This window comes from Lactuca virosa, chromosome 8 (assembly GCF_052849685.1).
Source record: "Lactuca virosa cultivar CGN04683 chromosome 8, Lactuca_virosa_CGN04683_v6, whole genome shotgun sequence".
In the NCBI taxonomy this organism is placed as follows: domain Eukaryota; kingdom Viridiplantae; phylum Streptophyta; class Magnoliopsida; order Asterales; family Asteraceae; genus Lactuca; species Lactuca virosa.
Window position 1 is genome coordinate 237461435 of NC_136433.1, and position 72089 is coordinate 237533523.

General features: G+C 37.0%; 1 pseudogene; it reads right to left on the bottom strand.

The window, feature by feature from the left end:
* Window positions 1-25423: 25423 nt before the first annotated feature.
* LOC145131343 (heat shock cognate 70 kDa protein-like) lies at window positions 25424-56984 on the bottom strand (annotated as a pseudogene).
* Between the last annotated feature and the right edge of the window lie 15105 nt (window positions 56985-72089).

The window sequence follows — 72089 nt, forward strand, 5'->3', positions numbered from 1 at the left end:
CGGTTGTACGCCAAGTTCTCGAAGTGTGAGTTTTGGTTATGAGAGGTCCAGTTCTTAGGACACCTCATTAACCGAAATCGGATTTTGGTCGATCCGGCCAAGATTGAGGCCGTGATGCAGTGGGAGGTTCCGAAGTCTCCCTCAGCGATCAAGAGTTTATTGGGTTTAGCGGGATATTATGGGAGATTTATTCAGGATTTCTCCAAGATTGCAGTACCCCTCACTTGTCTCACGAGGAAGGGCGTGGATTTCCATTGGGGCTCTAAGCAGCAGGTGACATTCGAGACTCTGAGACAGAAATTGTGTGAGGCCCCAGTGTTGACCCTCCCCGAGGGTGTTGATGATTTTGTGGTATTTTATGACACATCTATCACGGGTTTGGGTGCAGTGATTATGCAGCGTGGGAGAGTTATTGATTATGCTTCTCGATAGTTGAAGTCGAATCAGGTCCTTTATCCGACTCACGATTTGGAGTTGGGGGCAGTAGTGTTTGCTCTCAAGATTTGGCGACACTACTTGTATGGAGTTTGGTGTACTATCTACATGGATCACAAGAGTTTGTGATATATAATGGATCAGTCGAATCTAAATATGAGACAACGTAGGTGGCTTGATGTGGTCAAGGATTATGACTATAAGATTCTGTATCATCTTGGGAAGGCCAATGTGGTGGCTGATGCTTTGAGCCGCAAGACGGCTAGTTCTGCGAATGGAGGAATGTGTATGAGGATCTAGATTGATTCGCCATTGTTGGATTTGATCAGGGAGGTTCAGGCCAAGGGATTCAAGTAGGAAAATTAGAAGCAGGAGAGGTTCAATGGTAAGATTAATAGGTTTGCTACTGGCAGTCGCACATTATTGACCCGATATGGATGGGTTTGGGTGCCAGATTTTGGTGGGATTAGACAGAATGTATAGAGGAGGCATACAAGTCCAGGTTTTTGATACACCCTAGAGCCACCAAGATGTACTGGGATTTAAGGCTTAACTAGTGGTGGACTGTTAAAACCGCTGTCGTACACGATTTAAACAAATAAAAGTATAAGATAAACTGCTTTATTGCACCAACAGGTAGTACAGGTAAGCAGGGTCGAATCCTCAGGGACACGTCCTAATATTTACACCTCTTTGCGTAAGGTGTGAACTGATTCTTGGTTAATGCAATAAACATAAAATAAAGGGGGGTTTTGTTTTTGAAAATTAAACTAACAGAGATTGAAAATGACAAGAAAATGACTAAATTTAAAGTGATGAAAATTCAAATGAGAGAAAGCAATTTCAGTTTCGCGGTGACACCCCTAATCATATAATTAATCTTCAACACAATAATTGACTATGCACTTGTTTAAACTGGTACTAAAGTTCATTAACAAGCTCTAATGACCTTTGTTACAAAAATCATTTAATCAAAATAAGTTCTTTAAATTAAACCTAACTTTTTACTGAATTAACCAAACAAGCTCTTGATTAATAAAGAAAAGTCGCATTAGACACAATGTAATTCCCAGTAAAGTTCAATACCTCTCATAAGTTCGGAGGCGTTAGAACTTGTTTGATCAATTCATATCAAACTTAACCCTAATCTAAGAATTAATCTAATACTTGTCACTTTTTACTAATTAGTCTAGACAATTATGGATCTAAACAATTAGATGACTAGAATGATTTACAAGCAATTTAAGTGGCCAACAGAAACTGAAATCAAAATCAGACATTCAATTTAACACAGAATTGATCAAACTAAACAGTAATCATAGTCAACATAATGCTTAATGATTAATCATACGAAAAGGTTACGTCTTGCGAAACTGAAATCCGAGTTTTTAGTCGGACATGGCTAAAAACAGATTACAAATAGCGGAAATAGAGTCTAAATGATAAATCTTACTAAACTACGACTAAATATCGAATCGTTTCCTTTAGATCTACGTTCTTCACTTGAAAACCTCTTAAAATCGCCTCTGAATCGCCAAGAATCTCCAATTAGGGTTACTGGAAGAGTATCAGGCTGTATTTATACGTCTAGCTGTCAAAACACCGTACCTGCGATCGCAAGGGGTATACATGCGATCGCATGTATCACCCAAAAGTGCGTCATAAGATTTTTTAATGAAGTACGTTGCTATTTCGACGCAAATTGACCAACCTGCGATCGCAAGGACTGTACCTGCGATCGCAAGTATCTCTTTTTCTCTACTGATACATTTTTTTGGATTGACAAATCCTCGAAGGCAACCTGCGATCAAACCTCCGATCGCAAGGATAGAAGATACGATCGCAAGTTGCTTCTTTTGGCTCTTTTGATCGTCGTTCCTCCTTCCAAGCAGTTCTTGATCATTTCACGGTATCCTTCCTTGGTCTAGACTCCAATTAAGCTCCTAAGCATCCATGAACGCATCCCGAACTTGCGCAATCATCCATGTGCTCCAAATGGTCCTGAAAAATCATAACAAACGTGAGCAGTACGAGCATTCTTCAAAATAATCATGAAACATGAAATACATAAGAATAATCGGGAATTAGTTGGCTTTTTATAATGAAATACGTAGGAAATTGTGCTAAAAGATGCATATAAAATGCATCTAACAAACCTCCCCAAGCTTACACCTTACTTGCCCTCAAGTAAGGAAACAATAACTTAGGAAATAGAATTGGGGCTAAAGGCAATAGCTGAACAACCTAGACACACGTTAACTAAAACAAAAACTTAAATAACAAAAACTACCAAAGCTAAACATAAAACATGCATGCAAAGATAAAGAAAATGAACAATGAACTAAAATGGTATGCAAATGAAAAACGAACAACTAAAATGAAACATGCTTCTCTTTTTTTATATTCTTTTTTTATTTTTAAATTTTTAAAATTTTTTCTTTTCTTTTACGATCAGACTTTACATCGATACTGGGCTCCAATCACTAACACCAAAGCAACCATCCTGCTATCTTTCATGTATCACAGACTCCCAAGGTAAGGAAGACCACAAAACGATGTAACACAATAATCCAACTCTAGTTTTATTTAAACTTTGCACCTTAATTAGCTTTATGAGCGAAAATAACATAGTCCGGATCTCATGTCCTTAAGACTAGATGGCCAAGAATCAGAATCGACGCATCCTTAAGAACCCGCACGACCAAATCAGCTTTTGCCGAAGCAGCAAGGGCCAACCCCCGTAGGAGCCCGAGCTCTATGCTTTCACTTTTTCGAGAGCCACAAGTATCATATCACACAGTTCTTTATTCGCCAGATGTAACTTTGGAACGATTTCTAACTTGATTGAACTTTGATTTACACTTCGTTTTGAACTTGATTTCTTCAATCTCTCTCTTTTTTTTTGGAATTTCTTGAAGTTTCTTCAATTGAGCGCTTGAAATTCTTTGATTTGGGTACTAGATATAACGTTGTACCCTTTCTTCATTTTGACTGTGTGGATCTGATACTTAAGCTCTCTGTTACCGCGAGGGTAACGCGTGTCAACAAATAGGGCCATGTTCTGTGGGTTCAGAGTTGCCGATAAAGATTCTTTTTAAACATTAATAAGCAAATCATCCTAGAGCTGTTATTACCGCCCAAAAAACGTTTCAGTACGCTATTTTTTTTTCTAAGGCCGGGGTCTTGAATCACGGTGTCTTGGGTCCCCTGGTTATGACAGCTGATTCTACACTTCCAATAACAATCAAGTCGCTTCAGATTTTTTTCATTTTCAATTTTCAATATCCCACTTTCATGGAGCTATCGTATGTAAAGATCGTCATCATCTCGTAAATTTTTTTTTTCAAAATAAAAACTTTTTACAAAAAGATAGGAAATCCCCTCCCCAAGCTTAAAATTAAGCAGTGTCCTCAACGCTTAGGGAGGAGTGGAAAACGACTACTCGGACGGGGGAGCATAGCGACGGAAGAACTGGTCGCGGAAATCGTCTCGCAGACCTAAGAGCTCGTCACGATAGTCGGTAACCTGAGTGCTATACTGCTGATAGTCAAGGCGAAGACCAGTCATCGTCTGCTGAAGGGAAGCAATATCCCCACGGAGGTCAAGGTAATGCTGGTAAGTGAAAGGAGAGTTGGGATGAGGGTGAGATGGCTGAGTGGGTGGGGGCTGATCCTGAAAGTCAGTCTGCATAGGATCAGGCTGGGTAAAGGATATAGGTGTGGCGTCTGCATAGTCTGGGTGCTGAGTGGATGAAGATGGTCGATCAGACTGTGGATGCTGTTCCCTACGTGGGCGAGGGGGTGATTGGATGTTCGAAGGGAGCACCCACTCAGTCTCGCTAATGGGTTCAGCGAGAGCTATGACATCAGGTCCAGTGACCTTGAAATAAAGGGAGCAACCCATCATCCAAACATACCCACCTGGGGCAGGACGAAGCATGTGCATAGCCCTAAGGGTCTGCAGGGTCAAACGGAAAGAATCACCGGCGAAAAAGGTGTACCTTGGAGGAGATGGCCCCGCGAGGGCGCGGGCAATGACAGAAATCAAACCACCACAGCGAATTGCACCGCGGGTGCGAAGGGATATAACTCTATGGAACCGTTTGATGATAACATCACCAAAATGCGGGTGGTGCGACCCGGTGATCATGCACCACAAAAGAAAAAGCTCGGCTGTGCCGGCTTTCGTAGTCTCAATCTGTGCATAAATGATATTGCATATAATTTTCAAAGCAATTTTGAGAACAGGGTGCATAATACTGGTCTGTACGGATGAGGTGGCATCATAAGACTGCAGACCGATAATGGAGTACCAAAACTGGCGTACGTCGAAAGGGGGGGTGGGTTGGGATAAACTGGTGATAGGGGTATGGAAGAAAGTACATAACTGGTCGACGTGAATAGTGTGAGGGGTGCTAAAAACACGAAAAGCTATGTTTCCCTCATGATTTACCGCACTAAGCGTATCTAAAAACTCTCGGGTCAGTAGAGGACAAGTGGCAAAATCAGCAGATAATAGGCGCTCCCAGCCAATATTGGCAAAAAGAGCGTGAACATCATCATAAATATGGAGTTCCCACATGAGTGTGCGGCTAGGGGCCCAGGCCTGTGGCATAATCTCGCGGTTAAGGAGCCGCTGGTAACAGTCAAGTGCGGCCTGTGAACCTAAATCTACAGTGACATTGTCCACTTGGACTGTGTATGACGACTGTGGAGCGTCAACCTGTCTGCGTGAACGAGACGGTCGAGGGGGCATTTTTCAAAGTGAATTGGGACAAGGTAGGCACAATTTCCAGGTAAAAATAATAATGATATGTAAATAAGTATTTATAACTACTCCCAAGCGACCACACAAATATATAACAAAAACATAAATTCAGTGTCAGAACGAAAATACCTGACTGTGCGCTGAGCAGCAGTATATTTTTCGTGCCGAAATTTTTTTTGATTTTTGAAATTCTGTTCAGATGAATCTCTTCTGAATTGCGTCGTGAGCAAACGTTTCTACTTTTCGTGGCTTGCGGATGAGTAACGGAACGTAGATCTGAAAAAGAAACTCGCAAAAATTCAAATTTCAAAATGAATAAAATGAGATTTTCGGAGAATTTCAACCGTGAAAACATGATTTCGTTACCGTAAAGATGTTGTAGGAGTAAAATAGAAGAGATTGATACCTTTTTTTCTTGATTTGGATGAAAAACGAGCGATTTGGGTGTTTTTGGTGAAAGAACTCGAAAAATAAAGAATTTCAGAGAGTGTTTTTGAAATGTGGTGGTAACAAATGAGGCCTGCGATCATTATTTATAGGGAAACACAAACCTGCGACCGCAAGGGGAGGACCTGCGATCGCAGGTTAGTCAAATGCAGCCGTTGGCACGCGTATCGAGGTTCTAACGGTCGGAAATGAAAGGAAAAAATGATACCTGCGATCGCAAGGGCTGTACCTGCGATCTCAAGGGAAGAACCTGCGATCGCAGGTTTGTTATTTACGAAAAACTTGTCCCAAAAAACTTCGATGACGTGCTGCGACCCTAATCTTCATAACCTGCGATCGCAAAGACTGGACTTGCGGTCGCAGGTGCCACCAAAACCTTATTTTTCAACTTTTTACAAAATCTCTCTGTTCCTTTTTATTTTAAAAACACGATTCAATTGAAAAGAAGCACCCTAAAATCAAATTCAAATGCTCGGGTTGCCTCCCGGCAAGCTGCCCGTTTTTACTATCGTTGGCTCGACATTGTTACTTGGTTCCCTTAGTTGCGGTAAGTCGGGACTTCGACTACCTCCACTTCTTCATTTGTGACTTGGAACCCTTCGTAAAATGGTTTGAGACGATGACCATTCACCTTAAAGATTTTTCCTGTTTGTTCACTCTTAATTTCTATAGCACCATGATCAAACACGTTAGTAACAACAAAAGGCCCCACCCAACGAGACCTTAATTTACCAGAAATCAGTTTGAAACGAGAATGGTATAAGAGTAACTTTTGACCGGTAGTAAATGCCTTTCGCGAGATCATCTTATCATGAAACGCTTTCAACTTCTCCTTATAGATTGCCTCGTTCTCGTAAGCATCATTCCTGATTTCTTCTAACTCTTGAATATCCAATCACCTTTTCTTACCAGCCTCATCCATGCTCATATTCAGATTCTTGACAGCCCAATATGCTTGATGCTCCAATTCAACCGGTAATCGACAAGGTTTGCCAAAAACTATTCGATATGGTGACATACCGATAGAAGTCTTGTATGATGTCCGGTGAGCTCATAACGCATCGTCCAATCGAATACTCCAATCTTTCTTGACCGGATTGATGGTTTTCTCTATAATGCCCTTGATCTGTCTATTTGAAGCTTCGGCCTGTCCATTGGTTTGCGGGTGATATGCTGTGGATACCTGATGTGTGACACCATATTTCTTGAGGACAGCTTCGAGGGTGCGGTTGCAGAAATGCGTACCCCGATCACTAATAATGGCTTTTGGTGTCCCAAACCTAGCAAATATATTTGTTTTGACGAAATCAACTACAACCTTGGTATCATCGGTTCGCGTAGCTTTTTCCTCGACCCATTTGGACACTTAATCCACAGCAAGTAAGATGTACACAAACCCGAAAGAAGGCGGAAACGGACCCATGAAATCTATACCCCAAACGTCAAAGATTTCACATATTAAGATTGGAGTAAGTGGCATCTGATTACGAGATGTCAAAGACCCAGTCATTTGACATCTTTCACAGGTTTTGCAAAATAGGAAGGAGTCACGAAAAATATGAGGCCAATAAAGACCGCTGTCCAAGACCTTGCGTGCGGTTCGTTGCGGACCATAATGCCCTCCACAAGCTTCTGAATGACAGAAATTCAGGATTGACTTGACTTCATCTTGAGGTACACATCTTCTAATCACCTGATCAGCACAGTGCTTCCATAAATACGACTCGTCTCAAACATATCTTTTCGCCTCCTTCTTGATTTTATCTTTCTGGGCGCGGGTGAGATCTGAAGGGAGTTCTCTGGAGACCAAATAGTTCACAATATCAGCAAACCAAGGAGGGTTCTGAACAGCGAATAGATGCTCGTCAGGAAATGTTTCGCGGATCGGTGTCGGGTCTTCAGGTGGGGTGAGTCGGCTTAAGTGATCAGCTACCAAATTTTCTCTCCCACTTTTGTCCCTAATCTCTATATCAAATTCCTGTAGCAGCAGAATCCATCTAATCAACCTTGGCTTTGAGTCCTTTTTGGCAAGAAGGTAACGAATGGCTGCGTGATCCGAAAAGATTATGACTTTTGTGCCCAACAAATACTGTCTGAATTTTTCCAGTGCAAAAACAATTGACAGCAACTCTTTTTCAGTGGTGGAGTAGTTTGCTTGCGCGCTGTCCAAAGTCTTTGATGCATAATATATAACGTGGGGGACCCGGTCTTTTCTCTGTCCTAGAACAGCTCCAACAGCAGTGTTACTGGCATCACACATTATCTCAAATGGTAAACTCCAATCTGGGGGCTGAATGATGGGGGCAGAAGTAAGAAGATTTTTCAGCACATCAAAAGCTTTCTTGCAATCTTCATTGAAGTCGAACTCAACATCTTTCTGCAATAACTGGCACATGGGAACTGATATCTTTGAAAAGTCTTTTATAAATCTCCTGTAAAACCCTGCATGGCCAAGAAAGGAACGCACTTCCCGAACATTCTTCGAAGAGGGTAAGCTCTTTATAACATCTATTTTTGCTTTATCGACTTCCAAACCTCTTTTTGAAACAATATGTCCTAGAATCAGACCTTGGTCAACCATAAAGTGACATTTTTCAAAATTTAAGACCAGGTCTGTTTCTATACATCTTTGTAAAATTTTTGTGAGGTTTTTTAGACAAATATCAAATGAGTCTCCATGGACGGTAAAATCATCCATGAAGACTTCTATGGTGTTTTCGACATACTCAGAAAATATACTAACCATACACCTTTGAAAGGTAGCAGGTGCGTTGCAGAGTCCAAATGGCATACGCCTATACGCGAATGTCCCGAAAGGGCAGGTGAATGTCGTTTTCTCCTGGTCTTCTGAAGCAACTGGAATCTGATGGAAACCTGAAAATCCATCTAAGCAGCAGTAATGGGATTTCCCAGCAAGTCTCTCTAGCATCTGATCTATGAATGGGAGAGGAAAATGATCTTTCCGGGTGGCTGCGTTTAATTTTCTGTAGTCAATACAAACGCGCCATCCGTTTTGAACCCGAGTCGGAACCAACTCTCCTTCTTTGTTCTCTACCACTGTCACTCCAGCCTTCTTAGGAACAACTTGAACTGGGCTGACCCACTTGCTGTCAGAAATTGGGTATATCATCCCAGCATCCAGTAACTTCATAACTTCTTTTTTAACCACCTCCATCATTGGTGGGTTTAATCTGCGTTGGGCTTCTCGCGATGGTTTATAATCCTCTTCCATCAGAATTTTATGCATGCATAGAGATGGGCCGAGTCCTTTGATGTCTGCAATAGTCCACCCAATTACGCTTTTATACTCCTTTAGAATTCTGATCAGCTCTAACTCTTCTTTTTCTGACAGCTTGTTGGATATGATAACTGGTAAAGTTTCTTTTTCTCCAAGATATGCGTATTTCAGATGTTCTGGAAGTGTCTTCAGCTCCAAGATGGGGGCTTGCACTACAGAAGGGAAAAGCTTGGAGTTAGAAATTGGTAATTTCAGAGTTTGGGTACCATACCTCAACTCTCTCTGCTGGTCCATATGAGCTGCCATTTCTTGAACCTCTCTATCAACCACATAATTTTCTGATATAACCTGAGCTGTATAAATAGACAAGTTTCTGTGGAGCACTAGTGCTAGTGACTCACGGTTAGCAATCTCAAAATATTCTGCAGTTAGTGGTTCAATTACATCAATAAAATTAAGGGCTGAAACATCATCAGGATAACGCATGGCATCATAAATATTGAAGTTGATAACTTCACCATCAAATTCCATTGAAAGGGTACCATCATAAACATCTATTTTGGTTCTGGCAGTTTTTAGAAATGGTCTCCCCAAAAGAATGGAACCTGAGTTTGGTGAGTCATCATCTCCCATATCCAAAACATAGAAATCAGCTGGGAATATGAGTTCATTCACTTGAACCAAAACGTCTTCCAACACACCTTTTAGGTGCACCAGAGAACGATCAGCTAACTGAATGATAACTCCTGTTCTTTTTAAAGGCCCTACCCCGATAGTTTTATAAAGTGAGTATGGCAACACATTTATAGAAGCTCCTAAGTCCAACATAGCTCGCGGAACTGAGAGGTTCCCCAACTTGCAAGGAACAGTAAATACTCCTGGATCCTTACACTTTGGGGGTAACCTTTTTTGTAAAACAGCTGAAACGTTCTCGCTTACTTTGACTGTTTCGTTGCTTTTTAATTTTCTTTTTGAAGTACACAACTCTTTTAAAAATTTAGCATATCGGGGTAGTTGTTTAATTGCATCTAGGAGGGGAATATTTACCTCAACCTTTCTGAAGAAATCCATAATCTCTTTATCTTCCTTTTCTTTTTTCGTGTTTTTCAGTCTTGAGGGAAAAGGAGGAGGGGTGATTTTCACTTCAGCTTCAGCAGGTCTATCCTTTTTCTGCACCTCTTCAGTTGCCTCAGATTCTTGCTCAACTACGATCTCTTCTTCCTCATCTTCTTTCTGACCTGGTCCTTTGTAGTTTTTACCACTTCTGAGAGTGACAGCACAAGCATTGTGCTTCGGGTTCTTCTCAGTTTGAGATGGGAATTTTCCTTGGGTTTGTGCTTCTAGTTTGCTCATGGAGTTCGCGAGTTATGATACCTGCTGCTCCAGATTTTTGATACTGGACTTTGTTTCATTCTGGAAAGCTTGGGTACTGGTAGCAAGAGTTTTAACTATGTCTTCCAAAGACATGCTGGAACTGCTAGCTTGTGACTGAACAGGTGGTTGCTGAAAATTGCTTTGGTGCTGATTCTGCTGAAAAGATTGTTGGAACCCCGGTGGAGCTTGGTATTGATTTCTTTGCTAAAAGTTCTGTTGAGGTCTTGGCTGGAAATTATTATTTTGAGGCCCTCCCCAAGCTTGGTTATTGCGATGTTGATCAAATGGCCTTTGCTGAAATCCACCCATAGCCTGCACAGCTTCCGTATCTTCTTGAAGTAATGGGCACATATCAGTTGGGTGCCCGATTTTGCAGCAAATCCCACAAGGTTTGACCTTTGGTTCAATACCTTTTTCTTTTGTCAACAAAAGTACAGCTTTAGTTAATTCTGAAATCTGGGATTCCAGGTGGGCGTTGCTCATCTCCTTGACTCCTCTTGGATGGTCTGGGTACCACTCTTCCTCAGTTGCTGAATGTTTTGATTCATTGGCCAGCTTCTCTATTAATGCCCTGATCTCTGTTGGTGTCATGTCTGAAAGTGACCCTCCACTAGATGCATTTATTAGTCGCCTCTCCATAGGTATCAATCCTTCACAGAAACACTAATACAACTGATAATCACTAATGCCATGTTGTGGGCATCGGACTAACAGCTTTTTGAATCGCTCCTAATAAGTATGGAGAGCCTCTCTTTTGCCTTGCTTTATACTCAGAATCTCTCTGCGTAGATTTGACACCTTCGCCTCAGGAAAATATTTTTCTAGAAAAAGTTTGGCGAGTTCGTTCCAGCTCGTTATTGAACCAGACGGAGGTTATATAGCCATTCCTTTGATGCATCTTGAACTGAGAAGGGGAATGCCCTTAATTTGATCTGGTCTTCAGTAACCGTATGGGGCTTCATTCCAGAACAGACGACATGGAATTCCTTGAGAAATTTGTGAGGATCTTCATTCTCAAGGCTTCGGAATGGGGGCAGCAAATGGATTAAACCAGATTTGAGCTTAAAGTTTTGAGCCTCTGGAAAGGTGATACACAAAGGTTGCTGGGTAACCTCTTGTGTGGCCCATTCTCGTAGAGTTTTTTCAACATCGTCTCCGTTGTCACTCATGGTGAATTCTGTTTCAGTTTCAGAAGAGTCTGTGAGTTCGGGTTTGTCTGAAGGGGGTGGGGAGTAGGTTTTGAACAGGCTGTTAATTGGTGAGGTAGGTGGTGCTTTTGGGAAAGGTTGAAATGAGGTTTCAGATTCGTTCCACAAGGGAGTGCCTTGTGGTGTGGGTGTTTTGGAATATGAGGAGGGAAAGGCTGAGGTTCCTGCTTGTTGCTTCCGGAGTTCTGCCTCCTTCTTCAGCTTCCTAGCAGTCTTCTCAATCTCTGGATCAAAAACCAGATCACCTGTATGTGAAGATCTTGGCATAAAACTATTAGTGTTTTACCGTGTCCCCGGCAACGGCGCCAATTTGTTAAAACCGCTGTCGTACACGATTTAAACAAATAAAAGTATAAGATAAACTGCTTTATTGCACTAACAGGTAGTACAGGTAAGCAGGGTCGAATCCTCAGGGACACGTCCTAATATTACACCTCTTTGCGTAAGGTGTGAATTGATTCTTGGTGAATGCAATAAACATAAAATAAAGGGGGGTTTTGTTTTTGAAAATTAAACTAACAGAGATTGAAAATGACAAGAAAATGACTAAATTTAAAGTGATGAAAATTCAAATGAGAGAAAGCAATTTCAGTTTCGCGGTGACACCCCTAATCATATAATTAATCTTCAACACAATAATTGACTATGCACTTGTTTAAACTGGTACTAAAGTTCATTAACAAGCTCTAATGACCTTTGTTACAAAAATCGTTTAATCAAAATAAGTTCTTTAAATTAAACCTAACTTTTTACTGAATTAACCAAACAAGCTCTTGATTAATAAAGAAAAGTCGCATTAGACACAATGTAATTCCTAGTAAAGTTCAATACCTCTCATAAGCTCGGAGGCGTTAGAACTTGTTTGATCAATTCATATCAGACCTAACCCTAATCTAAGAATTAATCTAATACTTGTCACTTTTTACTAATTAGTCTAGACAATTACAGATCTAAACAATTAGATGACTAGAATGATTTACAAGCAATTTAAGTGGCCAACAGAAACTGAAATCAAAATCAGACATTCAATTTAACACAGAATTGATCAAACTAAACAGTAATCATAGTCAACATAGTGCTTAATGATTAATCATACGAAAAGGTTACGTCTTGCAAAACTGAAATCCGAGTTTTTAGCCGGACATGGCTAAAAACGGATTACAAATAGCGGAAATAGAGTCTAAACGATAAATCTTACTAAACTACGACTAAAGATCGAATCGTTTCCTTTAGATCTGCGTTCTTCACTTGAAAACCTCTGAAAATCGCCTCTGAATCGCCAGGAATCGCCAATTAGGGTTACTGGAAGAGTATCAGGCTGTATTTATACGTCTAGCTGTCAAAACACCGTACCTGCGATCGCAAGGGGTATACCTGCGATCACATGTATCACCCAAACGTGCGTTACGAGATTTTTTAATGAAGTACGTTGCTATTTCGACGCAAATTGACCAACCTGCGATCGCAAGGACTGTACCTGCGATCGCAAGTATCTCTTTTTCTCTACTGATACATTTTTTTGGCTCGACAAATCCTCAAAGGCAACCTGCGATCAAACCTGCGATCGCAAGTACATATCTGCGATCGCAAGGATTGAAGATACGATCGCAAGTTGCTTCTTTTGGCTCTTTTGATCGTCGTTCCTCCTTCCAAGCAGTTCTTGATCATTTCACGGTATCCTTCCTTGGTCTAGACTCCAATTAAGCTCCTAAGCATCCACGAACGCATCCCGAACTTGCGCAATCATCCATGTGCTCCAAATGGTCCTGAAAAATCATAACAAACGTGAGCAGTACGGGCATTCTTCAAAATAATCATGAAACACGAAATACATAAGAATAATCGGGAATTAGTTGGCTTTTTATAATGAAATACGTAGGAAATTGTGCTAAAAGATGCATATAAAATGCATCTAACATGGACATGTATGAAGATGGAGATAGCATGGTATGTTGAGAGGTGCTTGACCTGTCGGATGGTCAAGGTCGAACACCAGAGACCGCATGGTAAGTTACAGCCACTGGAGGTTCCCATGTGGAAATAGGAACATATGACCATGGATTTCGTTACCAAGTTACCTCGGACGGATTGGTTGACCAAGAGTGCCCATTTCTTACCTATCCGCGAGAGCTTCTCGGCCGAGAAATTGGCCGATTTGTACATGCGCAACATTGGTGCTCGGTATGGTATTTCGGTCTCCATTGTATTTAATCAAGATGTTAGGTCCACATCTCATTTATGGCAGCAGTTCCATGAGGAAATGGGTATGAGGTAGCATCTCAACACTGCTTATCATTCGCAGACGGACGGTTAGAGTGAGTGGACCATTCAGACACTTGAGGACATGTTGAGAGTGTGTGTCACTGATTTTGGTGGGAGCTGGGACTCCTACCTTACCTTAGTCGCACCCCAGTGTGTTGGGGAGAGGTTGGTAATAGGTTCATGGGAAGGACTGAGGTGGTTCTTCAGACGACATAGCTCATCCAACATATTAGGTAGAGACTTCAGAAAGCTCAGAGTCGACAGAAGAGTTATGCCGACAAACGTCAATCTGAGTTGGAGTTCCAGGTCAGGGAAATGGTCTTACTGAAGGTATCACCCAGGAAGGGTGTAATACGCTTCAGGAAGAGGGGCAAGTTGGGGCCTCGATATATTACGCCGTTTCGGGTGGTATCCACGGTTGTCAAGGTGGCATACATATTGGATTTGCCTGAGGAGCTCAACCAGATCACAACAATTTCTAAGTTTCGCAGCTTCGTAAGTGCGTGGATGATGATTCAAGAATTGTTCCCTTAGGGATATGCAGGTTAATGATCACCTCAATTATGTGGAGAGACTAGTGGAAATCCTAGACCGGAAGACAAAGACCTTGTGCAGCAAGGTGGTATCTTTAGTCAAAGTTCTGTGGCAGCATCAGAAGGGTTCCGAATGGAAATGGGAACCTGAGTCTAAGATGTGGGAGCATTTTTCGGAGCTGTTCACTTCAACAGACTTTGAGGACAAATTCTGATCCAAGTGGGGGAGAATTTTTACCCTCGAGTCTTGGTAAGTTTCCTTTCTAATCCCTTTAAATTGTAATTTTTTCACTTTGGCCCTTACGCGGGGTATACCTGGATGATACGCTGGGCGTAAGGGGTTAAAGGTGAAACGACGATGTTTTAGGAGTATGATGGGCATACTTTAAGTACGCAGGGAGTACTCTGTCTAGAATTAAACCTTAATTATTAGGGTTTGGACCCTATATATTGAACCTTAAGTCCCATTTCCACATCCCATTTGAAGCCTCCATCACTAGAAATGTTTCCCCTTGCAAACCCTAGCCTAATTGTTGCATTTTGAGATTTAGAGTGTGTTTTTGTGTATTTCGAAGGAAGGAGAAGGTGGTGGTGAAGCTTGGAAGCTAGAAGCAAGCTTGGATATGGAAGTCTTGCATCATCCTCAATCTCCAGAAGGTATAAAGTTCATACCTCGGTGATTAATTTGATAGATCTTGTTGGTATGATGATATTATGAGCTTTTGTCCCTAAATATGACTTTCTTGTTCATGGCATGCTATAGAGAATATAGGCTGTCCTTTTGGACGTTTTTCTATGTATAGAGTAATAAAAATAGGATCTTGACTCGTGGTTCTTCCCCATGCATGATTTTGGTTATCTTAATGGCTTAAGATGTGTGTGTGTGTGTGTGTGTTTCTGGGGGGGGGGGGTTAGTGTTAAGCACTTTATGACCATACAAGACCATAAAGTTGGGAACTTTATGGTCAAGGACAATACTGCGGGCATAGATCTGGTTTTGAACGAAAAGTCTTGATGCATTAAGCACTTATTGAGAAGGTTGGCTGATCAGGTGCGTACGCTGGGCATACCAAATGGTACGCTCCGCGTACGGGGTCCACGTCGCGACTTCTCGGTCAAACGATGTATTTCCCAGGTACATCTGAGTATGCCCCACATATGAGGCTGGGTCGACTCAGTTAGGTTGACTCAGCTTGGTTGACTCGGATGGGTTGACTCGGCTGGTTTGTTGAGTTTGACCAAAAGGAATTTTGGGTATGTGATATTAATTTTTAAGATGGGCAATATTTTGTATAATAGGTGTCGGGTAGAGCTGGTTTTTGGAGCAGGGATTTACTCAATTTTTTTGGACTGAGACATGAGTTTTCCTCACTGTATTTTGTGGATCAAAGGCACCAAGGCCGACCCATTGGTTTGATAACCTATTTCATACTGTTTGTTGATATGTTAAACACATGGTAGTTCGATAAGAATATATGATAGCTTCAAATAGGTGTTAGATTGGTAGCCTGTAGGAATACTTGTGATTATTGGCTGTATGATTATCTATTTGCTGAGTATGCTTGTTTTCTATTATGTGTTGGCATGTTATGTGGGTTGAGACTACTGCTTTGTGTTATCTGTCAACAGAACGGGGCATTCCAACTGGGAGGTTATAGGCCAAGGCATTCCAACCGGGAGGTTGTGTGACAGGGTAATCCAACCGGGAGGTTGTGCACCAAATATGTGGTATGCAGAGTAATCCAACCGGGTGTTGTGGGCCAGGGTAATCCAACCAGGAGGTTGTGGACCAATCATGCTAATCTATGTATTTTATATATTGTGTGATGGTACTTGGGGGGGGGGGGACTCACTAAGCATTGGCTTACAATTTCAGTTTATTGTTTCAAGTACTTCTGATGATCACGGGAAAGCAAATGTGTGATCGTGCACATCTTCCTATTTTGTGTTATTGGGTCTTGGGAAAACTTTGATTTTGAATAATACTTTTTAATCAATGGTTCTTTTGTGAACAATGATGGTTTATGGTTGTTTTTAAAAAGTTTTAAATTTTATGATTTTTTTGGGTGTTACACATGATATGGTGCAGGATGATATTCGAGAGTTTGTGAGCCTGTCGAGCTGCAAGACTTTGGATGATATGATTGATAGAGCCCGAGAAGGGGAGATTGAGTTACAACTCCGGTTGAAGAGCGGGTCGGGGTATGTTCATACCGCAGTGGATTAGGCGAAGAGATCCAAGACTCAGGATTCACGGTCAGGAGGTCATCAGGGTCAGGGCCGTTGTGCCAAGTGTGGGAGGACTCACGAGGGGAGCTGTCGTGAGAAAGGGAGAGGCTGATTCAGTTGCGGCCAGGTTGTTATTTTAGAAGGGATTATCCTCGGGCTTTGAGTCTGATGTGTTTTCACTGCAAACAGGTGGTCCACAAGAAGGCTGACTGTCCGTGATTGATGAGTGGAGCGGTGAGGGTACCTGCTCCAGCTATGCTGAGGATCACAAATGTCCGTGATGGCGAAGTAGAGGCTCTAGTGGTGATGAGCCGAGCATTTCAGTTGCAGGCCGAGGATACCCGAGTTCCATTAGATGTTGTTTCCAGTATGTATCTTATTTGCTTCCTTCATGTTGTTATTATTTCTGCATATGATCATGTGAGTGTGTATGTGATACGATATGTCCAGTATAGTTAAGTCTCCACCTAAGGATCGTGGTTTCTTTATGATGGTCTACTTATTATATTCCAAGGAGTTGTCATATGCCATTTTGCATACCGAGAACAGTTCTTTGAAGGTATATGTATGAGCCGGTTTTAGGCTTCAACGTGGGAGACATCGGCCAATGATAGAGTAAGCTATAAGTGGGGAAGAATGAGTGTTTTGCTTGAAGGATCGACAATCGTATGGATTTGATGGTTTTAATGCATTGAGTCTGAGGAAGTTGCAGTGTGATCATATTGGATCTAAATGCAGGATTCATAGGTATCATTTTTGGTTCCGAGCCAGTGAATGACTGGTCAGATCGCGTGTGTAAGGATAGTTGTTATCAGATTTATACCTTCAGGGCCTGGTTGATGCATGTTTGCTTTGGTTCTGCCCAGTAGCAAGTGAGTTGTTGGATCGGCTACTCTATCTATTCAGATGGTAGGTTTATTCATTCTTTTTCATCAGTTGGGTTGTTCAAAGATTTGGAATTATATCAAGAGTAGGTGTTGGGGATGCAGCAAAATTTCGTCTAGAGTAGTGATGTGTTTAACCTGGTTTGGGGTGGGTATACCCTGAATTTTTTAGTCAGAAATCTTAAATATTGTATGCTCAAGATGGTGATGGTAGAGTAGTAAGGTTGTGAGATGGTTCATAATCCAATGGTTATGAGGTTGGCAAAGTGCAGCTGAATCCAAGTGGGGGAGAATCGTTTGGATTAATAGGAGTATTTCTAAGTGAGAATCAATGTGGAATTTCCTAATCTAGGGCAAGTGATGAGTCAATAATGGTGGTGGCATGAGCCGGGTTTTATGCTTAGTATAATGATCATTGTTCGGTTGTAATCAGGGAAGAAAATGCTGAAGGTTCAGGTTATCATTTCTGAGGACAAGAAGCATCAGTAGTGACACATTATGGGATCATGACTAGGTTCAGGTTGAGGGTTGTGTTAGAACCTCTCTGCCTGTTATTGTCTAATGAAGGCTTTGGGGTTCAAAGCATGACCCGAACACCTGATTGGAGTTTAGCAGGATGAGGTTTCGAATTATGATTGATTTTGGATTGTTATTGTGGATGGTCGACAAGACCATGGGTTGGGCCCATGGCGATTGTGGAGGTATGGCGAGATTGCATGTTGTTCGTAGTATCTGCTAGGATAAGTTGGCTTTTGCAAGAAAGGGTTGTAAGACTGTGAAAGGATCACAACCTTCATTCGAGTTGAGTCGTGATCGTTATTGTTATCTAGTCTGGGTGAGACTCGTTGTCGAGGCCCTTTTGGATACGATAGTTTGGGTGAGACGCGTGGGCGAGGCCCATCTGGTTAGGTTATCATGGGTGAGAGAACCATTTAGAAATTCGAGGATATGCTCAAAACATGTGGTATTGGTCATAAGTCTACGAACCAGTGATAAAATGATGGCAAGATCGGTGCGTTCTGTGATCTTAGCATTCTAGCGAACTAGATGGTGTCAGGTGGTATCGTGAATCGGTAAGTGTATGAATCATGAAGATGGGACCCAGTAATAACTGACTTATTTAAGGTGTTAGATCAATTTTGGAGTAGGGAAACTCCATGATCAATGGATTGGGTCCGTGTGGTAGATAGGCTAGGGTAGCCTTTGCCAGTTAGACTCTTGGGCGAAGTCTCATTGTGCAACCATGTGTGAGACTGTTAGTCTTAACGAACGGTTAAGCATTCTGCATCCCAATTTATTAGAAGGTCAGAATGGAATTAGGAGATCTTGAATAGATCAAATATGAAAATATGTAGTTATCAGGATGCGATTTATATATTGGTTTTGCACCAAGAGTTGAGACTCGTGTTGGGAGTCGCTTACATTTTTAGATGCAAGGTTTCAGCAATGATGAATGGTTAGGGATTCTATTTTTTCAGCTAGCTATCAACAAGATAATTCAAGGTCGGAAGCGTTTCATTCGGTTCAGGATGCGGATTGGATTATTTATGGTTGTGGGATGGGATGGATTGGTCGGTTGGGAAGTCAAACATGGTGTTGGGTTTCAGTTTTCGAGCAGAGCAATTGTGTTTTCTTTCGTTGGTAGCGGACATATTGTTAAGGCTCATTTCTTTATCATGATAAATGAATTCTGCTAAGATCAGGCTTGATGGTAGTGTTGGATGGCGATCGTCTGTATGAGACGACTTCTCAGTCCAAATAGAAATTCAAGAAGTTTGGGCAGGATTGGCTGGTGTGGTAGAGCAAGTAGTAAGGAATGATTTTGAGGAAGAAATCTAATTCAAGTGGGGAGAGTTATAACACCCTATTTCGGATGTTTCTTAAATTTAGGGTTTGTGGGTCGTAACTCATTCATGTAAAGAATTTGGGCTTTAAGAAAGTAAAGTTTAGACCTTAGTAAAGATTTATAATATTGGTTGTGAGATCTAAGCCCTTGATTCGCATGTTGGAACCAAAGGGTAGAAAGGGAAAAGTTCTAGGTCGGGTTTCTTATGTGGATTATCGTTTAAGTTCGGCATGTGTTAAGCCAAAGGTAACTACATAGGATTGTGGGGTTCGTCGATACCTTTCCGTGCATATACGCATGACATAGTGGCTGATGGAGGAAGACGTCTTTAATGATATACGCATGGCGTAAATCTTGCTATGCAGGTCGTTTTCACTGCTTACCAAAACCCTAATTGAGGGGTTGTGAGCCCTATTTAAAGGCTCTAATCCCGTGGGAGTCTTCCTATGCTCAACCTCCACCCTCTTTGGCATCAAACTCGAAAACCTAATCATCTTGAGGTAGATTTGAGCCTCTTGGGTGTTTTGTAGTGCATTTTGAAGAAGTAAAAGCTCATCTTGAAGCTTGGTGAAGCTCAAGCATGTAGATTCAGAGCCTTCATTTCATTTGCCAACTCCAGAAGGTATAAAGCTTTCACCTTTACGGTTTATTGAGTTAGATCTTGTTAGCTTCTTGGTTTTCGAGGAAGAAATCTAATTGAAGTGAGGAAGAAATCTATTTCACCTTTCACCTATGCTCAACCTCCATTCCTTGATGTTTCTGAGGTTGATATGTCATAAAAATGGGATCTTGGTTGCTATCATTCACTCATGCAAGAGTTTAATTTTGGTCATTAGAGGATGTTATGGGACTATAATTTGATCTTGAGCTCAATTTAGCCATGCAAAGGCATAAATTAATAGACTTTATCACTTAGGACGTTTATTAGGACCAGATCCGAGCAATAGATGGTTAGTATTTATGGATTATGACAACTAAAAATGGAAATGACTTAACAGCGTACTACGCAGGGCGTAAATTGGGCTACCCCCAGCGTAGCCTGATGGTTCCTCGATCTTTTCATATGAGACTCTACGCAATGCATAGAGCACGGTGTATGCAAGGCATACCACCAAAGAGTGTAATTAGTCAAAATTGGACTTTTGGTCAAGATGAGTAGGGTCTAGCCTTTCTAGGGTAAAATGGTCTTTTACCCTAGAAAGAGAAAATATAATTAGGACCCCTGATTATAGATGACCACCTTAATTGTTAATTAGGGTTTGGTTTTGGATATTTTTAGTGGGAGGGATTTTAGCACCGACAGGTCGTGTGTGAGATCTATTCGTTAACCGATCGAGGTGAGTCTTCTCACTGTACTGTAGGACACTAGGTGTCGTCATGTTCTTGTTGTCTTTGTGACTCTTGATGATATGCATGTATGTTATATATATGTGGGGTGAAATAGACCTGTCTGGTTGAAAAACACTTATCGAGTTGAAATAGGCTCGGGGTGAAATAGACTTGTTCGGTTGAAAAACACCAATTGAGTTAAAATAGACTCATGGGTGAAATTGATATGGGGGTGAAATAGACGCGTTGCAGCTTCGAACTGATATGTATGTATGGTATGTGGTATTTTGGGGAACTCATGAAGCTTTGTGCATACGCTTTCATGTTTATTTTCAGGTACTTCCGATTCTAAAAGGAAGAGCTTGACGTGATTGCATCGCATCCACAAGTGTTCCGCATTCTATGTTTTATTTTGTACTCTTATAAATATTTGATACATTTTTATACTTTGGTTGAGTTATTGTAATGAATGGATGATTATTTTGGTTGACTTAAAGAAATAATCCTTTTAACAAAATATCTTTCATTATTACTTAACCAACTAAGCATTTAATAGAACATTAAATACAAAGAAAAGTTACTTTTGATTTTTTGTTTTTGTTTTTTTTTCAATTTTTTTTGTGTGTTTACTTGTCCTGTGTTTTTAACTAGAAAGAATTAGAATGCGTGTTTTTTTTTTCATTTTCCAAAACATGCTTATAATTTGATATCAAAATATTAAAATTTTATTATATCCCTTTTGAACCCGTAAAACATTAAGAACAAAGAAATGTCATTTTTTTTTCTGTCTTGTGTTTTCTTTAGCAGTCGAATGGTGGTTTTATTTTTTATTTATTTATTTTTTTCACTTTCCAAATTGAAAGATACAACATGCTAACAATTTGATAACAAAATGTTAAAATTTCATTACATCCAATTTGAAGTGGTAAGTTTTTTCATAACAAAATGTTAAATTACAAACACTTAACATAAAATTGAACTACTAGTAAACAACGATAATGTGATAATTGGTAAACAAGTGTGTATTTTGTTAGTAACATATCATTATTAAGATATTTTTTTGTTTGAATTTTAAGTACATGAGCCACATTTCACAATAAAAACAAAATTGGATCCAGATTTGTTTTCAATAAAAAAAAAATTGGCTACAAAATCAAAGGGAATAATTTGGTTCGAAATTAAGCCACATTTTATGATAAAAAATGAAGGTAATAAATTTGGTTGAATGTTTTAAGTTTTAACTACAAAAAATGATAGGGAAAAATTGATGGGAAAAAGTTTGATCCATGTTTTAGAGGAAAAGGTAAATTTGTCCTTATGGTTCACCTGTTATACCAATATGGTTCTACTTTTAGGAAAGTAACACCAATGGTCCCTATGAAGGGTCATGATAACACCGGTGGTCCTCCAATCTTTAACCCTGTCTATTTTCACTGTAAAGTGATTACTGTTGCAAAATTAATGTGTAAATGGGTAAAATCACTTAGGCAACCCCTCACATCACATTTGCTGATAACATGTCAATAAATAAGATTGTGATGTTGATCGATGGTTGATTTGTATCACACCTAACTGAAGATGGTCTAACATGCTTGCCTGTTCTTCGTTATCTACTCACCTGGTGTAAGCCATTGTTTGAAATTAACCACATTATCATATAACAAATAAGAATCAAAGATGTTGCCATGGCTAGAAAGCAGATCATGGAGCATGCGAAACAAATGTGGATATGAAAGAGGTTTATAGTATCACGATTTAAAATTACAATGTAAATGTTGATGTATTTCACCATTTGTTAACAAGATCATGTAACGAAATTTGTGCATAGGGCTTTCCTAGAATCTTTACAATCAGAATCAATCATGGTGGGTTTTTCAACAACAAGCATGGAAGAAAGTATGTGGATGGAAGGGTGACTTACGATGATAATGTCGACATAAAAGAATTTTATTTGGAGGAACTAAATTCCATGTTGGAAGTAGTAGGGTATGACAGTCATGAACCCTTTTCTTTTATTTTTGCATGCATGATGTTCATTTAGACTTTGGACTTTTTCCATTAAGTAATGACCAACATTTGGTAAATCTTTCAAAGTATATAGTTAACTGTAAAGAAATCATAGTTTACACGGAACATGGAAAATCAAGGATACAATCACATGATATATCCCAAGAGTATGTTACTAAGAGAAGAAAAGGAAAAAATAGGGTCCTGTAGTAAGAAGTTAACATTTGATTTAAACAAACCTTAGTGTTGTATCAGTCATATTACTACTAATGCTCCCAACATCTCATAAGAAATAATACCTTAGAAACCATCGTTGAATGAGGATGTATATGTATTGGTTGGACTGTTCCAAACCCTAGTGAAAGTGTCCCTATTCGAAACACTGATGATTGGGTTGATTTCTTTGATCCCTAATTTGATTTTAGGGATCAAATTTTACCATATGAGAGGAACTTTGAAAAGGACTATCATTTTAATCTAGGAGCTGAATTAGCAACATAAATGGAGGTGAATGAGGACATAAAGTTTGATAAATCAGAAGAGGCTGCTGAAGTTAAACATATGAATAAAAGTGATGGTAAGGATGATTCCAGTGATAGTGAGTTTGATGTGTTTGAATTAGATGTTGTAGATGATGTGGAAGTGGACATGGCAGAATTTCATAGTGTTGTTGATCATGATGTGAAACCAATTGTGAGGGGAATGCCATTTGATGTAACTCCTGAAGATCTAGAGGAAGACATAGTTGTAATAGATTTAGACAAAATTCAGTTGTTTGGGGATGTTGATCGAAGGGAGACAATGCTATATAATTTGGGGAATAAGAAGACATTCAGTCTAGGGGAAATACATGAGGCCGATATTCAGTTAGGTGAGACATTCCTTAAAAAGAACAAATAACATAAATTTTAGAGCATTTGTCATTATCCACAAGAAGGGAATTAAAGTGGGTGAAAAATGAAAAAAAAAAGATTAAAGGCATAGTATATGAGATATATCCCTAATGATGGGTGGGCCATCAGAAAGTATTAAATTATGGGTAGGGGTAAGAATCAAGATGAATGGATGGGGAAGAAATTTATGGGATATCACACATGCTTTCCTATCAAGGCCATTATATCATGCACATAGGGTTTTCTTGCAAACATAATCATATATAAGATGACTCTCAAACCAGGCATCCCAATACTTGCTCGAGCTTCGATAGAAATACCAACTCCAAATTTCAAGACAGAAGATTTTTAAAGCCATGTGATTGCAAAGACCAAGATACATGGATATTTTGAAGGGCTTTTGACTTAAAAGTCCTTAAGTTTGTCAGATTTTGTTGGTTTTGTCCCTATGACGATTTTTTGTTCGTTAGTGTCCAAAATTTTCCAAGTTTTTTCATTTTTGCCCTTGCTACCTATAATAGTAGGTGTCTAGGGACAAAACCGACAAAATTTAACAAACTTAAGGACTTTAATGTCAAATTTGGAAAACATACTTAAGATAAAAACATATAAGATTTATAAACTTGAGGGTTGTTTTTGCAAATTTGAAAAACATACTTAGGGTAAAATCATCAAAGATTTGTAAAAAGGACAAAAGTGAAAAAAACTTGGCAAATTTTGGACATTAACGAACAAAAAATCGTCACAGGGACAAAACCAACAAAATCTGACAAACTTAAAGGACTTTTAAGTCAAAAGCCCTATTTTGAAAGACAATATTCTATGTTGAGATATTATGTCGTGGAGTTGCAGAGAACCAACAAGGACATACTGTGAAAATTGAAGTGGAATAATTCTCAACTGTAGAGTTTCAAAACAACTTTTCTTCATATTAGTTCTTTTTTTACAGTAATATTTTTCGGAATTGATCAAGTTCTAAACTTGATTATTTTTCTTATTTCTAAAAAAACGTATGGTCAAACTGTTAAATGGCCATTTTTAATATACCCGAAGAATAACACGTATAGTCGTCTTTTTTTTCAAAAAACTTATAACTAATATGAATGTTCATAAATTTTAATAGAAGTATATAAGATAACTTTGGTTCCAAAAAGAGAATAATATATCAATTGGACTCGACTCATAAATTGAAGTTTCCATTCCGATAATCATATTACGATTTCATATATGAAGTGAATAAAACATAAAGAAATCTCAAACAAGTTTATTATTTCATTATAAATTATAATTCGAATTGTTAAATTTAGATTGAGGAGTGATTATGTGCGTAATATATGACATATTTAAAAGATCTTTATTATATTTGGAAGTTACTAATTTTTGCATTAATGAGCTTCATAAAAAAAAAAAAAAAATGAGCTTCATTTATATTAGGGCGATTTCCTTGTTTTAAGATATTAAAAAAAGTATATACTTCGTCTATTTAAACTAAGGTGGTGCAACCACATAAAGCAAAACATTCAGAAATTCCACGTAATGAAGTGATTGTCTGTAATTGCTTTTAAGTTTTAACAATGTCCAAGTCTACGTACTTTTGCTTGTTTCTTCTCATTGTATGTAGTGGATTTTTTCGATAAAAGAACCGATTACTTTAAGATTATTATGAATTTGCTTTTCAAGAAGGTAAAATGTTATATTCGTGATTCAATTATTTAAGACATTGTTGGTAAATTTTTAAAAGAATCAACCACAAAGTAATCTATATATATATGGAGCGGCTTTCAATTTTCAGTTACTAAGGAACCCTTGAAATAATAGAACCCACGTACAAACTGTTCATCGGATGAAAATCACTGCTGTGTCATAAACGAATCAACCACAAAGTAACGGAAGCATTAATATTTATAACATGCTGCAAAACATCACGTACATCTGATCCCAAAATTTAGCACATCCAAGACTTATATAGAATTAATTAGAAAACGCAAGCCTGGATATGAACTCCAGGAACTCCTTCTTGCGTTCAATCTCATCAACAGTTGCAACTTTCCCAGTTGAGAGCCACTCCACCGTATCATCTATTGCATTCTGCACGTTCTTCAAGTCCTTTGGCGGGATATCATTTCTTTTGATCTTATTCTTCAAGTCATATATATAATCTTCCACTGCATTGTATGCTTCAGCTTTCTTCTTGAACTCTTGGTCCTAAAGCCTGAAATTCTCAGCATCTTTCACCATTTTCTCAATCTCTTGACTTGACAACCTTCCACTGAGATTTGTAAGAGAAAGTTTCTCAGTCTTACCAGTTGATACTATTTTAGCCGTAACTGTGAGGATGCCATCAGCATCTATTTCAAAGCAATGCTCAACAACTGAGACTCTTTTAGGAGCAGGGGGAATTCCTGAAATGGTAAATGATCCCAACAAGTAGTTGTCAGTGGATCTAGTGCGTTCACCTTGGTACACCTTCACAGCCATACAGGTTCGGTTGTCTTGGACAGTATAAATATTCATGGTTTTGTTGGTAGGAATAGGAGTATTTTTTGGGATCGCAACACACATTCTTTCACCTATATTCTCCCTACCAAGAGACAACGGAGTGACATCCATTAGCATCAACTCCTTTACCATCGTTGTAGTCCCACCACAAAACTTTGCAGCCATAACTGCCGCCCCATAAGCTACAGCTTCATCTCAGGGTTTATGCTCTTGCATAGCTCCTTCCCATCGAAGAACTCCTGCAGCATTCGGTGCACCTTTTGTATCCTAATTGACAGTGACGAGTCTAGAACAAAAACCATGTAGTTCACTATTTAAGTAAAACCGATATGAATGAAAGAGTTAAAAAGTAGTAGTAGCAGATCGGATCCTATAACCAATTGTAAATAACGATTGCAAATAAATAAAGAATTAAGACTAAAAACTATTAATCTATTAATCTATTGTAAATAACGATTGCAAATAAATAAAGAATTAACACTAAAAACTATTAATCTATTAATCACAAATAACCAATTGCAAATAAATAAATTGGCGCGTTTGTTTTTCTTTTTTCTTTTTTTCTTTTATTTATATATATACTAGGCGAATATCCGCGCATTGCGCAGAATACAATAATATATTTGAAATCTTTAAAAAAAATATGTTTTTTAAATATGTCAATGACGTTGTTGTTAGCTCTTGTATAATAAATATTATAATAAGATGGTATAAATATTATTTGTTTTTTAATTACACTACAAGAAACTACGCCTTTAGCGGCGACACAATTACCGGCGACGAGAGCTTTTAGCGGCGACTCTACCATTTTTCGCCGCTAAAAGCCTTCGTCGCTAGTAATTGTGTCGCCGGTAAAGGCTTCTCACCGAATCCGCGCTTTCCCCCTCTAATAGATCTCAGCCGTTCGATCGAGTATCTAATCCAACGGTTGGGGCCTCTTATCAGCACAAACCTAATACCGGCGATATTCGTGTCGCCGCTAAAAGTCTAAAAAGTCACCGCTAATAGTGGTCTATAAAAAGACGCGATACCCTTCCCTCCAGATAGCCGCCGCTGTTGATTATTGTCGCCGGTAAAGCCTAAATTGTCGCCACTAAAAGCGTCGCCGCTAAAGGCTATCGCAGATAAGAAAGAAAAACGGACACAATCTGCTCTTTGGCTTCCTGTTTTCCATCTGCTTCCTGTGACACTGCTACTCTTCCAATCGGTGCCCCCTTTTTCTATCATTCCTTGATCCCAACAAGATATCTCCCCACATTTGAGATTATGGATCAAGGGTGGTTACGACTTCAATTACACGGGTTAAGTCTCAATTTCTAGCTCCATCTCGGGAAGAAAGGTAAGTTGAAGTTCTTATATCTCTTTGTCTTTGTATGATAACTTCTATTTCTAGCTGCATTTGATAATTAATTGCAAATTATTTTTCAATTTCAGTGTTTTTGGTAGTGTTGTCTTTGGGTTTACGGTTGAGGGTATTTTCGGGTGAAGACCAATTTTTCCGGGGACACATTCGTTGATTTCCGCCATTACAGGTTCTATTATTTCAATTTATTGTGAAATTTGAGTTTAATTGCAAGCTATGTGTAGTTGTATCAATTATGTGAAAATTGCCATATGTATGTATATTTGATATTTGTATGAATCTATGTGAATTTGGTGTATATATGCCAATGTATGTGTGTTTGATGTATATGTAGTATATGAGTATTTGGTAGAAGTATATATGATGTTATTATCTATATATATATATATATATATATATATATATATATATATATATATATATATATATATATATATATATATGAAATTATATGTGTTTGTTATAAGTAGGATGTTATTGTGTGTGTATGTGAATGAATGTATGTTTGTTGTAAATGTGGTAAATGAATGTGATGTGACATCCCCAATTTCTCGGCCAGAAAAGACCGATTTGTTTATGCTTTGTTTTATAAATCAGAGTAATCTTTTAAAGAAAACGGTTGCGGAATTTGTTCCCAAACAAGATATGATAAAACTTTATCAAAACATTTCTCAAAGAGAATGTACTTTTCATTAAATAATAAAATCTCGGGATGTCATGTTCTGATACAGACCAAAAGCATAAACAGTATAAAATAGACCTTACAACAGTTATTTATAACTACTGATCTATAATCCAAAATCTCACGTCATGTCAACCAACTTATGCTCTTGTGCCACTACCTGTGATATAAACAAAACTGAGTGGGTCAGGCTTGGGAGCCTGGTGAGCATATAGGATTTTCAACCCCCAATAAATAATATATTAATTTCAATCATCAAACAATCAACCCAATTACTCATCCCCATTATCTTCTTTATTTCTTAAGGTTTTACCCTAAGAATCAACTATCATTCCTTCATTCATTCCTAAGGATTGACCTAAGGAATTGGCACAAAGTCCATTGCTGCCCGAGGTTCATCTATACAGTACTAAATCCATAGCTACTAAGGTTCATCTACACAGTACTAAATCCATAGCTACCAAGGTTCATCTATACAATACTAAATCTATAGCTACCAAGGTTCATCTATACTGTACTAAATCCATAGCTACCATCGTATTATTATAAGGCACTAAATCTATAGCTGCCAGGGTTTTTAGAGTACACCGGTGAACATCAAGTCCACAACACCTACAAGTTGCGAGCTTGCTAGTGTTCCACAGGACTGTCTAGAATAGTTTGTGGTTGTCGACCCTACTCTGCTGAATGACGGGGGCCATCGTTTGGGTAAAGGTTTCACTCCTTTTTCACCTGTCACCCTCATCTCATGATCTATATCATCTTTCGTCTCATCCTCAAACTAATCTTTCATCACTCACCAACTATTTCATCTACCCATGTTCTACCCAACATATTTGTAGATATAAATTACATATATAGTTTAAATCATATACAAACCTGTATAAAACATTCATCGAACATCCATCTCAAATGAACAAACAATATATAAACACATAACACGTATTTCATAGCAAATACTTCATATCTATGTGTTAGAAGAAAGTAACTACACACTCACTTGTTAGGACGATTGTCGGGCAGCACTACGGCTCTTCAAGTAAAAGTTATTCTATGAAACTGGGATATCTTCACACACCGGGTTTCTCGCGGGCAGAGCTTCGACTTTGAAACTCATTTCTCCTCGGGATCGTCGGGGCTTCGGGACCCGCTTCGGGTGTCGGGATGATATCGGGGCTTCGGGGTACTTTAAGAGGGCTAGAGAGGGTATCGAGAGTGAGAGAGGTTGAGAAATTAGCAACCAAAACCGGCTGCCTTCGATTTCTATTTAATTTTTCGATTTTCACGTCGTGAACAGTATTTTCACGTCGTGGGCTTGATCGTCACTGCATGCGTCATCGCAAGTTGGGTATGTCAGACTCCAGGAGGCGTCAGAAGACATTTCACGTCGTGAACACTGATTTCACGTCGTGGTCTCTGACAGTTTTGGGGTTTCGCGCCCCGAACTTCAGAAATTCATAACTTTCGCATAAGAACTCCGTTTTCGACGTTCTTTATATCGACGCGAATGTCAGATTATGCTATACAACTCTTGTTTAGACTTCGTCGACTAATTTTGACTTTATTTTTATTATATTATTTTTAGTAGGCCGGGACAGGAAAACTCTGTTAGAAAATCATAACTCCTTCGTCTGACGTCCGTTTTCGTCTGTCTTTTCACCGTTGGACTACTATCGATGAGATCTTCAATTCTCGTTTAGATTGTTTTGGCTAAATATCGCTCGATCTCATATTCGAACTTCGGGCTGTACACTGCTAAGCCGAAACTTCGAAAAATCATAACTTCCTCATACAAAGTCAGATTTGGGCGTTCTTTTCATGAATGCTCTTGGTTTAATGTATTCTACGACTTTCATTTAGATCGCTAAATCCAAATATCGCTCTATCGTAAATTCACTATTTACGTCGCGCTGTGTCATGTCGGTTCTGTCGCGAAACTTTGACAGGTCATAACTTCTTCGTAATAACTCGAATTTCGGCATTCTTTATAGATCTGGAATCCTTGCCACGACCACTACAACTTAGCTAAGATTATTCATTCTAAATAATCTTCTATCAAAAAGTCATTTTTGATGCTTATCGTCTCTAAATTGACTAGCACAGATCTACGGGCGTTACAATTATCTCCCCCTTAGGATGATTACGTCCCAGAATCATCAACGAAAATAGGGCTTGTATAATGATTCCATACGTTATCTTTCCATCCTAAGTAATAATCGTAATTTCTATGTTCCTTCGAATGAGTATCTAACTCTTGGACTTCTTAACCGCAGGCGATGCTAAATCTTACATCTGCTCTTCGTACTATGTTGGACTTTCAATCGTAACCTACGAGTTACAAAATAAATCCTTATTGAGGACTCATTCTTCTTCTTAGGATAAGTACTTTCCCTTATCTATTGTAACAGACCGATGAGTCATGCTCTAATGATCTCTCATCGTATGATGCAACGCTTAGACTCAAGTCTCTTAGAGTCAAATTCCAGAATGGAATATACCTTCCTTCATATTCTAATGTGATATGATCACATTTTAGCATGAAGCATTTCTAGCTACAAGCTTCTTTAACAACGAGCGCGATGACATCGATCGCATTGATTTCAATCTTCTGACTTAAGTCAGATGTTACATTGAACTTGGTTCTTTGAACCACGTAACAAACTCATCGTAGTCGGACTCAATTTGATATGACCACTAGGGTCGGAATAACAATTACCTCATTAGTCATTACCGAAACAATGGTAACGACATACTTGAATAAAAACGAAATCAATTATTAGCTTCTTGGTAACCTTGTGACTTTCCCTGATCCAAGTGTGAGTCATGTGCTTCCAGTAGTATAGATCTCTACTACTATTCACACCTACTCATACTCGTCCCAAGTATTGTCTCGCAGTTCCCAAGTCCTAAAATCACAAAACAATTTAACACATACGAATGTGTCCAATTAATCATAAAAATTTTCCTAGACTCTACTAGGACACCTTCCATGCGTATCTTCAATCATCAATTCTACTTCAACTCGGTTGGTGATGAAAATTCCAGACGATGGAAAAACTTCAAGAATTACACCAATCGTTCCATCATCCTGCCAATCGAAGGTGTACTTCAGACGTACCGAACTCCTCTAAACGTTCCGTTATTTTATCAGACATATTCTAAAGGCAAGATACCACTCTTATGATATCTTCCGATAGGTGTCATTCACTATCATAAGCCTTTCATTTCCTCCATTTACTCAATTCTCTACGAGTCTTCACCATAACGTTTTGTACACCCAAGAAGACGTTCGGTGTACCGGGCGAGAATTTAAGATAAGAAGCTTTATTTACGATAGACGTATAAATCTCCTTATCACTCCGAAACGTTTACATGCTAGTTCTAATACCGTAGTCGTACGCTTAGAATCCTAAACACATAAAGTTTCCAGACCCCGTCGGCAACAGACTATAGATCCGAACAAATAATATCATATATGGCAAACATATAACATTTAGCACATAAAATCATTTTAGGCAACTTTCCTAAAATATACTAGTACTCGTGTCTTAAAATATGGTAGACACTCATCTCACAATCATCGCTTAGCATTCTAAGTTTAAGTCTAGAAATCCTACAAATTCCTAGTTCGCTTAAACTAATGCTCTGATACCAACTGTGACATACCCAATTTCTCGGCCAGAAAAGACCGATTTGTTTATGCTTTGTTTTATAAATCAGAGTAATCTTTTAAAGAAAACGGTTGCAGAATTTGTTCCCAAACAAGATATGGTAAAACTTTATCAAAACATTTCTCAAAGAGAATGTACTTTTCATTAAATAATAAAATCTCGGGATGTCATGTTCCGATACAGACCAAAAGCATAAACAGTATAAAATAGACCTTACAACAGTTATTTATAACTACTGATCTATAATCCAAAATCTCTCGTCGTGTCAACCAACTTATGCTCTTGTGCCACTACCTGTGATATAAAGAAAACTGAGTGGGTCAGACTTGGGAGCCTGGTGAGCATATAGGGTTTTCAACCCACAATAAATAATTATATTAATTTCAATCATCAAACAATCAACCCAATTACTCATCCCCTTTATCTTCTTTATTTCTTAAGGTTTTACCCTAAGAATCAACTATCCTTCCTTCATTCATTCCTAAGGATTGACCTAACGAATTGGCACAAAGTCCAATGCTGCCCGAGGTTCATCTATACAGTACTAAATCCATAACTACCAAGGTTCATCTACACAGTACTAAATCCATAGCTACCAAGGTTCAACTATACAGTACTAAATCCATAGCTACCAAGGTTCATCTATACTGTACTAAATCCATAGCTACCATCGTATTATTATAAGGCACTAAATCTATAGCTGCCAGGGTTTTTAGAGTACACCGGTGAACATCAAGTCCACAACACCTACAAGTTGCGAGCTTGCTAGTGTTCCACAGGACTGTCTAGAATAGTCTGTGGTTGTCATCCCTACTCTGCTGAATGACGGGGGCCATCGTTTGGGTAAAGGTTTCACTTATTTTCACATGTCACCCTCATCTCATGATCTATATCATCTTTCGTCTCATCCTCAAACTAATCTTTCATCACTCACCAACTATTTCATCTACCCATGTTCTACCCAACATATTTGTAGATATAAATTACATATATAGTTTAAATCGTATACAAACCTGTATAAAACATTCATCGAACATCCATCTCAAATGAACAAACAATATATAAACACATAACACGTATTTCATAGCAAATACTTCATATCTATGTGTTAGAAGAAAGTAACTACACACTCACTTGTTAGGACGATTGTCGGACAACACTACGGCTCTTCAAGTAAAAGTTCTTCTATGAAACCGGGATATCTTCACACACCGGGTTTCTCGCGGGCAGAGCTTCGGCTTTGAAACTCTTTTCTCCTCGGGATCTTCGGGGTTTCGGGACTCGCTTCGGGTGTCGGGATGATACCGGGGCTTCGGGGTACTTTAGGAGGGCTAGAGAGGGTATCGGGAGTGAGAGAGGTTGAGAAATTAGCAACCAAAACTGGCTGCCTTCGATTTCTATTTATAGGGCTGATTTTTCGATTTTCACGTCGTGAACAGTATTTTCACGTCGTGGGCTTGATCGTCACTGCATGCTTCATCGTAATTTGGGTCTGGCAGACGCCAGGAGGCGTCAGAAGACATTTCACATCGTGAACACTGATTTCACGTCGTGGTCTCTGACAGTTTTGGGGTTTCGCGCCCCGAACTTCAGAAATTCATAACTTTCGCATAAGAACTCCGTTTTCGACGTTCTTTATAACGACGCGAATGTCAGATTATGCTCTACAACTCTCGTTTAGACTTCTTCGGCTAATTTTGACTTTATTTTTATTATATTATTTTTAGTAGGCCGGGACAGGAAAACTCTGTTAGAAAATCATAACTCCTTTGTCTGACGTCCGTTTTCGTCTGTCTTTTCACCGTTGGACTACTATCGACGAGATCTTCAATTCTCGTTTAGATTGTTTCGGCTAAATATCGCTCGATCTCATATTCGAACTTCGGGTTGTACACTGCTAAGCCGAAACTTCGAAAAATCATAACTTCCTCATACGAAGTCAGATTTGGGCGTTCTTTTCATGCACGCTCTCGGTTTAACGCATTCTACGATTTTCGTTTAGATCGCTAAATCCAAATATCGCTCTATCGTAAATTCACTATTTACGTCGCGCTGTGTCGTGTCGGTTCTGTCGCGAAACTTCGACAGGTCATAACTTCTTCGTAATAACTCGGATTTCGGCATTCTTTATATATTCGGAATCCTTGTCACGACCACTACAACTTAGTTAAGATTATTCATTCTAAATAATCTTCTATCAAAAAGTCATATTGATGCTTATCGTCTCTAAATTGACTAGCACAGATCTACGGGCATTACATGTGAAATTTGTGTATTTGGTATAAATAGGATGTTATTATCTATATATGTGAAAGTATGTGTATTTGGTTTAAGTAGGATGTTATTATGTGTGTATGTGAATGTATTTGTATTTGGTGTATATGTGGTATATATATGTGAAAGTATGTGAATTTCATGCTCTTATGTATTATGTGAAAGTATGTGGTTTTGGTATAAGTAGGATGCTATAATTGAAAAAAATAAAAATAAATTATTGTTATAATTGGAAAAAAAACACAAAAAATGTTATAAAATTGTTTAAAAACTTATATACGAATACTAGAAAGTTTCTAGTTTGTTCCCAAGCTAACCCCAAATTAACCAATAAGTTCTGTAGTTAACTTATAATCTTCAAAATAACTTATAATCTTGCAACATATTTATACAATGTCATAAATTATATATATATATATATATATATATATATATATATATATATATATATATATATATATATATATATATATACATATATATATATATATATATATATATATATATATATATATATATATATATATATATTAATCTCAACGGTAAAAAAGAACAACACAACAACATAATATAATTGTTTAAAGTACAATGCTATAATTGAAAAAAAAACAAAAAATGTGGCTTGTAAAAAAAACAGTGCTAATTCTGTATACTAAACTCTAAACCCAAAATTATGTTTCAGCAACATCATGTCTATTGATAAAAGTTGGACTACTAATCCATATCGAAACCATCCCGAGTTCCAAGGAGGACTCAAAGCTTTTATCGAGAAGTCGAAGTCACACCTTGATAGTAATGATAAAATCAGATGTGCCTGTGAAAAATGTGATAACCGTTACTTCAAGTACCTGATTGCAGTGGAACGCCATATATTTATAAATGGTTTCAGTAAGTCGTACAAAATTTGGATCTATCATGGTGAATCTTTTATTCCTCCAGTCGTCTTGCCAAGTAACGAAATGGCCGATTTAATCGACGATGTGATGTGGGAGTCGAGAGAAAATGATACCAACCTTGATGAAGGAACCTCGAATACAAGGGGTAGCGGTGTGGATGATGATTTTGCACAGTTGTTGGAAGAAGTGGAAACTAAATTGTATCCTGGTTGCATCTTTTCTTCCCTTGAGTTTCTAGCAAAGTTAATGCATATCAAGGTGAACAACAAATGGACTGATAGTTCATTTGATCAACTCCTTGAGTTGTTGCAATTAGCATTTCCCAAAGGCAACAAGGCTCCCCTTTCACATTATCTAGCCAAAAAGAAACATAAGTCTATTGGTCTGGGGTATGAGTCGATACTTGTGTGCAAAAATGATTGTTGTCTCTTTTGGAAAGAACACGATTCATTGCAAGTTTTTCCCGTTTGTAAAGAGAGCCGATGGATCGATGTGACAACCCGAAATTTCTATCTTGTAAAGCCATTCAATTCAATCATCAGTCAGACTTGTTTCTGCTAACTTTTAGCATTGTTTAGGCTCCGTTTGAGTGTTCTAAGCCTAGTACATTCACGGTTTAAGTGTTAGGAAGTATCTACTAGAGTTCGTTGTGCAACATTCAAGCCGGAAAACTCCATTGCTTGGAGTTTACGGCCGTAAACTAGAGATTACGGCCGTAATCTCTTGCCTGGCCGTGAACTCCACCCTTAAGGGTGATATTATTTCATTTCCCTTCACTTCTCACACTTCCAAGTCAAGAACACCCATTTTCTCTCTCAAGTATCATCAAGAACGCTTCTATTACTCGATAAATTCGTAAGTGATTCTTTCGTATTAGTTGATATTCTTCTTAATCTAGTACAACCCCTTGATTTCATCCGTGAATTCATCTCTTTTGGGTTAGATCTTCAAGAACACCAAGAACACACTAGTTCTTTGGGCCGTGAACACCCCCTTCAAGCTTAAAAACGTAAGTATCCTTTCCATATACTAGTTGTCCATTAGAAGCTCTTGAAACACGTCCAAGAATCGACCATTTTAGCTTAAGCATCAAGAGTTTACGGCTATAGCATCTCCCTTGGCCGTAAACCCTTCTCATGATCTTCATGGGCCGTAAACATCTATGGCCGTGAACATCTATGACCATGAACATCTATGGCCGTGAACATCAAGGCCGTAAACATCAATGGCCGTGAACACATGGCCGTAAACACACCTAGGTCGTAAACACACCGTTGTGTGTGGTCGTAAACACCTTAGTACAATCATATGTGATTGTAACACTTCATTCCAAGTGTTTTCCTAGTCCCTAAGGTTGTTCCTATCAAGATTAGTTGTTATATACACTAATTGTATCCATATATGTGCCATTATATGCTTAATAGGATCCGTTTGTGTTCGAGACTTCACTTGACACTTAACATCCTATATCGATATTTCATTCGAATCACTCACTACAAGTGAGTTTATACCCCTAACTTATCTTTTAAATGATTTTAAATACTTTTATGGGGGGGGGGGATACAAGTAGAAACATTATAATTATTGTATCAATCACATGTGATTAATAACTATCAAACAAGTGGATTTCTTATACTTAAAAACTGTGTTATCAAACAAACCGCTTCAAATCATTTTATAAACTCTTTTATATGTTAAACTCTTTATCATTTTACAAAACTCTTTTAAACGTATATATTGTCCAAATCATGTCTATATAGATGTAGTTATATAAATAAGGTTGAAAGGACTTAGGACTGATAACTCGCTTCATTTCATGTTCCTTGTTTGGTTGTGGACTTAGCGTACTGGTTGTTTGTCCGAGTGTCGTTTGGATCTTAGTTATATATTATGTATATGTGTATAGATATAAAATTTCTTACATAAGTTCAATACCTTTGGGTAGCAAAGGTGTACAAACATGATCAGTCATTCAAACAACAGTACTAGTAAACTATAATAGATATATTTTAGGAAGTTACTACTTACTATTTCTAGAGCAATGAAACATACAAGATTCAGTTCATATATGAGTCAGTGCAAACATACTATACACTAGAACAGAGAGAACATACTATACACTAGAACAGAGAAAACATACTATACACTAGAACAGAGAGAACATACCACACTAATACTATAACAAAGATAACATTAATGTGAGCCACTACTTCATGGCACGACAATATACTGTTGTGTCACGTTTTGTAACCAGAGTCTCCTGGAGGGAGAGCGTGAGTTTGTGTATAGATCTATTGGAGATTGACCATCCTACACCTTGCTTCTAGCTACAGTGGGACTTGCAGGTCTACGGGTGACGAATGTCATATCATTTTGACGTCTTTAATCGTCGTGTTTTACTAGTCAATCAAGTATGGTTATAATCTCATCACATTTTACCTTAATTAAACAAACTGGTTTAAGGTAGTTAGTACGTCGGTAGTTACTAATATACAATACTACAGTACATCTATATTTTCCCATTACATTCATATTGTGATCTTCTCACATAAACGGTAATGTAAGCTATATTTTGGTAATGATAGTCATACTTGGGAAAAACACTCACTTTTACAAAAGGATAAACATACAAAATAGTCGGGTCTTTGTAGAAGACTACTTTAGTAGAAAATATAGGATTTTCTAAGAGGCATACAAACAGTTACATCAAACACTTACAAACATTTTCATTAAACTTATACAAACATTGACACTAAAATACTTATGAACTCACCAGCTTTAATGCCGATCTACACTTTCAAAATAACTTGTATTCTCAGGTCACCAGTAGACAGGTACCTATGACCAGGTTTTGAGAAGACAGAGCATGTTCAAGACTCGTCTTTTATTTTGATTCATATTTTGTTGTCTTTCAAACTATACACAGAACACATTTGTATTAAAATTATATTATTAATGTAATGGATGATGTTGTTGCTTGTTTTACTATTGTGCATTGTTATGATACTATACATGACGTCCTTCGCCCCCGAACGTTTCCGCCGTTCTGGTTTGAGGGTGTGACAGATTGGTATCAGAGCTTTGTTTATAATGAATTGAGTATTTCAACCCATAAAATATATACAACTATAAACACGTCGGGATTAAAACACTCTGACCAAGAGTTAATACTTTTAAAATAATAAAATATTTTAGTAAAGTATTTATACAAGCATTCATACTAGGATCAGTGTCATACTAGAACAAAACAAAAGTATTACGATTGTTGGACAACACAAGTAGGCTTGGGGACATATGATCAGATCTGGGAGTGATATAGCCCGATCAACTGTATCTTTCCGAGAAGTGATTAGCATGTGCCTAGGAATGGTTGTGGTGTTGCAGCAAGTCTAAAAACTTACCAACACTACTACAATGAAAACATTAGAACAAAACATAAAACTTAAAATACTATAGGAGTATTTTGTGTTACTATAATTACTTATGTGCAAACTAAAAGGTCTTTATTAGTATGACAATAGTTGCTGAGTGGATACGCTAAGGTTATATGTAACTAAGGTGTCATAGACTTAGAATCTATGATCTTTGCTTTACTTCTTGTTCCTTGTTTGGTTGTGGGCTTAGAGTTAGGGTCACTTATTCGAAGGTTTATTCTATCTGGGTTACATATGATTGGTATGCACTACGCAAATATTGGAGTAACTGGTAAGGATCATCTTATAATTACCTTAAGTAGTACGTCTATTAACTATTTCTTTTACCCCTATTCTCGCGTAGATAACATGGCTGGATTCCATCCCCACGACGACCCGTACTTCCCCAACCAAGGTAATGGTGGATGGCTCGATGCAGAGCCAGAAGAGAATCATGCAATTCCATTGGATGATGACTTCGCAGAGAACTTCCGGGAGGATTCTGACTCCGAGCTAGAAGTCAATGATCTACCCCTAGTGGCTCCGATCCCAAATCCTAACCCTCGTCCGGCTTTTCAAGGCCCGACGCCTCTGTGGGCGGAAAACTTGCGAAGATGGAGTCAAGAGCAGGGTCAACCCATACCATGCAACGGAGACAGAAGCTTCTACAACCTGAGCGAGGGAGGCTCAGCAGACAGAGTCCTGCCTATTCTGGTCCGCATGGTTGCTCGAAATGAAGAGCAGGGTAGGACATCCATCAACCGAATCATGGAAGTTGATGCCGATACGGGAGTTAATACAATCCGCAGTCGCCATCTTGAAGATGCTCATGGGAGAGCTATGAGAGACAATGAGGCTCTACAGCAAGAATTAGCTGCAACGCGAGCTGAAGTCATAGAGCTCCGAGCACGCAAAAGAGTGCATGAGAGACACCTACTAGTTGTGGAGCGTCAGCTGGCCGCATTAAGGGTTCATCTGAGGGGTGCCCGTCGCCAGTAGAAGATGTTCTGCTCATCCATTCTTTTGGTTTAAGGAATAGCCTTCTTATCTATGCTCAAAGTAGCACTTTTCCCTGTAAATTCTTGTTTGTCTTAAGACCTTGAACTTTCAGTCTGCCAGGTCTTTATGCTGTCAAAATTTTCTTATTCTGGTTTGATGGAAGACCTACTCTTAGGTCATTTTTGCGAACTTGTTACATCTTTAATGCCAATATTATTGAGAGATATCTAATCTCATGGGAAATCTTTATCCAAATGCTTTCATCCTTCTATTGTTAGATCTCTATTACAATCGTACTCTCATCTGTTTTGTTGGGCTATGGTGAGTTAGTCCATGGATCACTCTCATTTTCTCACTATTGAATTCTTACTGATATCTTCATCTTGTGATCTTATAGCTACAAGATGCCTCCTCGTAGATCGAACAGGCGCACTAGTCCGATAACTCCAACACAACAACCACCACCTCCTCCACAATACAATCCAACGACTATCCAAGCTGCAGTAAATGTGGCTGTTACGGAAGCCCTAGCTCAATTCAGTGCTAGTGGTACTAGCGGGAGTGGAACAATTGTTCATTCCACTCAAGGTGATGCTCCAGTGCGCTCTAGAGAGTGCTCGTATAAGGACTTCACCAACTGCAAGCCCAGGACCTTTAACGGGACTGGCGAAATCATTGCCCTCTCGCAATGGTTCGAGAAAACGGAGTCGATCTTCGAGATCTGCTCTTGTCCGAAAGGAAGCAAAGTTAAATTTGCTGCCTGCACCTTTGCGGACAGAGCCCTGACGTGGTGGAATAGCCATGTCAAGTCACTAACCCTGATAGTGGCTAATGTTGTGGGCTGGGAAGCTCTGAAGGAGCTCATGATAGAAGAGTACTGCCCGAGGGGCAAAGTTCAGAAACTGGAACAAGAACTTTGGAGCCTAACCATGAAGGGCTCCGATATAGTTTCCTACACTGCCAGGTTCAGCGATCTGGTGGCACTATGTCCGGGAATGGTCCCTACTGAGGGAAAGAAGATTGAGAGGTATATCTGGGGGCTAGTGCCTCCATTTCAGGGGAATGTTTTAGCTTCAAACCCCACTACCTTCGACAGCGCCAAGCGATTGGCATAACGGCTCATCGATCATAGAGTTCGCACCCCGACAACAACAACAACCCTGGCCATCCCAGAACCCTCCAAGGCCGCTGACAACAAGCGGAAGTTCTAGGATAACAAGAAGAAAAACGCGGCGCAGAACTCTGCCAAAAAGCAGCAGGTCATGGCTGTTCATGCTGCGATAACACCTACTACTACTGCGCCAATGAAGCAGTATGTTAGGAGTTTGCCCAAGTGCCATAAGTGCAGCTTCCACCATAATGGACCCTATCGGGAAATGCAGTGCTCTAACTGCAACAGGAAAGGACACACTGCCCGTTGCTGCAAGGCTCCGGCAAGGCCAATCACCCAGGTCCCTGGTGCTGGAGTGGGCCAGGCTTGCTACGGATGTGGCGAGGTGGGCCACTACAAGAGGAACTTCCCGAAGGCAGGGAATGCCGGTGGAGTGGGAAGAGTTTTGGCTATAGGCAACGAGGAAGCAGTAGCCGACCCTACAGTGGTCACTGATACGTTTCTCCTCGATAACTCATATGCATGCATACTATTTGATAGTGGAGCGGAGAGGAGTTTCGTGAACTATAAATTTGCACACTTACTTAAACAACAAGCACGCACAATTAAAGAACCATTCACTATAGAAATGGCTAACGAAAAAACGGAGAGCACTAGCTGCATATACATAGGATGTAATCTAACTATAGATAGCCATTCATTTCCAATTGACCTCATGATGGTCTCAATTAAAAGTTTCGACGTCATAATCGGCATGGATTGGTTAAGTTCTCATCGTGCTGACATCATGTGTTACGAGAAGGTCGTCCGCCTTAATCTACCGTCTAACGAAACCCTAGTTATCTATGGCGACAAAACCGGCACAAACCTTCGTATCATCTCGAGTATACAAGCCTAAAAATATTTACGAAAGGAATGTCACACATTCCTTGCTCATGTGGTCGATATGAGCCAAGAGACGAAAGACATAAAGAACATCCCAAAAGTACGCGACTTTCCCGACATCTTTCCAGAAGAACTACCAGGATTACCACCACAACGTCAAGTCGAGTTCAGAATCGACTTAGTTCCAGGGGCTACCCCAGTAGCCAAATCGCCCTATCGTCTAGCACCAGCTGAGATGTAGGAGCTATCCGGTCAACTTAACGAACTGCTCAGCAAGGGCTTTATTAGACCAAGCTTCTCACCCTGGGGAGCACCGATCTTATTCGTGAAGAAGAAAGATGGATCGTTTCGTATGTGCATCGACTACAAAGAACTAAGCAAGCTTACCGCCAAAAATCGTTACTCTCTGCCTCGCATAGACAATTTGTTCGACCAACTGCAAGGGGCGAATTACTTTTCCAAAATCGACCTGAGATCCGGGTATCACCAATTACGAGTGTTAGAGGAGGATGTTCTGAAGACAGCCTTCCGAACTCGTTATGGACACTACGAGTTTGTAGTGATGCCATTCGGATTGACCAATGCACCCGCAGTATTCATGGACTTAATGAATAGGGTGTGTCGTCCTTACTTAGATCAATTCTTCATCTTATTCATCGACGACATTCTTATCAATTTTCGTAGTAAGGAGGAGCATAGTCAACACTTACGTCAGATTCTAGAAACCCTACGAGCAGAGACGCTTTATGCGAAGTTCTCTAAATGCGAATTTTGGATTCGAAGAGTCGAATTCTTGGGTCACGTGATTAGCGAGGAAGGAATTCACGTGGATCCTTCCAAAATAAAGGCCATTGAGAACTGGTCAGCTCCGAAGACGCCTACAGAAATTCGTCAATTTCTAGGCCTCGCTGGCTACTATCGCAGGTTCATTCAGAACTTCTCTCAAATTGCGAAACCACTTACTACATTGACCCAAAAAGGCGTGGGCTTTGACTGGGAAGAGAAACAAGAGAAGACGTTCCAAACGCTAAAGCGAGCCTTATGCAGCGCACCGATACTATCCCTCCCATAAGGGATAGAAGACTTCGTGGTTTATTGCGATGCATCCAACCAAGGGCTTGGTTGTGTTCTTATGCAACGAGATACGGTCATCGCCTATGCCTCAAGACAGCTAAAGACACACGAAGTCAACTATACCACACATGATCTTGAGTTAGGAGCAGTGGTATTTGCTCTGAAGATCTGGAGACACTACCTGTATGGTACCAAAAGCACTATCTTTACAGACCACAAAAGCCTTCAACACATATTCGACCAGAAGGAGCTCAACATGAGACAACGACGGTGGGTCGAGCTACTCAATTAATTCGAATGTGAAATTCGCTACCATCCTGGTAAAGCCAATGTAGTAGCTGACGCCCTAAGTCGGAAAGAATACTCTGGTCGTAGAGTCAAATCATTGACTATGACTATCCATTCACATCTGTCCACACAGATTAAGGAGGCTCAGCTAGAAGCCTTGAAGCCTGAAAATGTGGCGAGTGAATCCCTTAGAGGGATGGATAAGAACTTGGAAGTCAAAGGTGGCAGAGCCTTATATCTCATGGATCGGATCTGGACACCAAAACACGGTGGTTTTAGAGACTTGGTCATGACCGAAGCGCACAACACTCGATATTCCGTCCACCCAGGTTCAGATAAGATGTATCTGGATCTTAAAAAGTTATATCGGTGGCCTAACATGAAAGCAGAGATTGCTACCTTCGTGAGCAAGTGCCTTACTTGCGCTAAGGTTAAGGTCGAATACCAGAAACCCTCAGGTTTACTTCAGCAACCGAAGATACCTGAATGGAAGTGGGAGCGGATCACAATAGACTTCATAACCAAGTTTCCCAAGACATCGGGTGGTCTCGATACCATATGGGTGATCGTTGATAGGTTATCAAAGTCCGCACACTTCCTGCCTATCAAGGAAACTGACAAGATGGAGAAACTAACAAGAACCTACATTAGGGAGATTGTACGACTGCATGGTGTTCCCATATCCATTATCTCTGATAGAGATAGTAGAATCACTTCAAGGTTCTGGTAGTCGCTACAAGGTTCCCTAGGAACTAGGCTGGACATGAGTACAGCCTACCATCCACAAACTGATGGACAAATTGAGAGAACTATTCAAACTTTGGAAGATAGTTTGCGAGCATGTGTGATAGACTTTGGGAAGGCATGGGATACTCATTTACCCCTTGTCGAGTTCTCCTACAATAACAGTTATCACACGAGCATACAGGCTGCTCCATTTGAAGCCCTCTGTGGCCGAAAGTGCAGATCCCCTCTGTGTTGGGCTGAAGTGGGTGACACACAGTTAGCTAAAGGACGAGTTCCTGACAGCACTCTCACAGATCCGGATATCATTCGGGAAACGACAGAGAAGATCGTTCAGATTCGTGAACGATTGAAAACCTCTAGAGACCGACAGAAAAGCTACGCAGACAAGAGAAGGAAACCTTTGGAATTCCAGGTTGGCGACCATGTTCTATTGAAGGTTTCACCCTGGAAGGGCTTGATATGCTTCGGAAAGCGTGGAAAGCTAAATCCAAGATACGTAGGGCCTTTCGAGATTCTCGCTAGAATCGGCCCTATAGCTTACAAACTCAAACTACCTCACGAACTTAGTAACGTAAAACCTACTTTCCACGTATCGAACTTGAAAAAGTGTCTGTCCGACGAGACTCTTGTAATCCCACTCGACGAGATCAAGATCAACGAGAGCCTCAACTTCGTGGAAGAACCAGTAGAGATCATGGACCGAGAGGTCAAGCAAACGAAGCAAAGCCGTATCCCAATAGTGAAGGTTTGCTGGAATGCCAAGCGAGTACCTAAATTCACTTGGGAGCGCGAGGATCAAATGAAACTGAAATATCCTCATCTTTTTACTTAGTTGTTTGTATTTGCTTAAACACTAATTTCGGGACGAAATTCTCTCTAACGGGGGGATGATGTGACAACCCGAAATTTCTATCTTGTAAAGCCATTCAATTCAATCATCAGTTAAACTTGTTTCTGCTCACTTTTAGTATTGTTTAGGGTCTGTTTGAGTGTTCTAAGCCTAGTACATTCAAGGTTTATGTGTTAGGAAGTATTTACTAGAGTTCGTTGTGCAGCACTCAAGCCGGAAAACTCCATTGCTTGGACTTTACTGCCGTAAACTAGAGATTACGGCGATAATCTCTTGGCTGGCCGTGAACTCCTCCCTTAAGGGTCATATTGCTTCATTTTCCTTCACTTCTCACACTTCCAAGTCAAGAACACCCATTTTCTCTCTCAAGTATCATCAAGAACGCTTCTATTTCTCGACAAATTCGTAAGTGATTCTTTCGTATTAGTTGATATTCTTCTTAATCTAGTACAACCCCTTGATATCATCTGTGAATTCATCTCTTTTGGGTTAGATCTTCAAGAACACCAAGAACACCAAGAACACACTAGTTCTTTGGGCCGTGAACACCCCCTTCAAGCTTAAAAACGTAAGTATCCTTTCCATATACTAGTTGTCCATTAGAAGCTCTTGAAACACGTCCAAGAATCGACCATTTTAGCTTAAGCATCAAGAATTTACGGCCATAACATCTCCCTTGGCCGTAAACCCTTCTCATGATCTTCATGGGCAGTAAACATCTATGGTCGTGAACATCTATGACCGTGAAAATCTATGGCTGTGAACATCAAAGCCGTAAACATCAATGGCCGTGAACACATGGCCGTAAACACACCTAGGCTGTAAACACACCCTTATGTGTGGCCGTAAACACCTTAGTACAATCATATATGATTGTAACACTTCATTCCAAGTGTTTTCCTAGTCCCTAAGCTTGTTCCCTATCAAGATTAGTTGTTATATACACTAATTGTATCCATATATGTGCCATTATATGCTTAATAGGATCCATTTGTGTTCGAGACTTCACTTGACACTTAACATCCTATATCGATCTTTCATTCGAATCACTCACTACAAGTGAGTTCATACCCCTAACTTATCTTTTAAATGATTTTAAATACTTTTATGGGGGGGGGGATGCAAGTAGAAAGATTATAGTTATTGTATTAATCACATGTGATTAATAACTATCAAACAAGTGGATTTCTTATACTTAATAACTGTGCTATCAAACAAACTACTTCAAATCGTTTTTATCAACTCTTTTATATGTTAAACTCTTTATCATTTTACAAAACTCTTTTAAACTTATATATTGTCCAAATGATGTCTATATAGATGTAGTTATATAAATAAGGTTGAAAGGACTTAGGACTGATAACTCGCTTCATTTCCTGTTCCTTGTTTGGTTGTGGACATAGCGTACCGGTTGTTTGTCCGAGTGTCGTTTGGATCTTAGTTATATATTATGTATATGTGTATAGATATAAAATTTCTTACATCAGTTCAATAGCTTTGGGTAGCAAAGGTGTACAAACATGATCTGTCATTCAAACAAAAGTATTAGTAAACTATAATAGGTATAGTTTAGGAAGTTACTACTTACTATCTCTAGAGCAATGATACATGCAAGAGTCAGTTCATATATGAGTCAGTTCAAACATACTATACACTAGAACAGAGAGAACATACTATACACTAGAACAGAGAAAACATACTATACACTAGAACAGAGAGAACATACTACACTAATACTATAACAAAGATAACATTAATGTGAGCCACTACTTCATGGCACAACAATATACTGTTGTGTCACGTTTTGTAACTAGATTTTCCTGGAGGGAGAGCGTGAGTTTGTGTATAGATCTATACGGGATTGACCACCCTACACCTTGCTGCTAGCTACAGTGGGACCTGCAGGTGTACGGGTGACGAATGTCATATCATTTCGACGTCTTTGATCGTCGTGTTTACTAGTCAATCAAGTATGGTTATAATCTCATCACATTTTACCTTAATTAAACAAACTGGTTTAAGGTAGTTAGTACATCGGTAGTCACTTATATACAATACTACAGTACATCTATATTTTCCCATTACATTCATATTGTGATCTTCTCACATAAACGGTAATGTAAGCTATATTTTGGTAATGATAGTCATACTTGGGAAAAACAATCACTTTTACAAAAGGATAAACGTACAAAACAGTCGGGTCTTGGTAGAAGACTACTTTAGTAGAAAATATAGGATTTTCTAGGAAGCATACAAACAGTTACATCAAACACTTACAAACATTTTCATTAAACTTATACAAACATTGACACTAAAATACTTATGAACTCACCAGCTTTAATGCTGATCTACGCTTTCAAAATAACTTGTATTCTCAGGTCACCAGTAGACAGGTACCAATGACCAGGTTTTGAGGATACGGAGCATGTTCAAGACTCGTCTTTTATTTTGATTCATATTTTGGTTTCTTTCAAACTATACACAGAATACACTTGTATTAAAATTATATTATTAATGCAATGGATGATGTTGTTGCTTGTTTAACTATTGTGCATTGTTATGATACTGTACATGACGTCCTCCGCCCGCGAACGTTTCCACCGTTCTGGTTTGGGGGTGTGACAATCGATAAAAACACCAAGGGTAAGAAAGTAGCTCATAAGGTGTTACAATACTTTCCTGTGACCCCTAGACTACAAAGTTTATATTGTTCGAGTCACACTGCCAAAAATATGATTTGGCATAGTACCGGACATTCAAAAGATGGTGTGATGCGTCATCCTGTTGATGGGGAACATTGGAAAGATTTTGATAAAAAATACCCCGACTTCTCGAGTGAACCCCGTAACGTAGGCCTAGGTCTTTCAACTGACGATTTCAATCAATTTGGAAACATGTGTAATCCACATAGAACATGGTCGGTCATACTCACCACATACAATCTGCCACCCTGGCTTTGTATGAAAGAGTCAACATTCATGTTGACTTTGTTGATTCCCGGCCCGAAAGCTCCTGGTAAGGATATGGATGTTTTCCTTAGGCCGTTGGTGGAAGAGCTTAAAAATTTGTAAAACTCAGGCGTACGTATTAAAGATGCAGCGACAAACACATTCTTCACGATGAGAGCTATGTTGTTGTGGACAATAAATGACTGGCCAGCTCGTAGTAGTCTATCAGGTTGGAGTGGGAAAGGGTATAGAGCATGTGCTACTTGCAATAAAGACACTCCTTCGTACCGTGCAATAGACAAAGTTGTATATATCGGTCATCGTCGTTTCGTAGATGCTAATGATCCGTTAAGAAAGAGGTTGGACTTTAACGGGATGGAAGAGACAAGACCCGCTCCGAGACACTTTAGTAATCACGACATACAAGAGCAACTAGGTCGTCTACTAACTCGTAAACCGGGTAAACATCCTGAGCATGGAGGTGGGGAGCCAAAGCGGCAAGATTACGAGTTGAACTGGTCGAAACGAAGCATTTTCTTCGAACTCAAGTATTGGTCTTCTCTACAGTTGAAACACAAGATAGATCTCATGCATGTCCAGAAAAATGTGGACGAGAGTTTGTTAGGTACTCTTCTAATGAACGATAAAAGTAAAGACACATCAAATGCACGAGAGGATTTGAGAATTCTAAACATTCGGAGAAATGAATGGTTGCAAAAAAATGGTGCTAAGTTTCATAGACCCCATGCAAGATACTCTTTCACGAAATCTAGTCGACAACTCTTTTGTCAATTTAAAAAAGATGTTAAACTGTCGGATGGGTTTGGTTCTAGCATCAGTAAGAAAGTGAACGATACCAATACTAACATTATTGGGTTGAAAGCGCATGACCACCACATTCTTATGCAATGTTTGATACCGATTGGAGTAAGAGGGTTGTTAGACAAAGACACTTATACACCTATTGTAGACCTTTGTATGTTTTTCAAGCAACTTTGTTCCAGAACATTAAAGGTGGAGGATATGAGGAAAGCAAAAGTAGACATTATTGCAATCTTGTGCAAGTTAGAATTGATTTATCCTCCAACGTTTTTTTGACATTATGGTTCATTTACTTTTGCATTTACCTGATGAAGCGATTGTCGGAGGCCCGGTATGTATGAGATGGATGTATCCCTTCGAAAGGTATATGCAAAAACTAAAAAATTATGTCAGAAACAAGGCGAGGCCGGAAGGACACCGTATTACAACATTTAGGGGTAATTATTTATTTAGGGGTAATTATTTATTTTATATGGTTAACTATAATTGGTTTTTGATAAATGGACTTGGAAAAAAGTTTCCCCTGCAATAAAGGACACCGTATTATAACATTTAGGGGTAATTATTTATTTAAAAATATTTTATATGGTTAACTATAACTGGTTTTTACTTGGTTAACTTTTTTTTTTGTAAACAAAGTTTGATTTGGATCATATGTACCAGGATGCACAAGCTAATATGTCGACAGAGAGTTTTCAAGCATCTTTGTTAAAAGGGTATCGAGAACGTAAAGTTGACGCAAAAGAATATTTTATGTTAGTCGGAGGGTATGAAGATATCCCGAGAGCATTAGCCAACCCTCCAAAGGGTATGGAAGTTGATAACTGGAAGAAAGCAGTTGAGTATTTCCAAACGGACGAACACAGAATTGCTTCAGACAGGAACAAAAAAGTCCGTGAAAAGCAAACAAATGTAAATCGTGGGGGGTCGAGCTTGTATAGCAGTACTTGCTATAAGAAGGTAACATACGATACATGTAATTATTTATTTAAAATATAATCTTATTTTTTTTGGTTAAACAGAACCTTAAGAGAGTGGAAACGTTTCGCAATGCTCATACCGATAGGGATGGTGTATTTGTTACTGCTGAGGCGGAACAACAATATGTAAGTATTTAATTATAATTTTATCATATAATTACATATTTATTTATACTTAATTGTTACTCACTTTTGGGAGCTACAGAATCGGTTAGTCGAAGAGCTCTTAGAACAACCCCAAGGTGAAAGTGAGTTAACACCCGCTCAAGAAAGAGTTGCTTTTGAGAAAGTATTAGGAGAGCGACGTGGCCATATCAGAGGCATCGGCCGTAAACCTTCTGCTCTCCCGCCGATTTCACAGCCATCACAACCATCACCACAACCATCACAACCATCAAAGGTAAAACAATCTACTTTGGTTTTTTGTGGTGATTATTTGCAAAAAGCTTTGGTAATTAGGATTTTGTCCCAAGTGCAAGAAATAACAATGACCTTTGGTTTTTTTTGTCTTAGTTTAAAAATAGCAATCTACTTTTGCATCATAAAATGCATGTTAATTTGGTAATTTTGGTTTTGTGGTGATTATTTGCTAAAAGCATTGATAAATGGGTTTTGTCCCAAGTGCAAGAAATAGCAATGTACTTTGGTTTTTTGTCTTAGTTTAAAAATAGCAGTCTACTTTGGCATCATAAAATGCATGTTGATTTGGAAATTTTGGTTTTGTGGTGATTATTTGCTAAAAACTTTGGTAATTAGGTTTTTGTCCCAAGTGCAAAAAATAACAACGTACTTTGGTTTTCTCTCTTAGTTTAAAAATAACAATCTACTTTAGCATCATAAAATGCATGTTGATTTGGTAATTTTGGTTTTGTGGTGATTATTTGCTAAAAACTTTGGTAATTAGGTTTTTGTCCCAAGTGCAAAAAATAACAATGTACTTTGGTTTTTTGTCTTAGTTTAAAAATAGCAATCTACTTTAGCATCATAAAATGCATGTTGATTTGGTAAGTTTGGTTTGTGTTGATTATTTGCTAAAAACTTTGGTAATTGGGTTTTGTACCAAGTGCAAGAAATAACAATCTACTTTGGCTTTTTGTCTTAATTTAAAAATAGCAATGTACTTTGATAGTTTTTGTTTATGTTTGATAATTTAACTTATACGTATATATATACGTTTTTATTAATTATGTAGTTGGAAAATCTTCGTGCAATGCTCAACGACCCGGCATGTATGGATGAGCTTTATTCGTTTTTTCAATCCCAAAATAATCGAGGAAACGATGGGAACGAAGATGATGGTATGTAGGGATGAGTTTTATTTGCATATTACACTTGTTGTCACGCTTTGCTACTTGTTAGATTGTAATTACCGGCAACACTATTACCGGCGACATTATTACTTTTTATATTTAATCGGATGTGCATGTGATTACCGGCGACACTATTACTTTTGATATTTAATCGGATGTTTGTTTTGTAATTAGCATCGACACTATTATTTTTGATATTTAATCGAATGTTGTTATGTAATTACCGGCACATTATTACTGGCAACCAAAATCGTTGATTAAAAAAAATTAAAAAATGAAAATTATTATTACCGGCGACACTATAACCGGCGACATCATCATTACCGACGACATCATCATTAGCAGCGACGACACTCTTTACCGGCGACAAGCTCATTAGCGGCGACAATTCTCATTAGCGGCGACAAGTTGATCAATAACGACGAAGCAGTAACTGCAACTTATTACCGGCGACGTGTCGCTGCTATTACTATTACCGGCGACAATTTGACTTTTTAGCGGCGACTTTTGTCGCCGCTAATTATCTTTTTCCTTGTAGTGTTATATAATAGCGTAAAAATCTTTTAAAATTTTATAATCTCAATTGTCTCAATTGTCTCTACATGCAGGTTACTCATGATAAAAATTAAATATAATATATGATTTAATGATATTTATAGTTATTGTTATGATTAATTAATTTTAAAAAGTTTATTTGCTGAAAATTTTAATTTCTATCATTATAATTATTTAAAAACATCAAATATTGTTTTCGTTTTTAAAGGTAACAATATAATTTTTGTACATAATGTTACTTTTAACTATTGTTGTTGTGAGTTATTTAAAATAATATATTTGGAAACTCTTAATTGTTTTAATTTGGTTTCAGAAATTTAACCTTTTTTAATATTTATTTGATAAATATTGTTAGTTTTTTTATTGTAATTATTTAAAACAACAAACATTGTTTTTTGTTTTTAAATATAACATTATAATTTTTTTTATATAATATTACTTTTAACTATTCTTATTGTAAGTTTTTTTTAAGCTATTTATTTGAAAATTCTTAATGATTATAAAAAATAGTTTCATGGTTTTTTTGTTAATGTAGGATTATAATTTAGTTTTAACACTATAATTTATAACTTTTAACTCTTTATAAAATAGTCTCTCGATTTTTTTCAAGTTTAACTGAAATTTTGATTTAAGTTAATTGTTTAACATTATATTGAAATTAATAATTTAACTATTTTGCATAAAATCATAAATTATACAAAAGTGGTGATTTTAAAATGACAATTGCTCACATATGAACAACATATTTAAACTAATAAGTTAACTATAATATGTTAAAAAATTAAAGTTATGATTTTATAAACAAAAGTAAAATATGATATTTTAATATTGTAGTTTAGTTAATTTATAATTAGAATCTAGTTTTTGTATTAATTTAAAACTATTAACTAATTTATAATAATTATTAGAAAGAAATTGAAAAGTTATAGGAGTTTCAAATTAATGTGGTGAAAGAAAAAATGTTTCCTTTATGCGCGTTGCGCATGAATATAATTATTTAATTAAAATAATAACATTTAACAAATTCTGATTTAATATTTATACATGTAAAACCAATGTCTATAGCAAAACAAACTCTATAGTTAACATGTTAGTTTATTAGTTTTAATAAATTTATATCATTAGTTATTTTTCCTATTAATTCATGATTTTATAGACCGTTTTATGTTGTGTAAATTATATATCAAACATATATTGATTCCTTTGTATAAAAAAACATATTATGAAAAAATAAATAATACAACTTTTGATGATTTTATAGAACGTTTTAAGTTGTGGAAATTATATGAAAAACGTATGTTGTTTTGTATATAAAAAAAATAACAAATAGTATGAAAAACACTATAGCTTTTAATAAAATAAAAACACAACAACATTATAACATTTACATCAAACAAAACTTATTAAACACTTATAAATCATTAAAAATGAATATTTAGAAATCAACATACATTTGATATATAGAAAGATTGTTATAAAAAATTTGTGTTGAAATAACTATTGATACGACAAAACTTATTTTTTTCAACTCTTTCATTTTGAATCACAAATCTTTTCAAACATTTGATTTTTTAATCAAAACTTACTTATATACTACTAATATAGCTACAATGTGTATAATATATAAGTGGAAAAAAAAAAGCATTGCACAGTAATAACCATAAGTTTAAAAAACTTTTGAATATAGTGGAAAATATAAAGGCAAATTACATTAAATTTGAAATCATAATTACATTTAAATAAAAAAAACTATTGAGCTGTAGTGGGAGTTTTAAACTCTTGATTTGTGTCCAATAATGTAATATAAATATTAAATTATATGTTATAAAAATAATATTATAAGTATTTATCATTGAAATAATAATTTTTATACTAAGTTGTAACTAATATTATAATAATTTTAAGTATACGATAACAAAAATATAAAAAATTATGTTTGAATCAAATTGAATTAAGTTTTTGACTTAAAATTATTTTAAACTAATTTAAAAATAATTTATTTGAATAAATTTTATTTCCTATATTATTATTATTATTAATATTATTATTATTATTATTATTATTATTATTATTATTTCAAATAACAATAATTTATTAATATAGTATAATATATTCTTTAGTTTTACGTTATTTTAAACAATTATTACTTTTTACTAATTAGAAACTATTTATTTGAAATTTTTCATTATTATATTTAAAAAAAACTATCATAATTTTTTTATTGTACTTTCATTTTTTTTTCTTAAAGCTATGAAATATTGGAAGAGAATGAACGGTCCAAATAAAATGGTAATTTGAATTTTAAAACTATAGTAACTGTTATGTACTGCAACTAATCTTAAAAACAATATGTTAATAGTGGGTTAGGGGAGGAGGATTGTTACACTTGAGGTATATTTGATCACTTATATTTTCTTATGAAAATATTAATATTTTATTTATTTTACTTTTCATTTTCGATAAAGAATGAATAGGAAAAAAGGAAATTGACAAATGTAATAAGATAATTTAATTTTATTACTATAAAAACATTTAAAATTGGGTACATCCATATAAGTTTTAGTAGAACATAAAGAATTCATTTTTATAACACACATAATTATTGGTTTTCAACAATAAAGTCATATCATATTAAAAATCATTTGTTTTAATTCGTCATTATCACCAACAATTTAGAATAATAATTGTAAACTCCTTTCATCAAAATCAATTATAAAAAAAATCCATCAATGTTATTTAAAAAATAAGCTATAGAAACTAACATAGTATATACATAGCATAAAATACATGTTGAATAATGTTCTCTTGTACATAAATATATTTTCTTAACATAAAAAAGAGAGAGACAACATAAAGATACATACATGTTAACAAAGTTAATTGCTCTAACTTATAAATAGCTTGATGGTTGATTTATCAAAAGCTCATGAGAAATAATTATCAATCCCACTTCATCATCATGTGATTATATAAAGATGCATAAAACATAAACTTAAAAAATGATCTCAAGTATACCTTTACAAACATACCTAAATTTGAATCTTGGTTAATATCTAAAACTTTACATGCACCCAATTTGAGTTTACATGAATTTATATTTGGAAAAGTTGCAATTGCTTTCTTACATCCATGAAACCACTCATATAACTTTTCAAACCCTACAAATATAATCTATCATTTTGTGTTGACATAAATGCAATGTGTTCTAAAGATTTCTTATATATGCTAAATATTTCATTTAACTCATCAATTAAATAACATGATTTGAAGAGTTACAAATCATAATATTTCAATTAATCATAAATTAATTTGTATAAGTTGAATAGTCTTGGGAGTTTCAAATGCATGAGGTTCAAGAAAAAATGATCTTGGGAGTTTCAAATGCATGAGGTTCAAGGACAAATGCTAGTTTTATAAATTGTATAGATAAATATAGATATAGATAGATAGATAGATATGTTTTATTGGGCTATTGAAATAAAACATAAGCTTTGGAAATCTAGATTTGTATATATATATATATATATATATATATATATATATATATATATATATATATATATATAATATTGTAAAAAGTAAATTTTAGGTGGGTCAAGTGACCCACCTTGTATAAGTATACCCTCGCCCCTGGCAGTTGATCGCCCAACAAGAATCACTTCATCTACACTTTCTTTTGTCATATTAGCATCCGTTAAACATGTCTCTAGTCGCTAAATACACTCCGTGAAAAAATTTATATTGAGCTCCTCATATTTAGCACGAGTAATTTTCATAGAAAAGTCAATACCCTTGAGTAACACTTCTAGTTCGATTGAAACTTGAGTATCACATGAACGAATTCTCTTTGCTTCCTCACAAGAAACTTTCAACCTTCCTAAAGCTCTTCCATTTACCTTCAAATCCTTGTTCCATTTCTTCTTAAAATCCTCAACACGATAATTCACCATACGATTATCAAAATCCTCACCTCCCAAATGAGTGCACCAGCTACAGCCTTCAGATCAAACTTACCGACTCCATCAATGGTGAGAAGAGATACATCAAAAGTGCCACCCCCGAGATCAAATGTAAGCACTTTTCTTTTTCCACTGAACCTGTTGTCTACACCATATGCAATTGCATCTGTTGTTGGTTCATTGATCATGCGAACCACATTTACGCCAACAATAGTTGCAGCATCCTTGGTTGCTTGACGCTGACAATCATTGAAATAAGTTGGGACAGTGATGACATTATTTTTCACAGTGCTACCAATATATGCCTCTGCAATCTCTTTCAACTTCGCTAGAACCATTTATGAAATTTCCTTGGTAGAAAATTGTTGTTCATGACCCTTGTAAGTCACAATAACTTTTGGAATATCATAAGACCCTATTATGACCCTAAATGGAAATAACTTTATGTCTTCCTGCACCATGACTTCGCTGAACCTCCGGCCAATCAATCTCTTTGCATCTAAAATTCAATAATATAACCATATCAGATATGCGATAAAAGTAATATTAAGTAGTATATAGAAAGTTAAAACTTACTGAAAATAGTATTGGCAGGGTTCCTTGCAATTTGATTCTTGGCACCATCACCAACAAGACGTTGAGAATCAGTGAAAGCAACACAAGATGGTGTTGTTCGATTTCCTTGGTCATTGGGTGTGATCTTTATTCCATCATGTTTCCATACAGCCACACATGAGTATGTTGGGCCCAAATCGATGCCAATTGCTAGGGCTCCGCGTTCCTAACTCATCATTACTGTTCAGGTTCAAGTATGAATAGACAACATGGCAAGGAGTTAAAGAAGAAGTTCAAGCATCAACGCAATGACTTTATGATGAATTCTCACGATTATCTGATTTTATAGCATTCATACTAGCCATTATAAATATGTAGCATTTTTTGAAAGTTAATAATTACTATGAACTTAATGTCTTGTGTTATCCTAGATATGTGATATGATGCAAGATTCTATGAGACAATGTCTTTTAGGCTTCCAACGAATATATTGTGAATCTCTTTTGTACACTTCCATTTTCCTGTCCTTTTGATTGTTGTTACACCCCACCCATGTGTTTTAGACTTTTAGCGACATAAATATTTTGGGAAAATGACTTAAAAAGGTAACAATGTTCCAAAAAGGTGCAAAAAACACCATTATTCTTTTTTTAGTAAAACAAAATACCATTTTACTAGGTATTGTAGGTTAGCCGATTAAAAGATTTACGGGAATATGCGTGGCATTCTCTTCGTTATTTCCCCTAAAATATAGGGTTGGTTTCATTTATTCCTACCCCATCTCCACTTATTCCTACCCTCTAATCATTGTTTTTATTAATTTATTTAATGATTACATATTTTTACTAATCATTAGTAGTTTTAATAATTAATTTATGATTAATAGTTTTTTTTTAATTTACAAATAAATCTAATTATTATAATATTATTTAGTTTATTATAGATAACTTATTAACACCATTTATATATATATATATATATATATATATATATATATATATTATTTTATTAAAAAAATACGACACAACAATAATAAATTAATATTTCGATTTAACAAATAATAAAAAAAAGTTAAAAATTAATATTTTTTACAATTTATTTTTATATTTTAAAATTTAAATAATCTATTAAAAAACTATTTTAAAATTAATGTTTATATTTTAAAAAAAGTTAAAGAAAAAAACATGCAAATGATTATATGATTATGAATAAAATGCTTAACGAGATACGAAAGAAAAAAGAATTCAGCAAACAAAAAGCAGGTTACTAATATTTAATAAGATTGTTATGAGAATATTTACATATAATATGAAATTTAAAAAATATAAGTGTGAGGTTATAAAATGTAATATCATAAAACTAGATAGGCTACTAACTTCATTTCTTCTAACCCTCTGTATAAAATTGGTGTTTTTATTAAAAAAATATATAGAATACATAAATTATATTAAACAACTTTTTGATAAAAAAAAACCCTATGTATTTTGTTAAAATAAATATATGCATGCAGTAACTATAAAATATATAAAGCTAAAAGGTAAAAAATGAAATATCGTCAAAATACATAGGCTCTTAATGTAAGTTTGAAGGGTATAAAAAGCTTACTTTCTATTAACCCTAAAAAAAGATATGCAGCCGCCATAAAAGTCATTATTGCGGTCTTCAATGAAAAAAAGCTGAAGTTATACAAACTTAACATGCATTGGTTAAACTTAAAATGCAACAGTGGACTACCAATAGAGTCATTATTGTAGGTGTAGGAAAATAAAATCAGGGGTAGGAATAACACCACCCTATAGGGTTCATTTCCTTCTCCTTCTCCTTCATTCGTTCATCCTTTCCACAAAGTCAACTACATTGGATTCCAACTTGACAATCAAAGTCAATCATACAAGTTCTTTTGTCCCCAAACCGCTTGGTTATTTCAATCCAGTAAAAGTGGTTGTTAGCAATGTTGATTTCAAAAGCATGAGTTTCATGGAGTTCATATCATATGTGAAGAAGTTGGTCAAGGATGGAAGAATTAGTGTCTACTATTGTCTTCCACAATGTTCACTAAGAAATGGGTTGAGGGCCTTGGAAGATGAATGATTATGTATGTTTTCTTAAAGCTGGATTTAAGAATGGGGAATGATCAATTTGTACATTGATCAGAGTCAGGAGCCAGTTATGGAGTGGATTGAAGAAGAGATAGTTGAAGATGGATCGATAGATGGTAATATGGATGATGATGATGATGTAGACTCTGAGCTTTCAAATAATGAGTTTGTGGAGCATAAACCTGATGATGAAGTGATACAAATATATCCATCTAATGATCCTTTCATTAGAACAAATTTTTACAAGCCACCAAGATTTGTAGAGTATAAGAAAAATGATAAGAAATATGTGAAGAAAGATCTTCATAAGTATCCAGTTCATGATCCTAACCAAAAATGGGATACAATGGTTCCAATATTAGGTATGAAATTCTATGATCGTTATGACCTTAAGAATTTGTTAAGCAATCATGCTATTGCTAATGGGTATAAACCATGGTATGAAAAAATGATTTAACTTGATTATTAGTTAGATGTTGCAAAGGTGAGAAGTCTAAATGCCTTTTTAGGTTGTGGGCAACTTGGATGAGTAAAGAAAGATCATTTCAGATTAAGTCCTTAATCTTTGAACACAACTGTTGTAGGGCCTTCAATTTAGGTGCAATGGTCACATATAGTTGGATTGGAAAACACTTAATGGAAACCATAATAGATAATCCAAGAATAAATTAAAGGAAAATGGCAGCAACAGTCCTTAGAGATTTTAATCTAAAAGTTAGTGTTGGTTAGTGTAGAAATGCCAAAAAATTTGCAATGGATGCGACATAAGGGAGTTTGGTGGCACACTATGAAAAGCTTAGGAGTTATGGTTTGGAGCTATTGAGGGCTAATCCAGGTTCCATAGTGAAATTGGATGTGGATATCATGCCTGATTCTACAGTTCATTTTTCAAAGATGTATGTATATTTGCTTGAAGGTTGTGAAGGATGGTTGGATTGAGGGGTGTAGAAGAGTGATTGGTGTAAATGATTGTTTTTAAAGGGACTTTGTAGAGGTGAGGTACTTTGAGCTGTTGGTAGGGATGATAATAACCAAATGTATCCTCTAGCATGGGTTGTTGCAGTTGAAAATAAGGCAAGTTGGAAATGGTATATGTATATATTGCTTGAAGACATTGATATGGGACAAGGCAGAGGACTAAGCATCATATCTGACCAACACATGGTAGTCAATTGTTTTTTGATAATACTATTTATACTTTATTTTTAATTTATAATGACATTCAAATGTTACTTAACATGGACTGATTGAGGCAGTTAAGGAAAGAGTGCAAGAATGTGAGCATAGACAATGTGCTAGGTATGTCTATGCCAACTGCAAGAGAGAACTCTTAGGAGCTGAATACATGAAACTTTTCTAGGTGCTGCCAAGGCCACCACTTTCCTCCCTAATCTAAGTTTTGTGTCATCCTTGGTCACCACTTTCCTCCCCAACCTAAGTTTTGTGTTACATTTCATAACACGTATTGGGGAGTAACTCCAAGTGGTTTTCATCAATATGAGAGTAGGTGGTTGAATGAGGTGTATGCAATTGACTTACATAAAAGAACTTGTGGATACAGATCATGACAGCTGAAAGGTATACCATGTGTCCATGCTATTTCTGAAATCTTGTGCTTGAATGGAAATATAAAGGAGTATGTAGCAGTTTGGTACACAACACAAATGTTTTGAAGTTTCTAAACATACAATGTGAAGCCAATAAATGGTTCTGAAATGTGGCTAGCAAGTGATATGAAAACCATCATCCCACCAAAGTGTAGAAGAATGCATGGCAGACCAAAGATGAACATGAAGAAATGCAATTCAGAAAGAAGTGACAAACACACTATTAGCAAAGTTGGGACCACTTCAAAATGTATAACATCCTGACTCCCAGGTATGATATTTAATTATTTTATTTCTTTTTGACAGGGCAACTCGACGAGTTGGAAGCACCAACTCGCCGAGTAGAGAATATTATGGCCGCAGGATTTTAGAGTCTAATCGACGAGTCGGAGGACCCCGACTCGACGAGTAGGAGTTGAGTGAGAAAACCCTAATTTTCAGGGTTTGTGTCCTATTTAAAGGACCTTAAGCCCTCATTTCCGCCTCCCTTATCATTCTAACCATCTGTGAGAAACCCTAATCGTGTGTATCCATTTGTGAGAGATAGAGGAGCTAACTTTGGGTGTTTTAGCGCACACTTGGAAGGAGAGTGAAGAGCATCAAGCCTTGGAACGAGAAGTGGCTTGGGGATCAAGTGTTTCTCTGTCCTAGCTTCAGTTTAGAGGTAAAAAGCTACCACCTTGAGCATTTTTTTGATAGATCTCTTTCTAGATTGTTTTAGGGCTTTTCCCCCCTTATCTTGTGGTTCCTGAGTTGCTGGAGCTTGTCATGGAGTTGAGACTCTAGATCTGGACAGAAGGAGGTCCCATGAGCCCAAAAATCCAAGCTTTATCAAGCTTTGGACAAGTCTCCATGCATGAAACCTTTTATGAAAGCTTGTTTTTGATGGGTTTTGAGCATTCTAACACTCCTATGGTGTACATGCAACCCTATAAACATTGGATCTATGTTTTCTCTTTTAATGAAGCTTGAATTCTTGAACTTAAGAGCTTAGCCCCAATACTGTGGAAGCCTCAAGTGGAATCATAAATCACCAAAAAACACCTTGGAAAACTTGAGAGAATAGTAAGCACTTCTAGAAATCGGCCCACCCTTTGTACTCACACACTAGTGTCATTTCATGTGCCAAATACCTCTTTATATAGTATGGAGGATTAGAGTTACATTCATGTAAACCCTAATACCCATGACCTTTCATTTCCATAGGATCCATGGGTTAAACACTCCATGGACTATCCATGAAAGCTTAGCCCAACCTAAATGAACTTGGCCCATTCCATATATATATATATATATATATATATATATATATATATATATATATATATATATATATAAGAGTCCATATTTAATTAGTTCATTTTGATCACTAAATTAATTCTAAATTAATTCTTGATCAATGCTAATTAAATAATATGATTCCATATTAATATATTAGAACTTATTATATATTAATATAAATCATAAACATACTATTCTCAAAAGACTATCCATATAAATTGTTCCGGTGAAGTGCATCCCAAATGGACCATGCCAAATCGGGTCAAGTACATACCAATTATAGTTATGGGCTTAGACACTAATCCAACAGTATCCTACTTGGATAAGTCTAAAACTATTATTGTGTATGACTCCAAAACCCGACTAGCAATCGTAGCTCTTAAAGCCGCTGTCGAACTCTAAAAAAATCAATGACGCGTCCATTAGATAAGGGATCATATATTCCTCCATTCTAGATATCATATGGACTGAGACATGGATTATAATCATTCTCTCCGTCCATTTGTTGTTTCCCGATTTCCGATTTATGACGACCGACTAATTGAACAAATCAAATCAGTCCAGGCTTGGCCAAGCACTTCGGGGTGTCATCACTAAATCATCGAGGGGCCCACAAATATCGCTTTTATCCCTTCAAGGGTAAAAGGAATGGATAAACTTCGACTCATATGCTTGTTCTACTACTTGTTGAATCATACACAAAGGCATGTTTTATAACATCGAGTTACCAATGCATTTTCATACAATCAATGTATAACCAACTCATAGGCAACAACTCATATCTCTAGGTTTGAAGAATATAAGATATTATCGTCTCATAATCACTCGTGATAAAATCCATGAAGTGAGTCAAATGAGCGTGGGTTTAATCCAATACTCAGAACTTATGAGCACTCATGAATATTGTAGCAACTCTTGCTATGTCCACTACCTTGGACATCTACAAACTAGCTTCATGACAGTCTTGCCTTAATACCTACTTCCGACGTATTATCGACTGTGGATGGTTTGAATAACTCAGTCATTCAGGAAGAACGGCCTAGTTATTCTGGAAGTCAAAACATGCAAAGTGAAACACAATAATAATCGAATCCAATATGGTCTCAAAACTTATGAATATAAATAGAACGCCTTTTATTTATCACCATATTGATTACACATTATTCATTGCATACTGTTTCAAATAATCAACTTTATACTTGAATTAAAACAATATTTGTCCCATGCTCCAAGCATGTACACTATGTTTTCTAAACACTAGTCATGCCATACACCAAGTATGCACATTATGTTTTTCCAAACATTAGTTATGCCATACACCAAGTATGCACACTAAGTTTGTCTATGATCTTTACTTTGTGGAATAGATCGATTGAACATGTCACAACTAGGAATTCTAATGCTTTGTAAACATTGAACAAGGATAACATTGTAACTAAAAACTTGAAAACAATGTATGATGCTTATTTAATGACAACCAAATTCCATCAAACACTCTATTCAAAACACTCAAATAGAAATCCCAGTTTAAGTCCATTATGGACTAGGATTTCTTTATTGGGCCTAATGGGCCAATAAACCTCCAATGTGACTATCTTGGGCTTGGAACTCTTAAATGGTATCTAATTGGACCCACTATCATAAGACTTAACCTTTTGGGCTTTATAAGTCTAAAATGGACTAGTTACCTTTAATGGGCCTTATTGGGCCATAACAATCCAATAAGCCCTAAAAAGCCACAAATCCATTCTTGCATGCACATTTGGGCCGTAACCCACTCCAAAGGCTCAAATGGGATAAAAAGCTATTAAATTGGGCTCCATATTTTGGACTCTAACACCAAGGCCCAAATCTTTTCTTCTCCCTCTCTCTCTCTCTCTCTCTCGGCCCAAGTAACAAAAATAGGAAAAGAAGGGATAAGGGAGGGTTGACTTTCCATGGTGCCACTTCATAATTATCCATGGGATATCCATGCATCAAGTCACATACTTCCATGCATCCATCCAATCACCTCTCTCTCTTCTTCTTCTACTACTCTCGGCCGAGAGTATCAACACACACACACACACACACACTCATTTCACTTCTAAATCCTCTCAAGAACTCACAACAACTTCTTCACTTCTCCTTCAAAATTTTCGAGAGTTAGGGCTCTTCAAGGAGGTTATTCCATAATAATCATCATCATTGGTAAGTTATTGTTTAGATCCATAACCTAGTCTCTTTATTTCATCAAAACGTCTTCCTAACTCACACCATTTTCGTGATCTACTTCTTAGAAGCTTCTTAAGTTCGAAATCAACCCAAGAAAGCTTGCTAGGGCCGAAAAATAGCATCAAACTCTTCCCTTTCTTCTTCAAATCGAAAACAACAAGCAAAGGTGAGTTCATACCCCTCTATTTTTGGTTTTCTCAAGTTTTATGGGGGAGAATACAAGTAAAATGTGTAGATCTATGTGTATGTGTATGTTATGTGTGATTTCATGTGTTTATGTGGTAAATATGTAACAAAAAGAAAGAAATATCAAGATCTATGGCACAAGAAGGAAAATAAACATGATCTAAGATGTATTACACTAAACAAGTCAAGAAAAATTGCCCTCTAAGGTTATAATAAACATATTGCAACATAAAACTCATTTTTGGACTATATTTGTCAAATAAACAAAAGTTTGGTTCAAAATGGTCATTCATGGTTTTCCTAAGGACCAAAAGAGTCAAAACAGTTAAAATAAATGTTTTTATGAATATTATGCTTTTTAAGGGACTGGAAATGTGATTTGTAGCCTAATGGGCCAAATTTTGGGCTTTTCGGCCCATAGGCCCAAAAATTGCGAAAAATGTGATTTTCAAGGGGTTGAAATGGTAAATTTCTCAAAACAGGGGGTAAAAGGGTAAACAAAACTATTTCAGGGGTTAAAATGATTTTTTTCCAAAAAGGACCAAAAATGTAAGGTTTTTGGAAATTGGGTCAAAATTGTAAAAGTTGCGAAAAGTTTGGACTTTAACTGAAAAACTCTTTGCTGAAAGGGCTGAAACTGCCAAAGAGTAAATTTTGAGCTAAAAACATTACTTAAACAAGTCTATGGGTCAAAGGTGTCAAGAAAAATGGTTCAAGGACCTAAAATGTCATGTTTTTATAAAAAGGGCAAAAATTGCCAACTTTACAAAAATAAGGGGTTGAATAGGTCAAACTAATGTTTTTGGTCAATTATGTTGATAATAAAAATTTGGTCAAAATATGCAAAACTTTATAACTTATGGTTTGTAAATAGAAAAATAGCTATTTTTACAAATCTATAAATCGTTATAAAACAAATTCGTGAATTATACGACACATCGATTAAATAACTCGCGACCTTAATTCTATATAAAACAAGTAAACGTTCAAGTGGTTGGGCTTGAGAGATTCTAAACATGCTTAATGGGCCTTCGTGACTCATTAACATGGATTTTGGGCCCAACATAATTAATACATGTTATTGGGCCTCCTGTGACCTAATTACATGCTTAATGGACCTCAATGGTTTTTACATGCTATTGGGCCTCAGTGACCCATTATGCATTACTAGTAAGGTCCAAGTAAATTATATGCGAAAGGGGCCAATGCGCTTTTCGTATAAAATAAAATTTGATCATTAATCAAGGTTAATCAAACTCATGTGGATTGAGTGAGTAATAACGGGTGACACCAATAAGTGTCGGTCGTAGTCTGTAGTTGTAATCAAAGTCTCCTGGAGGGAGAGCGAGAGTTTGTGTATAGATCTATATGGGGGTGACTCCCCCACACCTAAGTTGTTCGCTACAGTTAGACTCGGCCAGTCTAGGGTGACAAAGTCTTAAGATCAAAATTCGGTGTTCATTAGAATACTAAGACAGACGAACTAGTCATTATCATGCATGGTTATAACGACTCACGTAGAAATCCGACATCGTTAATCAGTGGAAATCATTAATCAAGGGAAATCATTAATCAAAGGAAGATCATTAATCAATGGAAATCATATTCATTCGATGTAACGATTCAATAAAGCAAAACAATCATAACTTTTATTCGGGAGACATCGGGTTTTCCGGGGAGATAAATCTTACTCACTTGTACTTTCAAACATTATAATGCAAAACTTCTCATTTATTCATGTTTTGAAATCATTCACGCATATACTTACAGGATCATCACAATATTTTTCAAGAAAGTTTTATTACAGAAAATATCGGATTTTCTGGGTTTTACCAATGACATAAACTACTTTACCTCAAACACACTTATGAACTCACCAACATTATATATGTTGACCGTTTTCAAAATAACTTGTATTCTCAGGTAATCATTAGACAAGGAGGCATCCGGTGTGTTGAAAGTTTTCTTTTGTAGTAGCTAATCACCAAACACTTTTTTATTTTGAAATCATGTAATGTAAACCTTGTACTCGATGTAAACAATGCCAGTTGTACTATGTAATGGTTGGTGATGCATGTGTTATGTTTCATATATATTCATTGTGATGATATTTCAATTTAAGTCACGCGAGCCCTCGGACGTTTCCGCCGTCTGGTTCGGGGGTGTGACAGAACATAATTCCAGTGATTCTCATTTCATAATCCCAAATCCTTACCGCAAATGCAAGAATTCCAAATTCCTACCATTTACCGAAATCTTGTTAGATTTTAAACTTATTTGCACTGATCCTCTTGTAATGATTATGCACAAAGTCACAAAGACTTGTCAACAGTCATTACAGAGTATTCCAATGGAAATCATTCCATGGAAACGAAGTGTCAAATTCAAAGTACAATGCTTTGAACATCGTTCTTGCATTAAGTTTTTTAATCTTACACAGATTGAGTAACTTCCACATATGGAGACATCTCCATATTCCCATTTTGACTATTACCTCTGAACAAGAGTTGCCTCTTTTCAGAATATGTCAATATGGTCCTGCCAAAATTAACACTATACTTCCAACTGTCCCTGAGCAACCACTCTTTGGTAAACCTTAGATTGTTCTCAACAATTGCTTAATCAAATTAGTCATATCCGGTTCTAGTACTTTTTCCCTCTTAATGCTCTAGGTATTTGGAAAAATTTAGAACAGATGAATATTATAGCACATGCAATCGATCCTATATCCGAAGCATACAGAACACGATTCATGATGTCTCACATAAAGACATGATACTAGATCAGTCTTTTGCTATAATATTTGTATTTCTATTTACCAAGTTCTCATAATTCAGATTATGAAAAGGGATGTCGTAATCATAATCGAATTTTTAAAACGCAAATAATGTTCCCATATATAGAATTTCCTTATGTTGAACCATTCCAACATAACATTCATACATATATCTGACTAAATTTGATTAAAATCTCACAATCTAAGCTTTTAGATTTGAAATGAAGTATATTTTCCTCTCCCTTAATTATAGCAAAACAACTTTTCCCAATTGAAACTTTTGTTTTCTATAATTAATATTGCTAACTTGCAACACTTATTATAATTATCATACTCCCACTTGCATGATGATTATTAGCATAACACTTATGCTCCCACTAGCTTTGACATGTACTCAGAAATCAGTTGGGCTTCTAGAAATCAATACTTTATTGACTTTCTTACCAAAGTTCAGATTTCTGATACCAGATGCTTTGATAAAACTTTATCAAAATCATACGCCTTTCCTTAGATAGCTCATATGTGTGTCTAAACAATTTTAGAACTATGAAAAGGGATGCTGTAATCATAGTCTCAATTGTTTAGACCTTTTCCATTTCTCACAAGTCCATGTTAGTGTGCCGGTTAACCACACACGCTCCACTAACGACTTTCAGAATGCACATATCACAATTTCTATCTACTTAAAATTTACTAAGTGAAAGCGTTTCCTTACCAACATTTTCATGAATCGAAGAGAAACCTTATGACGGTTAGATTTTATGGTGTATGTGTTCATATCCATGTGAATTTGTCAAAACCATAATCACAAGACAAGATTAGTGACAAATCCAAACTCATGTGGATTGAACTTGTGTAGTCTTAACTTCTTGCCACCTGGCAGCACAAGGGCCTGCCATTGCTTCCAAGTTGTTATGCAACCAACTGAGAACACTCAGAACTCATATGCAAAGCCAACTTTAACTGGAATGGGCATATAAGAGTCCATATTTAATTAGTTCGTTTTGATTACTAAATTAATTCTTGATCAATACTAATTAAATAATATGATTCCATATTAATATATTAGAACTTATAATATATTAATATAAATCATAAACATATTATTCTCAAAAGACTATCCATATAAATTGTTCCGGTGAAGTGCAACCCAAATGAACCATGCCAAATCGGGTCAAGTACATACCAATTATAGTTATGGGCTTAGACACTAATCCAACAGTTTTGGCATTTTGAGCCCTAGATGTCATGCATGAACGTAAAGATTGCAGCTTTACGTGATAAGTGAGCCTTAGAAGGCTTGATCCAGAGTATGAGACATCACTTCGGCTTAAAAACGTCTGAATGAGGAAATGGTCTGAAGGGACTCGACGAGTCGGTGAGCTGACTCGACGAGTCGGTTAGGGTTTTCCCCAATGAGTCTGGACATGTATAACTCGAAGAGTTTATGAGACAACTCGATGAGTTAAGTTGGATTTTTACGACATTTCTGAGGAAACGATGGAACTTGACGAGTCACATAGATGCACTCGACGAGTTGGGTCAACGGGGACTGTTGACTCGAGTGTTGACTTTTGTTGACTTTTAGGGTTTGGTCAAGAGTTGGATTATGGAGACCATGGAAGGGTAAAATGGTCTTTTACCCATTCCAAGAGTTAGAGAGAGAGGTTGACTGAATTTTTTAGAGTTATGGTTATAAGTGTTAATTAGAGATGATTATGACATGTAGGCGGGGATTAGACCGTTCAAGGGGTGCGAGGTTTACTTTGCTTACGAGGTGAGTCTTCTCACTATACTTACCATGAGTGGTAACTTTGTGTGACCGGAGGGTATTGTATGCTATTATTGAGTATTGTGATATCATGCATTATGTCTTTGTGATTTATGTTGTGTATTATTCTGAGCCTTATTGAGTTAGGACCGGAGGGTCCAACCCGAGCTGTGGGACCGCAGGGTCTTCATTTGTGATATAGCCATGAGAGGCTAATGAGATGTGTGTGGTATTTTTGGGAACTCACTAAGCTTTGTGCTTACCGTGTTATGTGTTATGTGTTTCAGGTACTTCTCAGGATCACGGGAAGGCGCCGACTTGATTGTACACACAAGATGGATATTATGTTTTGAGGATCCTGGATTTTATCAAACAATTTATGAGTTTGTGTTTTTGACAATTTGACGATTGTGGTTTTGAAATGTGGTATTGAGAATTATGTGATTTTGAAAATGAAAAATTTGTTTGAAAATTTACGGTGTTACAAAATGCAGTCTATGTTCCCAACTAGGTCATAACAAGAGGAAATTTCCTCTCAATCAGGTTAATGTAGTCGAAAATTCAGATCTCTTTGATTACCATGAGCTATTTGAGGGTGAGGGACAGGGACAAGGACAAGGACATGGACATGGACAGGGACAAGGCCATGAGGCTGCTGAGGATGTTGGAGGTGATTCGGAGGAGGAGATTGGAGGTGATGCACAAGTGGCTGATGAACATGGGGCTACTTTAGAGGTGGATGATAAACATGGGGATCATTTAAAGGAGGAGGTTAGAGGTTATGCATAAGTGGTTGGTGAATAAGTGGTTGATGAACAAGTGGTGAATCCTGGAAATCAGCATGTGGTTGCTCCTACTTTGAAAAGGAAAAAGTGTGGTCCTTCTGAGAGGAACACAAAACTTATGTTGGGGAGGAAAGTGGTGACCAAGGATGATACAGGGGGAAGTCTTGAAAATCCTCTAACAATCTAGAGCATTGTTGGGGACAACTTTTGTTACAGGCATCTTTTGTTAGGGAATCTTTTGTTGGGCACATCTTCTGATAACTTGTTTGTATTTACGCCAAAAAATAATGAATGCACATGTGGTTGGGTATAATGTGTAAAAACCCAAAGCAGGATAACATTTTTCATTTTTAAACCAAGTACTACAAGTATAAACATTGTTCCAAAACCATAACAATATAAAAATGTCACATCATCAGAGTACATTATCACAAATGCGGAAATAACGGGAGAGAATGTTGTGTCATCACGTCGGGCCCTTTCGCTTAGTACTGGAAGTACCTGAAACCATAAACACAATCTATTAGCAAACTCTTAGTAAGTTTTCCCCAACGTACGACATACCAACATACAAATTAATTTTATGGGCCAAATGATAGTCTTACATATAACTCTTGCCGAGGGCCAAATCCCGATCTTCCATACAATTGCCAAGGGCCAAATCATGGTCTTTCATGCAACTGCCAGGGGCCCAATCCTGGTCTTTCATACAGGTGTCAGGGCCAAACCTTGATCATTCATACACATAGCACACAAGTAATCTATATACTATAATAAAATAATGGACCGGCCTTGGTGCCTTCGACCCTTTGATATAGTGAGAAAACTAAGCTCAATCAGTTGGAAACGCAAAACGCTGGGTTGCTGAACAAAAAGTTCTTACACTATCACAAACAAATAGCCCTATTCAGAGTTAGGTCATAATCCCAAATCATGGGCCTAAACCCTAAGTCCAAACTCCTAAGATAAGGGCCCAAATGCCTTTCCCATAATGGGCCTAACCATTGTGGGCCCAAATGAAATAACGGCTCCAAGGTCTATAAAGTCCCAACTACACCACTTAAGGCCTATTAGCCAAAGTCAAAAGCCCACTTACTCTAAACAGTTCAAGACCCAAAACCAACTAAGGCCCAAATGATCCAAAAGTCCAACAAAGTCCAAAAGCCCACTGCAGGTGTACGTACGACATACACTTAGTACGCCCGGCGTACTCGATCGTCATGCAGTACGCGCTGCGTACAACTTGGTACCCTCAGCGTATTGAGCTGCTCAGCACCTTCAGCCATTTGATGCTTAATCCATGCAGCCACTTAATCCAACTTCTAGATCTCAGTCATTAAGGGGGTCCCAAGGCATAAATTTGGCCACTTTATGCTTTAGGATGTCTTATGGGAGTCCAACATCCATTTTTGTTCATCCAAGCTTACATTAAGGACCTAGATCCATTCATGGTTTAATATCAACCACCAAGATAACATTTTTATGCTTCTAACACATCATAGGGACTAAGATCTAGCATTTCTAGCTTCTAGAGTGCCCAAACTCACAAAAAAGAATCCATAGACCCAAATGATCTCATAAACAAACCATAACTCAAACAATCAAAAGGATCAACAAGGTATGAGTTTTTTTTACCTTCAAAAGCTTCCTAAGATCATGTAGATTAAGGATCTTGAAACTCAACCACGTCCAAGGCTTTCTCACCAAGTTCTTCTTCTTGCAAACACACCAAAAAGGCCATTAAAGTAACTTCCAAGAACAAATATCACACTCAAAGGCAAACTAGGGTTTTAGGGACGTTAAAGGACGTGGAGGCTAATAAGGGTGAGGATCCAAAGGTCGTAAATGTGTTTAAATAGGGCTCATGCCCTAAAATTAGGGTTTTTGCTTTGGCCACGTATGCCTCGTATGCCCCACATACGCCTCGTACGCCCCGTGTATGTGGCTAAGATTCCTGATCCGTCAAGCCCATGTACGCTAAGCGTACATAGACATACGCCCAACGTACGAAGGGACCTCTTTCCCAATTATACTTTATTTCAAGGACTAAAAAGAAAATACTTGGATTCAAGTGTTACATATTGTATGTGTCTTTTTAAATATTCTATTGGCATGTAATTTATGTGGTCCCACTTTGGTAATGTATGTGTCCTTTTGTTATTTGAAAACTGAATTATTACTGGACTTATTAATTCCATTCCAATACATGTGGTCCAACTTTTGTAATGTATGTGTCCTTTTGTTATTTTAAACGAATCATTAATTCCATTTCAATGTACATAATCAATATTAACCAGGAATCATTAATTCCATTCCAGTATGAACAATCAATATTATTTAGGAATCACTAATTCCATTCTAGTGTGAGCACTCATTTATATTTCGGAATCATTGGTCCCATTCCTTTATCAAAACTAATTTTATTTCCATAAAACATTGATTCCATTCAAATACAAGACTTTTAATTAACCAAACTTTCAAAGTACATTACCAAAGTTATTACATTACAATTTTCAAAGTACATTCCCCAATCTTACATTTCATTTCAATAAAACATACATAACAAATATAACAAAGAACAACATAAAACATTTGAGATTCCAATATTTCCTACTTAATTATCCAAGTCTTTTTTGAAACTCATTGATTCATTATCTGCCTTCACCCTATAAGTCCATAAATTATTTTTCAATATTGATTTCTTAACTTTAGTGTTGTCTTGTTTTGTTAGTTCTTCGTCTTGATCGACCCATTCCCAGAAATCACATTTCTTCTTCTTCTTATCCTTTATATACATAATAAAATTCACATAAGAAATCAACTATGTAAGTGAAGTAGATGATAGATGATAAAACCACTTTCCAGTGAGTTACGACATACTCTGAACTTTCTACCTGGATTATCAGCCATAGTTGAGGTGCAAACTTGCGAAGGCTTCTGACAGTGAAAAGGGTGAGCGTAATCAATTGTACTCATACTCTTGGAAATGTTTGAATTTGACTTAGAATGTGTTGATGAACTTGAAGATGCCATAGGAGTCGTATTAAGGTGAAGGGGCAGAAGGAGATGAAGATGGAGAGTGAACCCTAATTTGGTGGTTGAACGTTATTAAAGCACCTTTAATATTTGACCTGAGGTAATCGGTTACCTCAGGTCACCATAAAGGGTTATTTGTACTTCGTTGGTGTTTTTTGTACAAAATCTTCATTTTAATGATATTTTTTCACAAAAAAAATAATAATGGTGTTTTTTCTACGTTTTTGGAACATTATTACCTTTTAAAGTCATTTTCCCTAAATTTTTAGGAGTACATAACATGCTTCAATCAAGTGTTTTAGTGACATAAATATTTGGTAGCACATAATATCATTTTATATTTCTATTATACATTTCATGATATTCATTTAAAATTATTTGTAAAGGTTTTATTTTCTATTTTTCAAAGAAACTAGTAACTTTCCAACAGAGCGTTAATCGATTTTATAAGTTGAATTTTGACGATTGCTTTTACAAAAGTTTAGTACTGTTAAATTTGTTTGTAGATAAATATACAAGGTCAGTACCACCGACTAATTTCAATTTATACCGTCATATAAAAACGTATTATATGCTACCAAATTTATACACAGAAAATGTACATAAAAATAAGCATGAAAACGTAAACAATTCCAAATAATAATAATAAGTATTATATGTGATTAGACACATACGTAGGAAACGCACATAAAAATTAGCATGTAAACATAAAAAAAGTATGTTGAAAGTAGATAAACTTGAATTTATATGAACACGTACATATAAAAAAAGCAAGTATTTTTTTTAAAAAAAATTAATGAACAAAAGTTCTAAATATACGTCAAAACGTTGCTACCTCGAATTTATACCGATACATATATAAAAATAAGATATAAAATATCGTTGTATTTGTCGATAGATAAATATACATGGTCGGTATCATGATAAAACGTAGTATTGTATTGATAAAACGTATTATATGTGACTGAACTCATATGTAGAAGCATATAAAAAAATAAACT